Genomic DNA, 59,297 nt, shown 5'->3' with positions numbered 1-59,297 from the left:
TCTGTATCAGCCACTGGCATGTACCAGTAAATTAACACATTTAGTCTCCTATTTATTAATTTAATCTCCCCCAAGAGCCCTACAAAATAGATACATTTGTGTCTATCTCACAGATGCTAAAACAAAGGCTTGGATTCACACTTTCTAGACTCACAGCCAGAGAAGACTAAGGACTGGATAAGGCTCCTCTTGGAGCAGAGGAGGAGGGGGTGGGATGAGAGAATTAGAGGAGGGTGGAGTAGGAGAAAGATGATCTTCATTGATAAATGCTCCATCCAAACCAAAAGAAAGAGAATAAGAAGAGGGGACAAAAGGGGCAGGAAAATACAAAACAAAAGAGAATGTGGAGTAATGGTGTTGCCCATGGCTGTGCAATCCTAAAGACCCTTAAAACTTTCTTCTTTCAACCTCCCATCCCACTGGACATAGGCCCCATCTGGTGTAGCACATATCCTTGAGTTTCAGAATAGAGCAGGCAGACAAGCTGAGCCCTCTGGCAGGTTCCTGAGGACAAGTATGCTGCTGGTTCCACAAAGCCTCCAGTGAAGAGCCTGGGCCTGGAAATTAGAGGTCTGGATTCTGCTCCTACTATGCAGTCACTCGGCCAAGGCCTCCCTGAGGGGTTCACTTTGCTCATCAGGTGCTCTATGAAGGGAGGAGAGGGAACGCTGTCAGCCATTCCTCACATTTAACGGGCAAATCTACATCTAACTCCTCCCTTGTCTCATATCCACCTCTGAGTTACAGAAAATTCCAGGGAAAGCATCACACATTGTCACAAGTGCTCTTGCTGTCTTTTCTTTATTTCACTTAAATTGGCCAACAAGGCAAGAAATGTCTTCTCCACACATTGCAAATATCCCAATAATTAAAAATGAGTAAATACCACTGAAACACCAGAAAGAGAGCAACCATCAATGATTCTATTGCTCATAATAGTACTGAAAGAGCCGCAAGGAAAAAACTCAGACACAGGGACACAGGTTTGTGCTCAAACAGAGGAGAAGGGTGATGTATGCATGATCATCTAATGATGCAACTCACACCTGTCCTCAGACCTTGACTAAGTTATATAAGAGAATTTATGAATGCCCCTGTGAGAACCAAGAAGCCTGGGTGAATGCGTACGGAACAAATAAAGTATGGAGTAGATTACAGAGTTTGACATGGGTACAACCATGTCAGACCCATGGAAATTCGGCAAGACCTTCCCCATAGGGGTCAGGCTCAGAAATGGCAAAGCCTTCCTCTGGACTGAGTGTGAACGTTGACAGTGTGTCCAAGCACAAGTGTTTACAAACAATTCCATCATTGTGTGCAAAAAAACTAGCAACTACAACTTCCTTCTCTCAATATTTACAGTATAAGACTACTTGCCTACAGAAACATCCTACCAAGACTAGCTAACTCTTCCTCCTGTGCTGTGCATAACAAAAGCACTAAGGAGTCGGCCCTTTTATTGTAGTAAGACATATTACTCCATCTGAGTGCACACAGCCCACCTGGCCCCAGCTTTTCTGTGTCAGTGTGCCCATCCTTTCTTTAGTGTCTGTTCTTCTTTCCCTTGCCACCTCCAGGCAGGCTTCCAGGACCAAGCCATGCAGGATGCAGCACATTCCTGAAGGAAGAGGACCTCTCAGGGTGCCTACTGCACAGGAGGTCCTGTGATAGATGCTTTTATCTCATGTATCTTTGCATCCATTCTGTGGGGAAGGGTCATCTCTTCATTGGCTTTCAGACCTCAAAATTTAACTCTGAAAAGGCCATAATGACTCCAAAGTCACTCAACCAAACAGGGGAGAGGCATGAAATTCAAGTCTCCATTCCCATCACAAGCAAAGCTAACCTTGCTTCTGTGAACACCGTCCTGGGGTTGAACTAAGGCTCACATAAAATGAGAGAATGAGCAGTTTAAGAGGGGTACTGTTGGCAACAGCTATTTTTTGCTGTCTGATATCCATTCAACACTCTCTTGACTAAATAGAAGCTATGCCCAGTGGGCATAATCTACCGAGTCACATGAAAAAAATCTCTGCTCTTTGTGACATTGGCTTCCATGTGGTAGGAAAAATGGCCACTAACAGTCATAGCACAAATCCTCCCACTTCAGTGACCCAGCCGATTTTTCTTGAGTTTATTTAAGCACACCCTTCTCTAAATCTACAGTGAATGTCCTACTCTGATTCTAATTTGACCAGTTGGGGCCAAATACAGTTTTAGGGACCAATAGCATCACCATGCAAAATATATAATGTTCCATTAAATTTAAAATCCAGATAGACAACAGTTTCTTGTGTATGTTCCATGCACTATTTCAGATTCACTTATAATAAAAGAACATAATCTCACTTATCTGAAATTCAAAGTTAGCTGGGTCTTATTTCAGGTTTTATGGCCATTATTTTGCTAATTCTGGCAAATCGCTCAACCATAAGGCCGGAATAGGTGAAATAGAAGGATTTTTATCACATCTGAAGATCATGTCCACCCCAGCACTAAAGTCCAACTCATTAAAGACACATGTTCCCTGAAGAAAACCAGGTACACACTAGAAGAAGAAGGATGGACATCTAGCAGCCAAACACAGCAGATGTGCCCAAAATTGAAGTGGGTGTGGCTATGGAAAAGGACCATATGTTTTTGAAGGGAGGGGGACTGTGGGCCGGCTGAGTGGGGAAAGAAGCTTGTGCCGACTCCTTCTCAACCTTCCAAGTTTGTGTTTTTACCCATACACATTTGCCAGATTGCTTGAAAAAGGCAACAGCTGTGAAAACTGACAGTTTACAGTTGTGAGAAATCGCATTAGTGAAGTATTTCAATTAAAGTGATATCGAACTAAAAAACAAGAAGTCATCGCTGAACAAATAAATTAGCACTTCAATTCACGGAGCCTTCAAGTGGAAGATTTCAACGGTATCTACCTGCTGTATTGCTGCAGTTCCTGATGCTGCTGGTGTAGGAATGAAAGGCTCATAGGTCTTGCTAGAGAAGAGCAATTAGTCAGGGCCAGTCTGTAACTAGGCATTTATTTCATTCCTGACCAACAGCCAAACTTGTCTCAGATCAGCCTGTAACATCCCTCTTGTATGTCAGAAAGCCTTCCTGGGGGGTCCCGACCCAGCCCACTAGCAGGGTGGCCAGGCCACACCCGGGCTGGGCTCTCTTTCCCAAGCCAATTCATCTACATCTATAACACTTTTTAAAGCAACTCAGAGACCTGTCTTCCAGCAGATGCTTTTTCCACTCAGTTTAAAGAGTCATTCGCCTGCAGGAAATGAATTCGGGGAACCACTGCTCCCTTGCTCTTTCAGGGTCAGGGCCAGCTCAGCCCACACACTGCAGGCATCTGAGCCCTACAAAGGCCTTCTGTCAGCCTGGCCTCCTTTCCCTCCCCACCCATTCTCCTCCTCCAAAATCACACTCAGTTCTCCAAATTCCCCCACTCCAGCCTAATTCTCTGCAGAATCTTTCCTCTGCCAGCTAGTGATTCGGGCCTAATTAGGTGGCTGCTTTCATTTACTATAGTAGTTGGAAGAGGGGCTAAAACAGCATCGCCCCTATTCATGTTGGAAAAATAAAGTATGCCCATTGTTATTCAAGATCATCCTTTCCCCACCCCACCCCCACCCCCAATCAAGCAAATTAGCGGCATGGTTCATTTTCCTAGCATTCACTTCAGAGCAGTCAGCAGCTAGCTCCCCGGAATGTGGCTTGAAGCTTGTGTGGTCAGTACAATTGTTTGGAGCTGTTTGTGCCAACAATGGGAGGCAATGCCTGTCTTCCAAAGGACACCGAGTGGCACTTGTCTTCCTTAGCCTAAGGAGGTCTTCTTACCAGCTGCAGCCAAGCCGTGCTTCTCAGGAAGATGTACACCGCCATCTATTGGGCATGGAGGTTAACAGCAATGCTTTCCCACCCAACATTTGCTCGAGGCCACTAAAGGACAGACAACAAAGCTTCCGGTAAGTTTCTAAAAATAAGCTGATTCTTTGTACCTCAGAATGAGACAACGTTGGCCTCTAAGGCTGCAATGGAAGTGCAGTGCAACGCATGAATTATGTCTCCGCTGCTGGGCGCTTTCCATGGTGCTGATTTTCAGACCTCAGACAGGACTGGTGGCTGGCATTGTCTGAAGGAGCTTGAGGCCCACCACTTCTCCATCCGATCTCAACTATCCTGGGCATCAGCACTTCTGGGCAATGGCTCTTATCTTAGAAGCCTTCCCAACACCCTTCTCTCGAGTAAAAGCAAGCCCAATTTATTTCAAAGACCACAAGGTAGAGGCATTCAAAAGTTTCCTGAATGCAGGGACACTTGCTAGTGGACCAAGGATCAAATATTAAGTCTCTTTGGAGCCTGGATTCTGAGACAGGGGCATACACTACCCAACTCTTGACAATGCATGCTTTACTTTCTTTTTATATGATGCCATTCTATATACACAAAGGACACACTTATCTTTAAAAAAAAAAAATCCTGATTTACTGAATTTGTGTAGAGGAGGAAGAACATATGCAGCAAATATACCCCAGTATGGAAGGTTTGATCTGTAGTTCCCCACCAGGGTAACTGGCAATGCCACCCATACCCAAGAGACTTTGGTACCATATTGGAACATATTGGATTGACACAACTTGACAGAGCGTGGAACATCCTATGGCATTCAGGAGAGACCCACCACATACACACACACACACACACACACACACACACACACACACACACACACACACACAGAGCAAAGAATTACCCAGCCCAAACTGTCAATAGCACAGATGCTCAAGAAGCCTGGTGTAGGGTAAAAAAAGATCGCCCTCTGGTAATGGGGTTATGATAACATTGATTGTTCTCAAATGAGCCACACCGCAGAGACGGGGATAATTCGCCCTTTCCCAAGTCGGTATTTACTGCCTTTTTTTCTTCTTTAGACTCTCCCATTTTAAACATAATTTAGCTGTCTTTTTTTTTTCCTTGTGCTGCTGGGAAGAGAAAGGACTGGAGGGGGGAGGGGAAGGTGAAAAGAAAAAGAGGATTAGAGGCTTGACCTGCTTCTCGGGAAGAGCCGCCACATTCCTCTCTCAGATGTGCTTTGTGACCAGGCAGGGTACAATTAAAAGCACAATAATTTGCTTGTTATTCAAGTCAGGCATTAGTCCGGGTAATGGCGTGCTTGGTGGAGAGATGGATTTCCTTGTTAGGCTCTAAGCACAGGATTAACTGAATTCTCCATGGAGAAATCTTGATTTGTTCAAGGTCTTTCATGTTTTCTACAGAGAAGGGATTATGTCTTCTTAAAGAGGGGCCTTGCTTAAAAAGCTACAAAGTATAAGAAAAGGATTTAGGGCAGAGGGGCCTGTGGTTAAGTAGCTGAGGGGTACAGGGAATTTTAGAGCAAGGGATTATTTAAAGCCATAAAGTTCAAAAAATAATTGGTTTAGCACTACTGGGTCAGTGCTGGCAAGCGTACAGTAAGGCAGTTAAGCATGGGCTAATATTCATTTTACTTTGGCTAATTATTGCATGGATCCAGGAGAGGAGGAAGGAGAGCATGCGCGCTCCCTCCCTGGCAATCAGGAAGTGTGTTATCTTTGGTGTCCGTGCCTGGCAGACTTGCTTTTTATGTTGGGATGTCCAGAATGTAAGAATCACAGAAGTGTTACTTAAAACACAGGCACTATTGTCTTGGGATGGGCCTGCTATCCCAGAAGCACAGTACAAAAACACTACTAGCTTTTTGGTTTGATTTTTAGGGTGCTGAAGGTGGAGCGCACGGCCTGGCACATGCTAGGCAAGTGCTCTACTACTGAGCTGCGTCCCCCAGCCCCCAACAACCCAGTTTTAAGTCTACTGACACAATCAGCCAGCCAGAGAGGATATGAAGTAAAACCCTGACTTCCCCTGTTACCAGATTAAGTCAGTGAGTCTCAACCAGGAGCAACTTTGTTACACTCCCAGAGCTGTTTTTGTTACCTCTAGAAAGATGCCTCTGATATCAAACTGCAGAGGCTGAAGGGTCTGTTAAATAGACCATAATCCATCCTCTCTCCCCCACAGCCATAATTCACATGACCAACCATTTTTCTACTTTACTTCCCTTTTCATTACTGGGTATTTCTACAAATCAAGAAAGAAGGGTGTTGCCTTTGATATACTAATGTTAAACCTGAAAACCATGAGGAGAAAAGACCAAATCCACAATTGACCAACTAAAGCAAGCTGTATTTTGGGGTGCACCTGGGACTGGCCAGCTGGCTGTCTCACCCTAAGAGCGGCCCCTGCTGGCCTCCTGAGGTCCTTTTTATAGGATAAGATGGTCATGGGGTGAGAGAGTTGACTGATATACACTGTTACAAAAATACAACAAAAGGGTGCTGTGGATAGCACTCTGTATAAACAAAATGCTGATTGGCCAGTAGCCAGGCAGGAAGTATAGGCAGGACAAGCAGAGAGGAGAATTCTGGGAGGAGGAAGGCTAAGACAGAAAGATGCTGCCAGTCGCCGCCATGAGTACCAACATGTAAGATACTGGTAAGCCACGAGCCGTGTGGCAAGGTATAGATTTATAGAAATGGGTTCATTTAAGATATAAGAACGGATAGCAAGCAGCCTGTCACGGCCATACAATTTATAAGTAATATAAGTCTCTGTGTGTTTACTTGGTTGGGTTTGAGCGGCTGCGGGACTGGCAGGTGAGCGAGATTTGTCCTGACCATGGGCCAGGCAGGACCAGAGAAACTCAAGCTACAAAGGGGAGAAACAAGGAAAAGGCTAGATAGACATCATGTGAACGGGGGCTTGAGTTTAGTGGAGGTGGAAAAACATGTTTTGCTGTTTACTAAACAGGAATTTACTCTTAATTACAAACAGAAACTTTAACTTGCAAGGACTTAACACTGGGCAAACAGGAAATTATTCTTTAACTACAAACAGAACCCTCAACCTGCACAGGACAGACAGGGACTTACCCTTAACTGTCTTAACTACAAACAAAAACCTGAACCTGCAAGGCATATGTTCCTGTTTTGGATTGCATGTGACAGACAAAACATATCCCCCTTCCATGACTGATGCACACCCAAGGAAGGAAAATGCTAGCTCCTGCATCCTCCCCAGATGCAGGTGACTGAGGACTTGCACTCCCGTCTCTGAGATTATTCATTCTTCTCTGCGGAAAGGGGGAAGGATGTTCAGTCATCATTTGTCCTGCAGCTTTAACCGGGTTGAGAGCCCACAGCCACAAGATATCCATTTTCTCCCTAGTGAATGATGATTCTCTTCCCAAGGGAAGTTAACACCTTTGACAGGAGCTTCCAGGAAGCTCATTAAAGCCAAGAGGCTGAGAATCAGCATAGCCATCACCTCTCTGGGAGCCTGAGGATACACTTAACCTGCACCTCAAGGATGCCAAAGGGAGTTAAAGAGGAAGTCAGAGAGTCCCTTGAAATAAAAGGCGAACACATCCAAACTAGGCCCCTGACATTCAGCAGGCAGACACAGGGTGGCTGTAAAGAGGGGAAAATCACCTTCTTCCCAGGAGCCTCCTGTTCCCTGTATCCTCTAAGGCTGGTTGACAGCTTTGTAGTCATGGGCTTCTGTTCACTCTCCACCCAGTGGTTTTTCTCTACAATCCTGACAAATTCTATCAAGTCATACCCTCCTGGCCTCGAGGCATAACAAAGGCCTTTATCTTCTTCCCCATCCTCCTCCGGTATATCTATTCTTCACCCTAAAACTCACAGGTCCACTGGTCCTGACCACCTCTCACTGTTCCTCCATCTTGTCGCATTCTTCATCTTCTCTCAAAGCCAGGCCAACCACAGCTGGCCTCCACATCTCCACTGACTCCACTGGTCCCCTCTTACATCTCTCTCACAACTGCCTTCTTTACAATGGTCTCCTTCTCCGTATCTATGGGTCTGCTCCCTCACATCCTTCCATTCTCCTGGGATACTCATCCTCTTCCTTTTAGGCCTTGTCTTTACCATCTTGAAATATAAGAGAAAAAATGTATTTTTGAGCCTTTAAGAAGGTAGATTCAAGGGTCTTTTTTTTTTAATTATTGATATCTTGAGACAAGTACAGCTCCTGGATCCAGGAGGCACTCAAACATAAGCTGAATAACTGAGGAATTGGACTAAGTTACTTATGTTCACATCACCCAATTCCTGATTCCTGATACATAACTGAATAATAGAACCCTGATAAAAGGCTCTAGACCATGATCTACAAGAATAATTAATATGTCTCCCAGGGGCATTTGCAATGCTGCTTGTTTGTTTGTTAGTTAGTTTGTTTGTTTGTTTGTTTGTTTGTTTGTTTGTTTGAGACAAGGTTTCTTTGTGTAGCCTTGGCTGTCCTGGAACTTGCTTTGTAGACCAGGCTGGCCTTGAACTCATAGATTCACCTGCCTCTGCCTCCCAAGTGCTGGGATTAAAGTGTGGGCCACCACTGCTGCTGCTTATTTTTTAATTTTGGTAAAATAAACATTATAAAATTTACTGTCTTACCCATTTTTAAGTATAAGGTTCAGTACCATTAATGTGTAATCTTTATAACCTTTCCATCTTGCAAAACTGAAACTCTATATCCATCAAGCAATAGTTCCCCAAGCCCAAGCCCTTGATGCCCACCATCTACCTCCCAAAAGCGTCTCTAGAAATACTGTTGTGGGATATTTGTGCACTGTGTGAAGATATTGTTGTGACTGGTTTAATAAAGAGCTGAATGGCCAATGGCTAGGCAGGAAGTATAGGTGAGACTTCCGGGCAGAAAGAGGAAGTAGGAGGAGACAGTCGAGGTGCGGAGGAGATGACAATGAGACATGGAGGGAGTCGCACATACAGAATGAAAGAAAGGTAAAAAGCCATATGGTAAAATGTAGATTAATAAAAGCAGGTTAATTTAAGTTATAAGAGCTAGTGGGACAAGCTTAATCTAAGGCTTACTTTTTATAATTAATAATAAGTCTCTGAGTCATTGTTTGTGAGCTGGGGGCCCCCCAAAAAATCAAAATATACAACTGAGATAACTTTCAAGAATGCTGTCTGTCAAATGGAATGTTGAGGGTCAGGGACAACACTAACAATGCCTCTAGTATCACAAGCCCCTGGACCCTTGGAGAGATATTTGCCTAACGTGGAGAGAGGAACAATGTCAAACTCTCTTCCAAAGAGATATGAATAAGAGGGAAAAAAACAGTTCCTGCGATAAGCAACTGACACTTGTGATAATTTAAGGTTTTCTCATCCCTAATAGACTATGAGATATGACTTGAGTTTTGGCTAGGTTTATGTCAACTTGACACAAGATAGAGTCATTTGGGAAGAAGGAACTTCAGTTGAGAGTATGCCCCCACCAGACTGGCCTGTGAGCAAGCCAAGCCTGTGGTGCACTTTTCTTTGATTGATGATTGATATGGGAAGGCCCAACTCACTGTGGGTGGTTCCATAACTGGACCAGTGGTCCTGGGTGCTATAAGAAATCAGGCTGAACAGGCCATGACGAACAAACCAGTAAGCAGTACTCCTCCATGGCCTTTGTATCACTTCCTGCCTCCCGGTTCCTGTCTTGAGTTTTTGACCTGCCTTCTCTGGAAGATGAACTACAAAGAAAAAAGAAGTAAACTCTCTCCTCCAAGTTGTTTTTTGTCAGAGTGTTTTATCCCAGAAGTAGAAACCCTAACTATGACAGAAACTGGTACCAGGAAGAGGGTGCTTCTGTGATGGATCCGACCACGTATTTTTGGGGAGAATTGTGTGGCATATGAACTTTGAGCTGAAAAAGTCATTGAGTGTTCAGAGCTCAGTAGGCTGTTCTGTGGAAGATAAGAACACTGAGAGAAATGCAAACAATGGAGGCCTGGCTTGTGAAGTTTCAGAAAGAAGTAAAGACTGTCAGGGTCATTTGTGTGCTATTTTGAGTTCAGAATCTGTGGTTCTGGGTCAGTGGGAGCTGAAGAATCAGCCATGATTAACAAAAAACATCACCACTGAACTGAAGCTTTGGTTTTACTGAGGCAATTGATCCTAGTTACCTGGAGCTAAGAAATTAGCAGTGGTTAAGGAGAGACTAGCATCACTGAATACTATAAATCTAGGAGTATTTCCTCAGGGTCAGCACACAGAAGCTGTAGTCCAGAGGTCCAGAGAGACAACTGAGGCTGTCTCTCATGTTGGCGGCCAAACTAGGTAATGTAGAAGAGTCACCCAGGTGGTGCTGGTTTTGAAGGCATGAAGAAGTCACGGAGAGCAGTTAAGCTCAGCACTGTTTGCAAGAGCAGAGTACCTGAAGAGGCAATTTGTGAAGGTGCAGCCTCAGTTACATTTGAAAATTTAGGATTGAGGGGATCGTGGGGTGAAGTTGAGGCTTGGCACTGTGTGTCAGGATCACAGTCACCGAAGAGAGCCCAGGAAAGGCTATCGGTGAAAGTGCAGCCTGGCTGCGGCAGGAGAGCATAGCATTTCAGAGATGTCAGTATCACAAGTGTGAAGTGGAACCAGTCTGAGCCTACAAGATGTGCTATGTGTTCTGTGGCAACACTTTGGGGCCAGAACATTGTGAGTTCCAGAAGTCTGACATTGAACCTTACACTGAACTTTAGTTTTGATTTCATGTGATTATGGACTGTGTCCTGATTCTTCCTTCTTGGAGCAAGAAGGAAGACATTTTTACTTTTACAAGAAGCCACAGTTATGAAAGTTTAGAGAGGCTTTGGATTTTTTTTTTTTTTTTTTTTTTTTTTTTTTTTGGTTTTTCGAGACAGGGTTTCTCTGTGTAGCTTTGCGCCTTTCCTGGGACTCACGTGGTAGCCCAGGCTGGCCTCGAACTCACAGAGATCTGCCTGGCTCTGCCTCCCGAGTGCTGGGATTAAAGGCATGCGCCACCACCGCCCGGCAAGGCTTTGGATTTTTAAAGAAACTTTTGGTATTTTAGAGAGACTGAATTTTTGTTGTTGTTGTTGTTATTGTTGTTGTTTGTTCTGTTTGGTTGCTTGGTCTTTTTTTTTTTTTTTTTTTTTTTTTGGGAGACAGAGTTTCTCTGTGTAGCTTTGGAACCTGTCCTGGATCTTGCTCTATAGACCAGGCTGGCCTCAAACTCACAGAGATTCACCTGCCTCTTCCTCTCAGGTGCTGGGATTAAAGTTGTGTGCCACCACCACACAGAGAAACTGAACTTTTAAGGTGGTTGAATTTTTAGAGTATGGGACTCTTAGAAGTTGAATTAGTTTATATTGTAATATTAACATACCATCTTGGGGGGAAATGAGAAAAGAAAGGTTATAGTTGAATAATGATACATTTGTGTATCAAATTGGCAAGGGGACATTGTGCTACCTAGTTTTATGTCAACTCAACACAAGCTAGAACCATTTGGGAAGAGGGAACCTCAACTGAGAACATGTCCCCACCAGATTGGCCTGTGGACAAGCATAAAGGTGCATTTTCTTGATGTATGTAAGAGGATCCAGCTCACTGTGGATGTTGCCACTTCTGGGTCTTGATTCTAAAAGAAAGCAGGCTGAACAAGCCATGATGAGCAAGCCAGTAAGCAGCACTCCCTCAAGAACTCAAGCAGGACAGGAATGTGGAGGCAGGAACTGAAGCATAGGCTATGGAGAAGGACTTTAATTGAAGTTCTCTCCTCCCAACTGTAGCTTGTGTTGATATAAAAGTAGCTAACACAGACCTACCCTAGTTAGCTTTGTCAACCTGACAGTCTAGAGCAGTGTTCTCAACCTTCCTAATGCTGCAGCCCTCAACACAGTTCCTCATGTCATGCTGACCCACAACCATAAAATTATTTCATTGCTACTTCATAACTGTAATTTTGCTACTGTTATGAATCATAATGTAAATATCTGATATGCAGGATATCTGATATTTGAGCCCCAAAGGGTTTGTAACCCACAGGTTAAGAATCACTGGTCTAGAGTAATCTGTGAGAAAGCCTTGATTGAGAAATTGCCTAGAAATGGCCTGTGGGCATGTCTGGAGTGCTGCTTGATTATTAATTGATATAGGAGGGCCCAGCAAGTGATCCTGAGCCTGGGAGCAAGCCAGAGAGGCAGCCATCAAGCAGCATTTTTCCATGGTTTCTGCTTTGAGTCCCTGCTTTGCCTGACTTACCTTAATGACAGATTGTGGCCTGAAAGTATAAGTCAAATGAGCCTTTCCCTCACTGAGTTGCTTACAGTCAGAGCATTTTATCACAGCAACAAAATGAAGCTAGAATAGCCCATGACTTGTTCGTGTGGTTTGTTAAACACATGTTCCTAAGGGCAATTGGCAAGTGAATCAGGGAATGGCACAAGACAGGAAAGCCAAGTGAAGGGAGTCCTGCCAGATGAACCACAGAGGGCAGCTTTACTCCAACTCCTCAGAGACACTCTGAAGGGAAAACAAGGTGCCTCCATCACCTTCCTCAACCTGCCATGGTTTAAGGGCAGTACCTCAGTGTTCAGTCACTGAAGTCTCAAGTCAATGTCCCTGGGAAGTTTTTCTAAAAGGAGACCCAGGTACCTGCTGTTGTCAATAAGAGTACTTCAAGGCCAGTGGGAACGAAATACAGAAAGCCATTCAAGGAGATATAGGAAGCATTCCCTGTTCCATATGTCCTCACTCTGTAATTCTAATAACATGCAGCTGGGGGAAAAGTCACAGTTGGGTGTACACAAAGAATTTTGGGGGGAGGCACATAGCTAGAGAGTTGGCTCAGCAGTTAACAGCACTGGCTGCTCTTCCAGAGGATGCAGACTTGATTCCCAGCATTCTCCTGCCGTCTCACAACCATCTGTAACTCCAGTCACAGGGGATCTGAGAGTGCCTTCTGGCCTCTTCAGACATGTGGTGCACAACATACATGTAGGCAGTATACATAAAAATAAGTGAAATTTTGATCCATGCCAAAGAGGAGGCAGAAATATCATAAGAACCAGAGGTGGTGGACAATCCCAAAGAAACAGTGTTTTCTAGACACAACATGACTGAAGGACATGTGGACTCACAGACTGTGGCAGCATACACAAGACCTGCACACGTTCAAGCTAGACACATTCCTAGCATAGAGAGGGGGAAATAAGCACAGAGTCCCATCCCTTTCCAAGAAGCTATTTGTAACTGAGAGTTGCTGAGAAAAGGGAAAATCAGTTTTCTTTAATGGAGTGACACTGGGTATATCAACTCTACTTCAGGGTAGGCCCCATGCTCAGGAGTAAGTTGGTCAACACAAATGGACTCCATGGTTTTTTGTATTTTTGTTTTATTTTGGTTTTTCTAAGAGAGAAAAAAACATTAAGTTGGGTAGGTAGTGGAGTTAGAGGATCTGGAAGGAGTTGAGGGAGGGCTAAGAATATGATCAAAATATTTATGAAATTCTCAAAAATAATTTTAAAAAGTACAAAACAATGTAAATACTAATGTGGTACTATATAAAACTTGGATAGATGTATGCCCCATTAAATGTTCAAAGCAAAAAAAGTCATGGGTATCTTGCTGCTGAGCCATTTTAAATGGATGCTACACTTAGGGTGTACTTGGGAGAAAATGCAAATCATAGTGGATTTAGTTATAGGAGCTGAGTCACATACCGAGAGGCTCAGGAGTAGTTTAACTTTCCCCCATCAGTTTATCTGGGCTCAGCTTCTCTGACTAGTTCACCAGCTGTTCTACTCTGTTCTGATTTGGACCTTGGCTTGGCCTCCATATGATTGCAATATTATGAAAATGGCATAATGATATCAATTCCTTTGTATGCTAACTTTATTTGTGCCTATATATTATCTCTATCTTGCTAGCTAGCTAGATTATATACATGTGTATATATCTGCAGCTCTTATAAGAAAAGAGATTTTCTTTCCCCAACTGCAGTACACAGAACTGAAATGCATTCCAACTGGATTTCTTCTTGCTAACTCCTGACACAGGGCTATCTCAGTTGGGTTAAATCAAGCAAAACTAATTTGAAGAGGTGAAATGCTCCCAAAACCACATGCTTGACAATGAACAGGAGGAAATGCTAAATATCCACCCACATAAGGCAAAGTGAAAATAGACTAAACATTCATAAACATGGCATTTAGTTCTTTTGTGTGTGTATGAGTGTTTTGTCTATGTGCATATGTGCACCATGTATGTGAAGTACCTGCAAAGGCCAGAGAAGGGTGTCATATCTCCTGGAACTGGAGTTACTAGCAGTTGTGAGCTGCTCTGTGGGTGCTGGGAACTGGACCCCAGTCCTCTGCAAGAGCAGCGGGTTCTCATAATCACTGAACCATCTCTCCAGCCCAGAGTGTTTGTGTTATGTCACAGTATAACCACTCATTGGAACAGCATGTGTCCTCTGAAACACATAATATGAAGGATGTTCTTGATGTACTTTATGTGCAAACAACAGATTATAAAACTAAGAAGGCTGCATATGCCAACCCATTAGCAACTGAAATCCCTTCATGTGTTTTTTTTTGTTTGGCTTCTGTGGTGTCAATGGTAAACTTTCTTGAGTTTATTCACATCTTCTAAAAGGTACATAATAAATGTACTACAGGTTAAGTATCTTACCCAAAATACTTAGAAGCAGATATGTTGCGTTCTGTTTGTTTGGGGATTTGGGAGTGTTTGCATACATACTGTGCTGGTCGGTTTCATTCATGCTGTGAAAGAATCTTTGATATGAACAACTGAAGGAAGGAAGGAAGGATTTATTCAGCTCACAGATCATTTTCAGCCCATCATGGGGGAAAGACAAGGCAAGCAGTCCAAGCCATTCTAACTGGGAAGCTGAGAGGAAGGGACAGACAGATACAGAGCAATAACCAGCCTAAACATCTCCTACCCCACAGTCTACATCTTCCAGATAGGTTCTATCTCAAGTTTCCAGAACCTTCCAAAGCAGGACCACCAGCAAGGAACCAAACCTCAGGACAATGAGTCTCTGCAGTGGAGGTGGGGGGTGCACCGAATAGATCAACATGACTGACAGAACATCTCGTGGATAGGACTGCTGTTTAAGCATGAAATTTCCCATATGTTTCATACATACCTTAGGCACTTAGCCTATATATGATTTTGTGTGTTATCTTTAGGACACCTGCATTTTAACTATGACCTGACACATGAGGTGGGCTATGGGATTTTCTATTTGCAGCATAAAATCAGTTTTAAACTTCAGAGGACTTAATGTTTGCGGCTTTCATCTCAAGGATTCTCAGTCTGTACCTTGAGGAAAAGGAGGCTATGTGTGTAAATGTGTGGTAGGTGTATGTATGTATCTCTGTGTGTGGTGTTAAGGTGTATGGTATATGAGGTACCATGTATGAAGTATGTGGTGAGGTGTGTTGTGTGTCATGTGTGTGTAGTGTGTGACATGTATGGTGTGTATATATATATATATATGTCTCTGTGTGGTATGTGAGTATGGTGTGTGCCTGCAGATGTCAGATCACATCAGATGTCAACATCAGATGTCTTCCTCAGTTGCTCAAACTTACTTTTTGAGATGGTGTCTGTCACTGAACCTGAAGCTGGAGCTCACCTATCCAGCTAGAGTGGCTGGCCAGACAGCCCCTGAGATGCTCCTGTCTCCACCTTCCAACGCTGGAATTACAGATGCTCACTTCCATGCCAGATTTTTTACTGGTTCTGGAGATTGGACTCAGGTCCCATTCTTGCACAGTAAGCATTTTACCAACTGACCCTTCTCCCCATTTTCTCAGACAGGATTTTATTAGTCCAGGCTTGCCTCAGACTTACTGCCTCCACCTCCTCAGTACTGGGATTACAGACACAAGTCACCACACACAGTGTTTACCACACTGGGAACTCCTCCTACATGCTAGGCAGGCACTCACCAGCTGTGCTGTGCAGAGCTCCAGCTTATTAGTCTGTAATTTTTTTTTTCTTGGTTTTCTGAGACAGGGTTTCTCTGTGTAGCCCTGCCTGTCCTGGAATTCGCTTTGTAGACCATGTTGGCCTTGAACTCAGAGAGATCCACCTGCCTCTGCCTCCTGAGTGCTGGGATTAAAGGTGGCTTTTTTTTAGTATAATTTTTAAAGAGAAAAATGTTCGTTTCCATTCCCTTCATACCTGTTTTAATATATTTTCCTTTCCAAAATAAATATTTATTTCAAAACATGTTTTAAATAGCAGATATAGACAATTTTTATTTATGAATTAATGTAAGCCAAAATTTAATAATTACAAAAACTTGTTTGTAAAATTCAAATGAGTATTATTGTAAGGCATGAATGCAATAACTTTACTAATATTTAATTATTTAATTTTAGCATTAATTGCATAAGCTATTGCCCATGTCTTTGGCAAACTGACACACAGAGAACAAAAGCATCTTGCTAGTGAATTACCAAACTGAAATTAATACCTATTATTGTAATTTTTCATTTTTTGCAATTAGATAATTACATCATTTCTCCCCTTCCCTTTTCTCCATCCAATCCCTCCCATGCATCTCCCTTGCTCTGTCTCTGTCTCTGTCTCTCTATCTCTCAATTCATGGCTTCTTTTTCTGTTTCAATATTTTTGTTTTGTTTTGTTTTTGTTTTTCGAGACAGGCTTTCTCTGTGTAGCTTTGCGCCTTTCCTGGAACTCGCTTTGGAGACCAGGCTAGCCTTGAACTCACAGAGATCCGCCTGGCTCTGCCTCCCGAGTGCTGGGATTAAAGGCGTGCACCACCACCGCCCAGCCTGTTTCAATATTTTTAATGAAAGAAATTGGTTCAATAAAATAAGTGATCTATAACCAAGTTCTCTAGGTTAATTGCTACAGAAGTTCATAATAAAAATCAAGATAGTTTGGTGGCCATTGTAATTCAGTTGCCATGTTCTGTATTCCTTCTTGCCTTCCTCAGTAGGTGAGGTGTATTCATGTCTTTATACTCTTCCTCCAAACAAAATTGTCCCTGGCAAAGGGAGCACCAGAGAGTGTCACCATTCAAAAGTCCCATTCTTCTCCATAATGGCCCCTCATAGGTTCTCTAGGAAGAGTCCTGAGTAACTCTGGCTGCCAGATGCCAGCTGCAGGGGGAACATGGCATCTGATTCCCAGGCGTCATGTGTTGCCATTCTTCTCTGAATTATTAGTTCCTCTGTGCCAGACAATTGACCCAACCGTCAGAAAGCAGGAACCATCTCTCAGGCCCAAAGATGTTCAGGGCTGTCTTTTCTGCCTTTCCTCACCATACCAGGGAGGCCAATCTTGACCTTTGAAAAACAGCAGAGAGAGCTTCGGGACAAGATGGCAGACCAGAAGCTGTCCTGTGACCCAGTGAAGTGGAATGTCAGGATAAAAATAAACAAATAAAGAGAAAGAAAGGAAAATCTTTGAAAATCCTCAAATGTGAGAGGGCAGCTGCACAGTGCAGAGAGACAAAAGAGTGAAGAACCACAAGGAAGAGAGCCAAGCTCCACACAGCTCCAGACTCACTGCTCGCCCGTGGGAGACAGAAAAAGAAGCCTCATCCAACAGTAAGCCAACTGCCCTGGTGAAGAGAGACCGGCAGTCCAACCCACAGGACAAGTCCACAACTCTCACATACCCACAAATCAAGTTGAGGTCTTCCTGAGACAATGACTTCTCTGTTAGGAGAAGTCAGGACAGGCCAGCAGTGCACAGGAGTTACCCAGGTTCTGCAGATGGTGGCCAGGCGCCACCTTAAGAAGGAATCTTGTTTGAAGTTGAGACTGTCCTCTGGAGACCTGAGGACAGTCAAGCATCAAGTCAACCTGCCACTGCCACCGAATTAGGCAACCCTGGGAGTCAGGGCTGAGAACAGGAAGGAGAGAGGCCAACAAACTGCAAAGTGCAGATAGCAGGAGGACCCAAGCAGGCGCGGGGTTGTATAACAACAGGAGCCTAACCCTCTGCACCCTGTTGCAGAACTTGCCAACAGAGAACCCTCTGATAACCCAGAGCTTGCTGGTGGGCTGGTAAGCAACCTCGGCAGCCAGCTGTTTGCATGCTTCCTGCTGTAGAGTCCGGGCACTCTGAAGCTTCATGGGACCACTTATCATCCACAGCCATATCCACTCAGCATGGTAGTTAATGCTGAGTAGGTTTCAGGAAGTACCAAGATGGGCCAGTCTGTATAAACCTCATTGTTATGGTCATTTGCCCCACCCCCAACTTGTGAGAACATTAGCCACCACAGGGAATCCAAGCCAGGAAATTATGGAAGGATAGGAAAACGTGCCCAGACTGTATTAGTCAAAGTTCTCTAGAGTCACAGAACTTATGGAATTCATTCATATATATGAATTTATTGGAATGGCTTACAGGTTATAGTCCAACAATGACTAGCTGGCTAGCTGTGGATAGAAAGTCCAAGAATAAAGTAGTTGTTCAGTCCCTCAAGGTTGGGTATCTCAGCTGGTCTTCTGTATATGCTGGAATCTTGAAGAAGTAGAAGTAGGTTCCAATGCCAGTAAAAAGAAAGGATGTGCTAACAAGGTGAAGGCAAACAGACGAGAACCAAGGAATCCTTCCTTCTTCCATTGTCCTTAGGCTTCCAGCAGAAGGTGTGGCCCAGATTAAAGGTGTGCCTTCCTGCCTCAAGATCTGGATTAAGGTGTGTGCCTTCCCACCTCACGATCTGGATCAAAAGTCCATTTCTTCCAGCCTCAAGATCCAGATCACAGGTGTGCCCTCCATTTCTGGATTGTAGTTCATTCCAGATATAGTCAAGTTGATAACCAAGAATAGCCATCACACAGACCATTGACTAAAAAGCCGTGTGGAGCAAGCCATGGTACACGAAGGAGGGAAGCTTATAAAGTAAAACAGCTCTGACAGACATCAGACATTTACTTGATAGAGCACTAGCATAAATCATGAAAGACAAAAGTCCTGGGATGGGGATGTGGCTCAGTTGGTAGAGTGCTTACCAAGCACTTCTGACACCTAGAGTTTGATCCCCAGCACGACTATAAATTGAGCATGGTGGTGAGTGTCTAGAATCCCAACACTCAAGAAGTTGAGGTAGGAGGTTAAGAGTTCAGTGTCATTTTCAACCACATACCTTGCCTGAGGCCAGTCTGGACTCTTGGAGAAAAAGAGACAGAGAAACAGAAACAGAGAGAGATAGAGAGGCAGAGGCAGAGACAGACAGACAGAGACAGAGAAAGGGGAAGAGGAGAGGGGGGAGGATGAAGGAGTCTATAAGTACAGTTGACCCTTTCTCCACCACACCCTCAGCCTTGTGTTTATCCCATGTGTTTACTCTTTTTTCTATTATAGTTTCAGTGACATTCTGACTTTCTCTTATTCAGTTTTTCGCACTTTTTCTTTTTATTCCCCTTCATACACTTATCTAAGTTTTATTACAATTTTTCTAATTATTGGAATATATGTGTGGTGATATTTTATCTGTGTACCCCAAAAAGTCAGGAAAAAGGAAAAAGCCAGTCATTATAGTAAATATAGAGGTCAGGCAGTGGTGGCACACACCTTTAATCCTATCACTCGGAAGGCAGAGATCATCTGGATCTCTGTGAGTTCAAGGCCACATTGGGAACAGAGCCAAGAGTGGTGATACATACCTTTAATCCCAGCACTAACCATAAAGGTCTGGAGGTCTGTACAGACAGATAGGAAATGACAGAGCTGGGCAGGAAGAGGAAGTGATGTAGCTGGGTGGAGAGAGGAAATGAGATGCAGAACAGAAAGGCATATAGGTGTGGGTATACAGGAAGTAGCTCTCTTTGGCAGAGGATCTCCAAGTAATAAAAAACATGACTGGTTTCTTTCTGCTTTTCTGATCTCTCAGCTTTTTACCCCAATGTCTGGCTCCAGGTTTTTATTAGCAATTTGTCTACATATATGTTTAGACTGTTTTGTCATAATTTTATTTTTTAAGGTTTATTTTGTGTGTATGGGTGTTTTGCCTGCACGTATGTCTGTACACCACACATGTGCAGTGCCAGAAAAGGCATCAGATCTCCTGGACTTGGGGTTTATAGATGGTTGTAAGACACCATGTAGGAGCTGAAATCCAGGTTCTCTGGAAGAGCAACAGGTGCTCTTAACCACTGAGCCATCTCTCTCCAGCTCCATATTTTTAAAGTTTTCTAATTGCTTGCTTTTTTCTTATCTACTTTGTAACATTCTTCTGCACCCTTCTTTTTCCTTTTTTGATTGGTTGCTTTGGCTATTTGTTTGTTGTTCCATTTTTGAGACAGAGACTGGTGTAACCCAAGCTGGCCTCAAACTCCCTATGTTGCCAAGGCTGACCTTGAACCCCTGATTCCCCTGCTTCTGTTTTTGAGTGGTGGGGTTCCGTTTCTGAGTTGCAGGTGTGTGCCATCCCAGCTGGCTTCTATTCTTTTCAGCCTTGTTACTCTCTCTCTCTCTTCCCCTTTGCCAACCGCTTTCTGTTACTCACCCATTTACTATTTTTGCATTTACCCTAGATAATTATTAACTTCACGGCGCACTCTGCTGTTGCCATAACAGGTTTTACAGTAATTAGTAATTCATTGCTGGGCTTTATTTGGTTTTACTGAACTTTAACTTTTGAAAGGACTCCCATTTTTGACTCTTTGGCAGTTTGTCCTCCCCACTCTGAGTGGGACTGGGAACACGGCCCTTAGGAGAGGCTGCTGCGGCTGCTGAGATCCTCCAGTAGAACCGGAAGCTTCCAGGCAGATGAGCAACTCACAACACCGAAGTCCCAGAAACATGAAAAGCAAATCAACATGACTCCACCAAGATCTTTAGTCTTTAAAAACTCAGTTCAAAGACGCCAAAATAAGGAAAGCATTGGAAGAAGACTTCAGTGTTTACCAGTAAAAATGATTACTTACCTCAAAGGAGATCCAAATGAGCAGGTGAATCCCATCCTGAATCTGGAAGAGAAAAGCATTAATATTAAAAAAAAAAAAAAAGTCAGCAAAAGGAAAAAAAAAGCAACATTTAAGAAAAGTTCATCAAGGAAATTGAATCTTGAGACAAAAGTAAAATGAAATAGAAATGCTGGAAATGAAATTTTCAACTAATTAAATAAAAAGCACAATGGGAAGTCAGCAGACTCACACAGAAGAAAGAACATCAGGTAAAGGAACGCTGCATTCCAACAGCAACAAGGAGAATAAAGAGCCACAAGTCCAAGAACCCTGGGATATGACCAAGAGACCAAACCTAAGAATTCGTGGGTTGAAAAGCTCAGAATGAAAGTTCAGCAGAAATCCCCCAAACCCACAGAAACAATCCAACCTCAAACACAGGAAGCAAATGAAAACCCATGTAAAAATGACCAGAGAAGAACATCTTTGTGGCACATTATAGTCAAGTTATCAAAATAAAAAGCAATGAGCCAGGCATGGTGGAGCACACCTTTAATCCTAGGACTAAGAGGTAGAGGCAGGTGGATTTCTGTGAGCTTGAGGCCAGCCTGGTCTACATAGAGAGTTCCAGGCCAGCGAGAGTTGCATAGCAAGCCCTGTCTTTAAAAAATATATATATAAATAAAAGTGAGTATAACTGAGTGGGTTTACTTCTGGATTCTGTCTTATATTCCAGTGCTCTACATGTCTGTGTGGGGACTCATGCCATGCTGTTTTGGTTACTATGGCTCTTTAACATGATTTGAGGTCAGGTAGTATGATTTCTTCAACCTTGTTTTTTGCTTAGAATGATTTTGGCTATTCTGGGTCTTTTGTGCTTCTGTATGAATTTTAAGATTTTCTTCCCCTTTTGTGAAATTATGTCATCAGGATTTTCATGAGGGTTGTGTTGACTCTGTGGCCATTTTCATATTAATTCTGCCACCTCATGATCACAGGTGTCATGACCTTTGGGGTTCTGCCACTTCCTTCACGTTTTCTCTGAAGAGGCCCATCCCACCTTCCTGGCTTGGTTGATCCCTGGGTTGTCTGTGGGGTTGAGTTTGGTTTGGTTTGGTTTTTGAACAAATGTGGAAGAAATCAGCAGAAAAATTCCATTCTTAGCATGTTTGTTATTGGTATATAGAAAAGCTACTAATATTGTATGTTGAATTTTGTATCCTGCTCCTTTATAGAAGTGATCACCAGGTCTAGAATTTTCTGGTGGCTTTTTTAAGGGTCTTTCAAGTTTAGGATCATGATTCTATAATTAAGAATAACTTGATATCTTTCTTTACCATTTATATCCCTTTTATTTCTCTTGTCTTATTGTCTAGCTAAGATGTCAAACACCACAGTAAGTAAGAGTAGAGAAAATTAGGTACCTTTGTCTCATTCCGGATTTTAGAGTGAATGGTCTCAGGTTCCACCCACAGCATAGTGCTGCCTATAGGCTTGTCATGTACGGACTTGCTCCTTCCATTTCTAGCCTCCTCGGGTATTTTATCATGAAGGATGTGGAACTTGGTCAAAAGCTCTTTCTGAAAATCAAGATGAACACGTGATTTCTGCACCAAGTATGTTCATGTGCTGTATTCCACTTGCTGATAAGCATATGTTGAAACAAATTTGCATCCCTGGGATGAAATCAACATGTCACACTGTGTAATTTCTTAATGTGTTCTTGAATTTGGTCCGTGAGTGTTGTATTTTGCGTTTGTGTCCCTCTGGGATGTTGTTCTATTAGCTGTGTCTGAGCATGTCCAGAACCAGCTGTAGCATCAGAAATACTGGCTTCCTAAAATGAGCTTGCTGGCTCTCCTCCTCTGTTTACTTTGTAGAATGCTTTAAAAAGGATTGGTGTTAGATTTTTTTTAATCTATCTATACAGATTTTATTTATTTCATACAGTTTATTATTAAAAAAAACTTGCAAATAGCATCATAAATGGGATTGGAGAGAGAGTTCAGTGGTTAAGAACACTGGCTGCTCTTTGAGAGATCTCTAGTTTGATTCCCAGCACCCACATGATGGCTCACAGCTTTTTCTAACTCCAATCCTGGGGTAACCCTTTTCTGGCCTCCCCAGGCAATGCATGCACTTGGTGCAAACACATGCTGACATGATATCATACACAGAAAATAAAAATTTTCTAATAATGACAAAGAACTTTCATGCATGTACACTTTTATGTATATAATGCTTTGCTATGCTCTAACAAATTCAACTGGAAAAAAATAAATATACCATATCTTAGTATTTCCAAAGTTTGATCTCTCTGGAATATAGTCCATGAAAACACTTATTATGGTTCAAAATGATGGGTTTGCTTTATAATTTAAGAAACTGCTTTCTGTTTTGAAATATTTTTTTGGAGGGGGGGACTTCAGTGTAGCTGCTATGTACATGATCTAAAATGATTCTAAACTTCTTAGTAGCCCACTGACATGTTACCTTTTATTTAAAAACAAGCAAACAAACAAAAAACCTAGAACAAAAAAAGGAGCTTGGCAAGATGGTTCAGCAAGTTAAAGCACTTGCCACCAAATCTGACAACTTGGGTTCCATCTGTGGAACCCTCGTAGTCGAAGTCACACTCTGACCTCCACATGCATGCCATCACACACACACACACACACACACACACACACACACACACACACACACACACACACACACACACACACTCACACAAATAAGTAAGTAAATAAACACTATACAGTGTAAGTATAAAGGTCAAAAGGGATCCTATCAATAGTAACTCCTTACCCGTCATCCTTGCAAAGACATGCCTTTTCATTTCCCAAGCACCCACCCACACCACCAACCCCCTCCCCCCCCACACACACACCCCATAGCAGCACTTATTCCCACCCACTGCAAATGCTTTTCTCCTCTGATCTCTTTCCCATGCAGATCCCTCATACCCGTTAGAACCCGGTCCAAATGATGCCTCCCTGACACGTCCCACAGAAAACTCAACCCATTGTCAATCTTCCTCCTGTCCATCCGCTCTTCTTTCATCGCAGGCTTCATGTGAGGTTATTTTAGAAGCGCTTGTGGGTGGTTAGTCCTTTACCTAAAGAACACAGCCACATCTTAGATAGTCCTTTCCCTGCATATCTAGTGTGATATTCATCACATTCAGTGGAGCAAGAGGCCCATTGAAATGCAGGATTTGGATAAGCATTGTAAATAATAAAGGTTTGGAAACGGAACAACAAAAGCCGTAATTTAAGATTAGAGTCCAGCATCCTCAATACAAGTGGCAATCAATCTTAATTGTGGTAAACCCGGCCCCAGTGACCTGATTAGTCATGTAGAAACCCATAAATAAATAATCTGAAGCTATCCATCACTTCTATGGGGGTCAGAAGGTTACAGCCTTGGGTTTTTAAAGTGATCTACTAACTCACTCTCCAGATCAACATGTACTACAGAAAGCAGCTCAAAGGTCAAGCTGAGGCTGGATTTCCTTATAGGGAGACGTGTGTGGAAACATGAGCTCTGATGCTGCAGTAATATTGATTTTCTAGAACACTCCGTTTCAGTAGTACTAGCTTTTGTCCATTAAGCAGCATCCACTGCTGGGCATGTCAGACAAAAATTCTGAGAATCTGACATGAACACACTTTCATTGAAAAGTTTCAAATCCAATTTAGCTGTGTTATTGGGTAAGACTCAAACACTAAAAAAGCTGGATAGCCAACCATAAAGGAATAGGCAACGCTCACACAGCAGACACTAACGTTGCTTTTCTTCCCCTTGTTCTCTGCATAGCAGACTGCCTAGGTAGAAATCTATACCCTCAATACAAGCCAATCTGCATAATGTTATCTCCATCCACAAACCTGAGGCAATTGGTCTATTCATTATGGGGGCGGGGGGGGGGGGGGGGGAATGAGTTTATGGCATCCTCTAGCTATAAGTATTGGTTTAAATTAGTCCTCTACAGATCTGTTCCTGGAATCTTCTCCCTAGAGAATGCGCAAAGTTTACTGGTATAAGAGTCCAAGCAAGTTTACAAACAAAAACTATCTATGTCTGAACTTGACATAAATATTAGTTACTATTACCTCTATGACAACTCAGAGGCAACCACAGTACTGGGGACACAGGAAGAATTGAATAAATATTTGTTGAATTTTATGAACAGCCATGAAGTTAATCCTTTGAACTATATTTCATTTCTCCAATGTTTATCCAAATGCTTCTGTTGAAAGTTCATTTTGAACATTCTGGCACAGGAATATACTTGACTGAACAATGTAGACCAAACTAACATCTCATAGCAATATCTGGAGGTCATTCATTGTTTGTTGGGGGGAAGTTTTTCGTGAAGATATTGGTGTGTGTACACACATGTGGTTGGGTTTGTCTTTGTCTATAAAACACACATACATGAAAAAAAATAGCCAGAGTCTTACTACATGGCTCAGGTAGACCCCAAATTTACCATCTTCCTCCCTCAGTCTTCCCAATATTTGGATTCAGGTGCGTGTCTCACATGCCCAGGCTGTTAGTGAGTGTTCAAAACATCCTGCTAGGTGGTTTCTGTTGCACATCAAATATACTCCCACTCTCCCCTGCTACAAGCATGATTGCACTGACAGACTTCCACTTGGCCTTGGCCAATAAACAGGCCAGATAGTAGACAAGAGAGAAGAGGATGGAACTGGGATACTTATTGCATTGGCTTCCCCAGTGGACGGTCTCCATAAGTTGGCTGCCTCCTGTTTTTCATCCTTTCCTCTCTACAGCCTGCCCAACCTCCAGATTCCAGGAGACCGTATCTCTACCAGCTACACTTCACATCCGACATATGTCCTACTGTTTCTAGCCCTACCGTGACATAAGATCACTTTTAATTCTTCTCCATGTCTGTGTAAATAATCCCTTTTAGGTCATTAAAAACTGTTCAATTATGGTGTCACCATTGATTTTGCCTAACCTCAACTGCTACAAACATGCCACCCAGTTGATTTTCTAAAACAACTTGAGACAAAAAGGAATAGGTACTTTCTTAGCAAAGGAAGACCTAAAAAAGTATGCAGCAATGGGAAGACATGTCTCAAGTGACTAGTAAAAAGCTACTGAGTTTGTGAGATACCCAATTAAATTTTTAGACCTCTGTGGTGGTATTGTGTTCCCCAAAATATTGTGCACCCTAATAAACTTATCTGGGGTCAGAGACAGAATAGCCACAATATTAAACATAGAGGATAGGCAGTGGTAACACACACCTTTAATCCTAGCATTCCAGAGGCAGAAATCCATGTGTTCAAGGATACAGCCAAGCATGGTGACTCATGCCTTTAATCCCAGAAAGTGAGCCTTTAATCCCAAGGAATGGTGGTAGAAAGCAGAAAGGTATATAAGGCGTGACCAGAAACTAGAAGCATTTGGCTAGTTAAGTTTTTAGGCTTTGAGCAGCACAGTTCAGCTGAGATTCATTCTGGATGAGGACTCAGAAGCTTCCAGTCTGAGGAAACAAGACCAGCTGAGGAATTGGCAAGGTGAGGTGGCTGTGGCTTGTTCTGCTTCTCTGATAGTCCAGCATTCACCCCAATAACTGGCCTCAGGTTTGATTTAATTAATAAGACCTTTTAAGATTCCTGCTATAGACCTCCATCAAGATCAAAAATAATTTTAAAATGTTAAAATTTCTGCCCAGTGGGAAGGACATGGTGATGTTTTTCTATACTGTTCTCATGGCATGAGCCCAAGGAGCTTCCAACATTGAGCTGCTCTGTCAAGCCCACAGGCCCAGTCCTGCTGAAAGCTTACATACTCAAATCCTACAGCCCCAACCATACATTAGAGTGATAATCACACCAGATACACTCATATATTTTCAATCTAAGGCTTCTGTAGTGTGTCATCTACACAATGATCATGAAGAACAGATTGCCTCTCCAGGGTTCTGTGAGTGTGCTTCCTTAGCTTCTAACCATCAGCTCCCTTGAGTGTAATAAGCATGGAAGCCTGGCTGCCTGCCTCAGTGTGCTTCTTAGAGTATAGGTACATGTGTAATCTGAATTGTTTGACAACCTAAAGATCCTCATCTTCAACTTTTGTTGAAGTAAGTCTTCAAAGTAGGCCTCAGTGACATATACTAAGCACTGGATTCTGGAAGGATCTGTGTGGTCCAAGCCTGAAGACCCAAAAGAAATGGGTTCCTTGACTCACATTGTCTCTATCCCTGGAGTAGAATTTCAGGATACTTAGTCGGTTTGGAGACCTCGAAGTCTCATTCTGATGAACAATAAAAACAAATGAATTCATATGGCCAGGGGATAATTTCTTGGCTGTAAAAAGTGTACACTTTGCTAATATTTTGGTGAATAGTAGCCTTCCTGGATCCTAATATGATGTCACAGAAAATTGAGTTGCATTCTTTACCAGGCCAGGAAGAAGGCTTAGTGGATAAGGGTACTTGCCAACAAGCCTATGTTCAATCCCCAAGACCCATAAGTAGAAGGGGAGAACCAACTCCCAGATGCTGTCTTCTGACCTCTCTATAGACACCATCAGCATACACACACATATAAATAAATCCATTCTCCAAACTCAGAATCATCTCATGAAAACTCTCTAAATTGAGGGAGACGTATTTTGTGGTTTACTCTGCACTAATATCAAACTGGGTCTCCGACAACATTCTCTTCTCTTCACCCCAATCCAAAGCCTAAAGGATGAAAAAAATAGCAGCACATTCTCTTGGCTCCACCACCTGGTTTGGAATCCATATATATTTGCCAATATTCACCTGCCTTCAGAACTTATGACTAGTTCCACTACAGCCTCCGACAGGACAAAATAGGAAGGCAGATGAGGGGCCACTGTCACTTGCAGGCAGTTTCATTTTGTCCACCACAGAAGCAAGGCAAGACTTAATAAAACCTGAGTCGACTCATCCCAGCAGCCTCTGAAGGGAGCAGGGAATCTTGTGCTTAACATTTCCATCAGGTGACCAAGATCACTGAAGACTGCTACTCTGGAGACAAGTCAAAGGCAAGGTAGACTTGAAGGGGAGTATGCCAGCTTGGCAGGAAGAACCAACATGAAATTGAGAGGCACAGCAGGACGTCACCAACTAAGTCTCCTAAAGATCATTGACTGCAGAAACCTCACCCAACCTCTGTTCTAACTGAAGACATGGAGCCTAGACTCTGTAACTGGTTTAACCAGCATGTCTGCCCTGTTGATCTCTGTATCCCAGCACTCAGCACCTTGACTTTCACATGACAGTAGGGGGAGGGGACATTCCATTCTCAGGCCCATGAAATGAAAATGAATATATGGAAAAATCTGAACCGAAACGAAGGGCAAGGGATTTATAAGCGGTGTTTCCTTACCCTAAGGGGCGTTATCAAAATAGCCTTAGGAAGATCCCTGGGACTCCATCCTATGTCCAGTCAGGATCCTAAGATGTGGGAAGCTGGTAGTATCAATTCCCCCAGTTCATTCTGACAATTACTCAGGTTGAGGGACCTTTGCACTGAGCACTAACTACCACCTCTAGACACCTGCTATGTGTGACTAGGAAATGTACCCCACAGGCCTGTGTGCTTGCCAAGTACTCTGCAGTGTTAAGAATTTGTCACCTGGTAATGCTACTTTGGAAAGTTCTGGAAACTTTAAGAGGTGGGGCTAGTTAGAAGAAGTAAATCACTGAAGGCATAAACACGGAAGGTGATTCTGGTCCCGGGTCCCTTTGTCACTCTTTGCTCCCTAACTGCCAAGAGCTGGAGCTCCTCCTCATGCTTTGATATTCTGCACAAGCATCTATGGATTGAAGCTTCTGGAACCATGATCAAATAAACCATTCCTTCTTAAAGCTGTTCTCCAAGACAATTCAGTCACAGCTATGCAAAAGTTACATCTAGCACACCGCCGGCAGTCGGCATTTATTCCAGAATGTCAAATCACTGCAGATAGCAATGATTCCCCAACCACTGCTCATCTTGCATTGCTGAGGCTCAAACCCAGGACCTTGCACATCATAGACAAGTACTGTACCACCGAGCAACAATTAGAGGTCTCGTCCCCCGGGAAAGGCTAATTCTTACTTTCTCTCTGCAGTCATTAATGACCTGTATTTCTTTATCTAGGCATGGAACCCTGCAAGATTCCCCCCTTCCACTAAACTCATCTAGTAATATTGCCATTGTTCAGGTCTTATTTTGGCAGTCATATTGTTGTGGTGACATAGATATGGCTTCCCTGTCATTTCCAGGAGAAACAATCTCACAGCAGACTTCCTATTCCTCTAACTCTTACAATCTTTCCACCTCCCTTTCCTTGATGCTCCTGAGCCTTAGGTGCAGAGGCTGTGTTGTAGGTGCATCCACCAGGACTGGGTTCCCCACCATCGGTTGATCCCTGTGTTATGAGCACTTGTGTTTTTCTACAGCAATCTCTACTGCAAAGAGAAGCATCTTCGATGAGAGGTGAGAGCTTTCTTAGTTGTGGGTACAAGTTTTCCAATTCAGTTATTAGTTATGCCAGTCTAGTAAAGTGGTAGCAGCATGTTCTCCTCTAAGTCCATGACCTTACTAGCCCCAGACAGTTTGAAGCTATACCACTTGGGTTGACAAAGCTTCCCACAAAAGTTATCACAACTTTTATTCTGACTTGGATTCCATGGTTAAATATTGACATCTTTATTTTTATTTATTTTTAATCTGTATGAGTGTGTATATGATTGTGTACCACATGCACACAGTGCCCACAAAGCCCTGAAAAGGATGTTGGATCCCCTAGGAGTTACAGATGGTTGTGAGCTACCATGTGGTTGCTTTGAATCCAACCAGGGTCCTCTGGAAGAGCTGCCAGTGTTCTTAACTGCTGAGCTTCTCCTCGGCCCCAGTACTGACTTTTAAAACAAATCTATAGCACTGATGTGGCACAGGACACACAATCAAAGAAATATATTAGATTCACAGTACTGCCTGACAAAGATTTGTCCCTCATACCAACAATGAGACACCAAATGGTATATATAGAAATATAATGACAGATGTTATGAACAAGGATTCAGGGAATCATTCAAAGATCAGTTCTTCATTAATATTGTAGGTGAGGTATTATTATTTCTAAAATGATAGCAATTAAGCCCAGCCTGGTAGCATACTCTTGTAACCCCAGCCTTTAGTAAGGCCAAGGCAGAAGAATTGCTGTTAGTCCCACGCCAACCTGGCCTGTGTAGTGAGACCCTGTCTCAGACAATCAGATGTTAATGACCAAAAGAAAAAATACAAATAAATGCTTTGTTAATAGCAAGCATGTATATTTTTTATTTCTTTATTTCTTCCCTTTTAGATGCCTTTGTCTGGCATTCATTGTGGGTCTTTTCAAACCTATCTGATATTCCCTGTAAGCAGAAAAAGAAGCTAAGCATGGGCCATAACGAATCAGAGGCCAATACGTTCACTAGACAACACTCTGAGGGTTATTGTCCAAATAAATGCACGTATGTTCACACGGTGTTCTGAGGTCCAGAGAAGAAATGTGTACTATGCACCCCACTGTGCTAACTTCCTTGGCCTCTTACCCATACGCTAATACGAGCTGTGCAGTCTGGTTCATTCACTCATTTTGTAAACACTAGGCCCTTTCATTTTTTCAAACCTATACTCCCATACTTAAGTAAGAGGGAAGAAAACTCCATGACACCTCCTTCCATGCTTGCTTAAGCCCCAAGCCCTGCCCTTCTAATTAGTGTAGCACAAGGCTGAGTCTGCAAGCCAAGAGCGCTGTGTCCTGAGGCACCAGTTAATGCCTCGCATTCCAGACACCTGTGCACTCCAGCGGCCTCTGCCCACTCCAAGAACTCCGAGAAGCGCAGACACAAGTTTTCAATTACTCAGCCCCCTCCACTCCTGAGAGATAACAAAGGACTGGTGAGGGAAGGCAGAGTCTGTGGCAGTAGGAACAGTGCTAAAGCAGGAACACAAACCAATAAATGCAAGTGAGTTGCATGTCTGGGCCACTGTGGAGCCTTAAACCAGGCCTGTTGTGTTTTGATCTTACAGAAGCGCATATGGCCTTCCATTAGCAGGTCTCAGAGCAGTGGGCCACGTTACCATACCATATGTGCCGATCGCGGCAACAGGCCTGATTTATGGTGGTGAGCACAGGCATTTCCTTTGTATTTCATCTCCTTGTTATTTCAAGAGAAACGTAAGGGCAGATTTATTCTGCCATTACAAAGAGGCTTCCTAGAGATTGCTTCTTCAAAGTTGATAGTTTCCAGTGGGTGAAGCAGGTCCGTTTCCAACAAAAAATAAAAATTCAGTGAGCGGTAGAAGCTTCTTCTCCCCATGCCCCCCAAATGAGAACACATTTACCCTCCACTCTACCCCCACTCCCAGAACCATGGCAAAATAGCCAAGGCAAGAACATTGTGGGGTACAGTGCATGGTCAGTTCAGGGCTTCCATGCAGTCTCCCTGCTGGACTCCACTCCTGTCCTTACCCCAGCAGTAACTGAGGAGATTTATCGGCCTCATCAAGAAAATCAGGAAAATCTGAAAGATGGCAAATAGCTCTACAATCATCATCTCTCTAGAAGAATTTAAGAACCCCCCCTTCCCTAATCAAAAGTTAATTTATGAGTAGCACAATCAAAGGGGAGTCGTGTGCAAGGAAAGGATCGGACATCTTGGCACAAAGAGATAAAAGATATTAGAAGAAGATGCCACCACATAGCCTATAGGCCTCAGTCACCCCTCCCATTCTGAGCTTGGAAGACCATTTATCTCGAGTGTCTCTGGGCCCTGTTCTTATATTGCCAGGTCCTAGAGTAATCCGTACTTGCCTCATTATACAGATAAACTACCCTGCAGCTCTAAAAACAAAGCGAACATTAGCCAAGTGGTTTCACTTTGCTAAGTCTCTCTGCCAGATACAGAATAAAAGATTTCACCTGGCTTTTAATTTGAATCCATCTCTAGTTTAAAAAAAAAAAAAAAAAAAAAAACAGTATTTTTCTCAATTCCTACGAAGGTCTCTTCTGAAGAAACTTGATGGCTGTTAAATTGGGCTGGCCTATCAAGCAATATAAGTTATTGCTGGTTGTAACACACACACACACACACACACACACACACACACACACAACTCACACACACACACTCACATATGCACACACTCCAACTTCTCTGACAGACACCAGCTATATGGAAAGACGGGCTGAGTCCAAGTGTGAGTGACTGGAGGCCATTGTAGAGTGAGCTTTCTAGTCACTGTGGGCTGCCAGTATGAAGAACGAATTTCTTATTGGGATTGGAGGGACCCTTTCTAGGCATCGTGGGAAAGAGACATATTTTTACACTAGTTTCAAATCCTCATCTCCTGTCAGTACCTCACTCGCCCCTCACTTTCGTTTCTGCTGGCTCCTCAGAATAGCTGGAGGAGCTAGAGGAAGTGCTTCATTGGCAATGAAATCCACCAAACTTTAGAGGAGTCTTTACTACCTAGCTACCAAGTCTCTTTCCCCGATCTACCTTTCTTGAAACTGAAGAAGTGCCGTCAAGAACAGAGTCGTCTCCCCAGGCACTGCCCCGAGTGTTCACTAGCTATAATGTTTATATAGGAAAGATTTCAGTCAGTAGCTGTCCTAGTCTAATTCACTGTTACTGAGACCAAAAAAAAAAAAAAAAAAAAAGCCTTTGGCAACAGCTACTTAGAAGAGGAAAGGTTTGTGTTAGCTCATAATCCCAGGTTACAGTCCATCGCTGGCCACAAGTCAACTGATCTAAATAATCCCTGTTGCTAAAAACTCCTTCCCTATGAGAGACATGAACTACACCCACCCCTCCAACCCCCTTCTAAGGGCTTCAACAACAAACCAAAGTTCACCCTGAGAAACCAATGAGTCTATTAGGCCTACTTATAAAGCATGGCCAAGGAGTTGCTGACAGGAGTGTAGGTGACCTCAAAGCAGCCATACTGGAAAGTCCTCACCTAACTTCCCCACAGCCTCATAGATAGAGGTCCCTTCTCCTAGTCTTCCCCAACCTTCCCCTACTGGAGAACAATCATAATTAGGTCAGAATTACATACAAATGTCAGAGAGGTGGCTGAACCCTTGGATGAGGGGGTTTGATGCCCCTCCCTACCCCTTCAGGGAGAGAATATCAATAGACAGACAACAGGTTCCACATTGTTCTTTTAGCTGATCCAATGCAGATCAGTTTGGCTCAGAGGACATCACCTATGACAACCCCTCATGGAGATTTCCTTCCCAGATGGTTTTACATTGTGTCAAGTTGACAATTAAAACTGACCATCACAGTAACATTACATAAAATAATTTAATATATTACGGATATTTGCCACATTTCAAGCCAAAGTCTCCAGATGTTGGCTTTACTACAATAAGATTGAGATTTTACATGGAATACTAGGAAGCAGACTGTGGAGGCAATTCAATCGGTAAAGTGTTGGCCATCATGAGGACCTGAATTTGATCCTCATACCCATGTAAAAGTCTGGACATGGTAATGTATGCTTGTAATCCCAGTGCTGGGAATGCAGAGACAGGAGGACCACTATCACTAGGACTTACTGACCTGCTACCTTAGCCTAATCCACAAACCCCAGGTCCCCACAAAAAACTGTCTCAAAAACCAAGGTAGATGAATCTTGGAGAATGACACCAAGGTTGCCCTCTAGCCCCACACGTGCACGCATGCACGTGTGTACACAGTATCAGAAGGTATTATACTTTCTTGGTCTCTGGGTTTTGTGGTATTAACATTTGCATTAAAAAAAACTTACTGAGGGCTGGAGAGATGGCTCAGAAGTTAAGAGCACTGGCTGTTCTTCCAGACAGAGGTCCTGAGTTCAATTCCCAGCAACCACATCTGGTACCCTCTTCTGGAATGCAGGCATACATGCAAGCAGAACACTGTATACACAATAAATAAATAAATATTTTTTAAAAAACTTACTGAAATGGGGCTAGAAAAATGGGTCAGTGATTAAAGCCTTTTTCTACATAATCATGAGGACCAGAGGTCAGATGCCAGAATGCATACAAGATAATCCAGGCATCCAGCACATTCCTGTAACCCAGCTCTGAGAAGGATGGAGACAGCAAGATGACTGGGGCTTACTAGCTTCCAGCCCAGCAAGTAAATATGAGACTCAGGTTCAGGGAGACACCTGCCTCAAAGGAATAGCCAGAGAATGATAGAAGAGCCCAACTGGCACCCTCTTCCAGCCTTTGTGCACAAATCTATGAACATGCCTATGCAAAGTATTCTGTGCCTACACCACACACAGAGATAACAAAGAAATGTACAACTCGTTTTTAAAAGAAAATTTACTCTAAGAATATTCATAGACCTTGTAGGGGCTCCTTGGGTTTCTAGTTCTGACTTGTCTTTCCATTTTCAACATGCTTCTTCTATAACTAGTAATAATTGTATTATTCATGGTGGGGTGTGGGATGGTATCTCAGTATATATGTCTACAGCATGAACACATCCAATCAGAGTAATCAATCTTCCCACTTTGTGGTGGTTTGAGTAAAAATGGGCCCCATAGGTTCCTATATTTAAACGCTTAGTGGCACTATTTGAAAGGATGAGGAGGTGTGGTCTAGTTGGAGGAAGTGTGTCACTGGGGGTAGGCTTTGAGATTTCAAAAGCCCAAGCCAGGCTTTGGTTCTCTTTCTGCTGCCTGTGGATCAAGATGTCCAACTCTCAGCACCTTGTCTCCAGCACCAGGTCTGCCTGTGTGCTGCTATGCTTCCTGCCATGCTGAGAATTGACTAAACCTTTGAAACTGCAAGCAAGCCCCAATTAAATGCTTTCTTTCATGAGAGTTGCCGTGGTCATGGTGTCTCTTCATAGCAATAGAACATTGAATAAGACACACTTCTTGACGTTTGGAGCCTTCAAGCTCTCCTTTACAGTTCTTCATAAAAGACAACAGGTTAGAGTGAGCGCTCATTACACACTGGGCTGTGGACATTAGAACCTGTTCTTCTGCTTAAGAAAATACCTGTGTAACAGAGATCAGGAGTGTAGCTTTAGACCTCAACTTGAGGCCAGTGCTGGCTCGGACAATTTTTACCTATATGACTTTATGGTAGTTATTAACAATCTGAATTTGTTTTCTCAGTGGAAAATGGGTTATTAATACTTAAGTCCTAAAGTGTTGAGAGAAATATTGTGGCCCCCTGAGCACTCTTATCACAGCGCCAGTACAGAACAGACGTACACTAACCACTTTCTGAACCACCCAAAAGAACCATGAGCATAGTGAGTTAAGTCACTCACCAAGGAGCTGTCAGGTTCCTACTGGACAATGAGACACAGATAACCAACCAGCCAACTAACAACCAGTGTACCCCAACTAAGACAGCAATATGAACTATTATACAACAAAGAAAACCGCAGAGTGACATGGGGCAGTAAGCAACTCAAGGAATCATCTCTGAAATCACTTCAGAAGCAGGACACTAACTTCGCTAACTCCCAGCAAATCAAGGACAGAAAGTAGGAAAACCTGTATTTAGACACACGATCTTGGTGCTTGCCATAAGAGAAAGCAGCCAGTGTGATGCAATGACAGAGCCGGGCCCTGGAAAAGGCACAGCCAACAAGAGAGGTTGGTCAGCTGGCATAACAGTTTCCCTTTTCATTCTGCTGCTCCCCTGAGGCCCTCAAAACTCTCACTGCTGGTGCTATCAAAACAACAATCATGGTTAGTCTAGAGCCTAGAGATGTCCGAGTAATCATCACTGCCCTCAGAGCTGAGATCCACGGGTGCTGTGCTGATGAAGCTGCCCGGCTCAGTCTGGACTGCCTTGTCCCCAACTACTTCTGCATCTCCAGGGGCCCAGGAGTGTTTTCATCCCCTAGTGTCCTGCCGGTTCCTCCCATTTGCAGAACATACATAGAAGTCATCTGGCAAGAGGATTAAAAATGTTGTTTATAGACTTCTACACACCCCCTTCCTGGGAATATACAGAAGGGCATCAATGAACACAAGAGCCACATAAAACACTTTTCCCCTCAAATTTCTACTGTTAGAAATCTTAGAAACCAAGATAAAGAAAGGTTTCTTACATGTGTTCTCAAAAAATATTTGGAGCTAAGCTAAGGGGGTAGGTCAGAATTCAAACATCCCAGAAATGATGGAGGACAAGCTCACAAGACAGTCAACAACATGAGTACCTCTTTTGCATCCCATCTCTTTCCAATACCAAGGACCAGAAATCACCCAGCCCCATTCACTCTAAATTGTAAATAACTGATAATAGTTTCATGAACATCCAGTATAGTCTAGACAAGAGAAATTAAGGTGTAATATCAACTAAAGTTTTCAAGTAAATGATCCTTAAGATGTTGTATAGTCAGAACAGAATAGCCTGTCCTCTAGTTCATACACTCTAAGTGGATTAATACCATCAAAATAAATACCATACAGAACATAATAAAAAGAAGAACACAACCCCCAAAAAATAGTAGCATGCAAACTAATAGAGTGCAGAGTTTTTGATGTTCAGCACTTGGGTTCACTAGCCTCATATGGAAGAGGACGGTCTTGTGCTCTAGAGAATGGACCATGCTTGGCAGCATTCTTAACCAGGAGCTCCCCAACCTGTAATAATCAAAACATCCTCCAGACATTGCCAAATCTCTCCCAGGAAGCTATCTTTAACTGGAGCTGAGTTGACATGAATAAAAGAGCTGCCTAATGGAAGCAGAGAGAGGGAGAGAGAGATTAATCTCAGTAGATAAATCATGTGCAAAGAGCGGAAGGTACAAAGCAGCAGAGAATGTGACAGAGAGGATGGAGGGCTGTGAGTCCAGGCAACAGAAAGTATCTCACGTGTGCGGGACTAAAGGTTTACACTAGGTAGGGGAAGGCCACTGCGGGAAGTTGAGTAGGGCAGTGGCTTATCTCTATTTACATTTTAGAAGCATTTCTCTGGTGACTGAGTGGATAATGGGATAAAAGCAGAGGAGATTAGAAGGGGAAACAGTTTCCTGCCTAGATGCCATGTTCTGACCAGATAACAACAACATAAAGAAAAAAAAAGACGTTCTGAAGAAGTGGAACTCAACAGGATGTTTATGTGGTGATGGATGATAAAGAGGGGGTAAAGGAACCTGCAGGATGAAGGCTTGAAGCTAGGGGTGGATAAAAAAAAATAAAAGTGGAAACTGGGTCCTTCTTAGACATGCAAAGGGTGAGTTGTACATGATTGGTGAGATTGGGGCCATGGGTCAAGACGTCAAGATGTCTGGTGAGGGGCCTTAAGTGCATGTGCTGTATGTGTGCACTCTGCGTGCACATGTATACTTGTCACTCAAGAACCATTTGTGCTGGGTGTCTGGCTTTCCACAAGAGGCCACAGCCATCGTGGAAGGACAGGAAAGATGTCGTGGCAGACTTCAGAAGACACTTAATTTGGGGAAAGAGAAGGTCAAGGAAGAAGAAAAGTCTTAAAATGATTCTGGAAAGAGACAGAAGAAATAAGCTGCCATGATCTGAATGTTTGTGTTTCCCCCAAATTCACAAGCTGAGAAGTCCTTTTGAGAGACCTCATGAGAGCTTGTTTGCCCCTCCTGGGCAATATCAGCAGGTTCACGAATCTGACAGACAGGGAGACCACAGATTCCTTAAGTGCAGACAATGTTTTTAAAATCTGTACCAAAGCTGGGTAAAGTGGTGCACACCTTTAATTCCAGGACTCGGGAGACAGAGACAGGTGGCTCTCTGTGAGAGTGGGGCCAGCCTGATCTACACAGTGGGTTCCAGGCCAGCAAGGGTTGTATCGTGAGACCCTGTCTCAGGAAAAAAAAAAAAAATCTGCAGCACTGTTAGACGTTTGTGTTGAGACCAAGCAGGTTTAGAGGCTGAGAGAAGGACCACTGAGTAGTGACCAGTTTTTGAGGACAAGAGTGGAAATGGGGGGTGCAGTCGAAGGAAGGCATGAAGGAGTGGAGACCCTCACTACAGACATCGAGGTTTCAAGAATTGTGGACAGGTGACAAGGAACATGCCTACCCTGGAGAAGGAAAGCTACCTGCAAAGAGATCAAATGACAGGCTCTGAAGTGAAGAGCTAAATTGGAGGGAAGGGGTAGAAGGGAAGGGCTGGGCTGAGCATTTCAGGAGATCGTGACGTGCTGCAAGAAAGCAGAAAGAAAGCAGAAACAAAGCTCTGAGGATGCACTTGAGACCCGAACCCTCTTTCTTTGTTGGAGCCACTATGCAGAGACACCCAATTTTCTGGGCCACACTCAGCAGCTCAAATAAATATGAGAATGGAGGCACGGGTTGCTCTCTCTAGTCTGTGCGTTTGCAGAATTCTGGCGGAAGATCCCCAGAGGTAGGAACACAGATTATTGGTGAGATACCAACCAACTAGGTTAGGAGGGACACAAGACATCTAAATGGCTGTGACAGAGGCAAGATCTGGTGAAAGTTGGCAGATTCAAGATGACCATAGACTAATGCCTGTGTTAAAAACATCTTTCCTTTTTTTTTTTTTTAATTGCATGTCTGTGTGCATGAACTGCATTTCTCTGTAAGAGCCGTACTGGTCTCTTAACTGTCGAGCCACCCCTTCAGACCCACGCTCGCACGTACATCCCTCCACCCATAGATATGCACCCTCCACCTCTTTCACCTCTTGAGTCTTTGTGACAGACAACACTGTCTCAAATGGAATAAAAATGAGATGTCCTGCATTCTTCCACAGCCACTGGCAGTTTCTACTTCTGGCCTTCAGAATTCCTGGAGCCCGCATGTAAGCACACTCTTACTGCTAGCAAGGTCATACACAGAGGGGGACCTGGAAGCCCAGCCAAGCCATCAAAGTACCAGGTATTTGAGCAGAACCACTTTGGACGTTCAAGACCAGCCAAGCATCAGAGCTGCCTAGTCCCTATCATACTGGGCAACTGAGTTGCCCCGAATCCAGACCCACAAGATTTTGAGGGAGGTGATCTGAACTTGTCTCACACCAGCTGAGAATTTAGAAACAAGGTTTTCTCAGGTCTGCGGTGGGCCAGGTCTATACCCTGGGGCTGGGCTGCCAAGACTGAGCAACCGTAAGCCTTGCAGTGCTAAGGATGTGTGGGAGAAAAATGACTACTGAGGGCTGGGGTGCCTGACTATGCTGGGTGAAATGATCGCTAATCACTTGCTGTTTTTACTCTGGAAAAAAATGGGGGGGGAGCACTACACATCATTCACTAGTGAGTCACCTCAGCTGCCACTGTGATGCCTGGTGACACATAATTAGAAAACAAATGACAGATTAGTTTAATAATATTCATTAGCAACTAATGAAACTGACAGTGTTTCCTATTGAAAGCAGGTTGGGCTGTTAGTTGATTTTAAGCAAATTATGCTCCTCCCTGTCCATGCTCCCTCTCCACCTCCCTCCTCCCTCAACACCTCCCTGCTTCCTCCTTCCCATCTGCCTTTCAGCTACATGAGAGGCTGGAGGTGAAGAGCAGGAGAGGATTGTAAGTGGGTCATAAAATAGGGCATAAAGGGTGAGATGGGTGAGGGGAACAAAAGGAGGCGAGATCAGAAAGCGAGGGAAGAGGCTGGGTTTGGGGGTGGGGGTGGGGAGGGTCGTCCAGAGGGGAGGAGAAGAGGAGTGAACCATGCCTTCCCAGTGCTCTTCAGACAAGCAGCTTCTATCAAAAGCGAACTTCCACTTGCCACAGCGAGGAAATGGTTAACAGAAAAATCACTGCTTCCTTTCAGGCATTGTTGCTCTTTTTCCCTTAAAAAAAAAAAAATTCTCCCCAGTAAGAATTTTAACGATATGCAGAAATCATAGCTGTCTTGCTGAATTGGTGTAGGACTGACCCCCCTTGACAGTTCTTAAATTATTCAGCTATCAAGGGCCTGCTAAACATTAAATTAAGCATCCTCTCTCCCCTGTCCTAAACCATTAAGTTATGCAAATGCACGGATAATGGGGCTTATGACAGCTGGAGGCATTAATCACGCGGCTCTGTCTCTGGGCCGTTGTTATGTGGAAACTGCATCTGCCAACAGACGGAACAGCCACAATTAGATCTCCTAATGGAACGGGGAGCCACTACCTGGCCCTCCACGCGGCTCAGGTTGTAGACCTGGGAGTGAATGAGGCACTTGGGAGAGCTTGTGCGCTCCTCTTTTCCCCCCCCTCCCCCCTCCTTAATACCTGCTCCTCCAATTGAAATGAAAAATTACCTGTAATTGTTATCATTTGCAAACAAAACCTGTCAGAAGATGAACCTGCTGTTTACAGCGGATGTTTTTGTTGCTCCCTGGGAAGGTTCTTTGGGGAATTTCCTTCATTTGTTTTTTTTTTTTTTTGTTTTTTGTTTTTTGTTTTTTTTTTTAACTAAGTCTCTTGTCTTTGAAGATGCACAGATTCTGTGCTGCAGAATGGGAAGTAACCACTTTCCCATGAGAGGCTCCACCGTGCCCCCATCAAAAGGGGGACAGACTACCCCAAAGACTGAAATACTCCCCCTGCTTATCTGCAGCTGCTTGTCAAAGAAAGTCCAACTGCTCTACCAGGCTCCCCACAGGAAGTCATGAATAAGGAGATAATGGAGACAACTCATTATCTGCCAAGGAACTTTCACCTCCTTTGAGATTTATGACTTAACACACTCAATTTACAGCTGGTGGGGGTGTTAAGTCCAAGTTGTTAAGCATGTATAAGACGGCCAATTATTTTGTCTTCTCTCGTCTGCATTTTACTATGTTAGGAGAACAGAAGTTTGTAAGAGTTCCTGATCAGCTGATAGTTGTCATGCACACAGGACTTCAGTTGGCCCAACATCACTCTTCTAATGGCTTCCTCAAAACGGGACTCTGATTCCTCATAGTACTTACACTGGAAGCTGAAGTTGGAGACCACACAGGACTATTTATTACCCTCCCCACGCCTCTAACAGCATTTCAACAGGTTCACATCCCGACATTTTCTTGGTGGTGGTTATGAAAAGTTACCTTTTTTGAAACAGTTGTGGAAACTATTCACAAATGAAGTCAAGGACTATTCCCAAGGAGTCACTGGCAACAGCTGTTTTATCTCACACCTGCCCTCCCTGGTCCTTAAAATCGGACGCAACTAAAGAGCTAACCATCAACTAAATCATGCTTTCTCCTTCCCTAAAAAGTACTCCAATGCTTTCAGAAAGTCTGTATATACTTATGAGCAAGAAACCAGGCCTGCCAAGGAGACTGTGGCCATAGCCAACAGCAGAAGTCAACCAGTCCTCCCTCCCACCTCTCCCACCTACCCCACCCCTCCCTCCCACCCCCACCCTCACCCCTACCCCCGTGTTTGTACTAACCACCCTTTCAGGCCAATTACCTCTGAGCTAGGTCAGCACTCCTCCAGCACTGGCCTCAGCCCTGACCTTGAAAATGCCTGGCTTGTGCAAAGAGGGAGGATGCAGGCCAGCTCTCAGTAATCTCTGATTGCTACTGACGGGGGAACTCACCCAAAGACTTACCTGGAAAGACTTGTCAACTTCAGCATCTACAGGACACAGTGTTTGTCTGCTAAGCCTTCCCATCTGGCATGCTTCCTTTTCCCAAATTTCCAAGCAAGTCTTTGCCTGAAGAGCCTTCTGGAAACTGGAAAAATGTAATCACCAGTTGACCTGAGTTTCAGATTCTCATCCCGTGTGGAATGTGGCTCCATTGGCTACAGACTGACTCCAGGGTTCTGTTTCAATTTTCTAAACAAAACGGGAATGACCCAAATCAAGTCTGTATGGCATTTCTGCACTTGACAGCTGTAGGAGCAACGAGCCCCACGGGTATGGAGCACGGACGTACTATCAAAAGCTGAACCCGGCAACACCACACGGAAGTCCACTAGTGTGCATACTGTAGTATTTTGTTGTTGTTTTTGTTTATGGTTTTTTGTTGTTGGTGGTGGGTTTTTTGTTTGTTTGTTTTCTTTTGAGATACCCTGAGAATGAGTAGTTCAGAAAGAGGGAGCTTTGGCCAGGTGTGGTGGTACACTCCTCTAATCCCAGCACTGGGGAGGCAGGGCCAGGTGAAACTCTGAGTTCAAGGCCAGCCTGTTCCATAGAGCAAGTTCCAGGACAGCCAAGGCTACTCAGAGAAACCCTGTCTTGGAACAAAAAAAAAAAAAAAAGAGGGAGATTTGAGCAGCAGTTTTTATGTAACATCTTCAAAAAGAATGGTAATATTTTAAAAAAGAGACAAAATTTTTAAAAAAAAAGACATCAGGTCTCCCTGGTCAGCAACTTGGAAAGAGGCAAGTTGTAGATAAAGACTAATTTAGTTAAGTTTACTAATAACAGTTCCTCTGGCATCTTCTCCATGCCTGTGAGGGTCTAAAGCTCTACTCTGTGGCTAGCTAGCCTGCGTCCTCCCTGGAAGAGATGGGGCAGGATACCTTTGCTCTCTGCAAATCCTGCTTGCAAAAGTGTGGAGATGGCAGAGTTCTCCTGCACCACTTCTTAATTACCTCTGGTTCCACAATCTTCCCCTTTGAGGAAGGCATAGTCTGATGTCCCACGTCTCACCCGATAATTTATAACCTAACTCCTTAGGGTAGTTTTGTTTGTTTGTTTGTTTGTTTGTTCTTCATTTGTTTTGACAGTCTCACGTAGCCCAGGCTAGCCTCTGCCTTGATCTCCTCACCTTCTGCCTCCACTTCCTCAGTGCTGGGATTCAAGACATAGGCCCCCATGTCCAGTTTTATGTGGTGCTTGGTATCAAGCCTGAAGATTCAGGTATGCTAGGCCAGTACTCTGCTGACTGAACTACATTCCCAGCTTTGAGAGACCTTGTTTTAAAAGCAGGATGCTTCGATACTTGTGGAGTAGGGCCTGAGAGTCCTTATTTCCATTACTAGGTTGCCAGAGCTGGAACCAATCACCACACTTCAGGAGCCAGGCTCTGAACAACATTGTGATTGTTGTTTTGGTTTTGGGGGATAGGGTTTTGCTATGTAGCCCAGGCTGGCTCCCAATTCACAGTCTGCTTTTCTCTACCTCCCAAGTGCTGGGATCACAAGCATGCATCAATACAGCCTGTTTCTAAACAACCTTTAAACAGAGCCTGTCCATCACATGCTCTGTGCTTAGTCCCCATTCCCCCTGCTCCCAACCCACTGTTGACTGGCTGCTAATCTGTTATAATTCCTATGTCAAGACCCCAACAATGGAGCCTCTGGTCATGAAAAACATCAGGTGAACTCGTGGGAAAGCTTCATCCAGCACTGTGTTCTTCCAACATATGTTATGCTCTGCACCCATTCCCCATCTGAAGTCCTTCTGTTCACGCATGACATCCTCAATGGTTTGTTCCTCTTTCCACTGGAAACCAAAGTCCATGAATGGGCCTCTATGTCAGGACCCATCCCCTCATCAGGGCATAGCCAGAGAGCCTTATACAAGGATCAACCAGTCCCTGCAACTTCCAGTGGCTTACGTTGTACAAAGGCCATCCACCCGCTCTTGCTCCTTTTCCTGCCATAATGTTGAATAACTCAAACAACCAAAATAATGGAAAACACCAAGTTTCTGCACCAAAGTAGCCATGATGGATAAGGCAAGCATCCCTGCTGCTTTTAACAACTCAGTGGCTTCTAAAATAGTGGAGTCTTCTGGAAATGATGGTTTGGGTAAAAACAAACAAATATCCTTTTGCAATCATCTTTTTTTTTTTTTTCAATGTAAGTACCTGTGTTAATCCCACCAATCAAGAATAAGACCGCTACCACAGTTTAAAGCCAAATTTGAAGCAAGCTTTAATTAAATACTGGCCAGGTGGATGGGCTCTGGCTAGGTCCTTCTCTGGTTTCCCAGGGAAAAAAAAGTGGCCCTGAATCAAGTTTTGTAGCTGCTTAAGTATCTCCCATCAGGTCCAATTAGAGGCAAGCATACATCCTGATGTTCCTCTGCCCCACATCCAATCTGGGGCAAACATACATACTGACATATTTCCTGCCTGTGAACCTCCTGCCCATATGAGATCGAGCATGGATGGGTACAGATGGGTCAAGCAAACTTGTTTAGGGGAGTGAAAGGATGTGGCTTGTTATCTCCCGTAAACAATAGCCACCAGCATTTCAGAAACTGTCTGTCTTTGGGCAAGGGGCTTGCAGATCAGAGGCATTTTTATTTCATAGGTCTCTGTGGCATAGTAATTAAAACTTAAAATGTAACTTTGGCTCTCACACCTGCTGGACTGGCAACATACGTTTTGAGGCTAAAGCTTTCTCGCTTCTGTCTCCAGACATTGGTGTATAATCAAAATATATTGCATGAAAAGAAAGTTTTAAATACAAGGAAAAAAATAAATGACTTGTGCAAAACTGTATGTATTTTGCACGCTGTAATATCCTTCGCAGAGCACGCTCAGACTTTCTGATACACAATAAATTGTGATACAAACCTGAAGAAAGCTGGAACAGCCTTTCACTGAGGCACAGAGAACTTTAGAACAACACTTACTAGCAGCCCATGTGGTTTGCATTTCCTGGCAGGAACGGCTAAGGCTAGATTAACAGCCAAAAGGCAGTCACACTATTTTCCTTAAAACACATGGCACATGGGGGTAAGGAGGGTGGGGGGAACACTATAAGCCTGCCGGCCCTCCACTCTACATTTCCAGCGCTTTTTGTTCAGAATAACTTAGGAGTAGCCAGCCAGACTTTACACCACCCTCAGTGGAAATGACAGGAACTGACTGGCTCATAACTGATAGACCAGAAACAGCCACAACAAGCATGGGGTTCTTAGAAGGAAATTCAGGGACACAAAGAAACAGACCATCGCTCCAATGCAAGTGTCTCAGCAAGGTAAAACTTTCCTCTTGATCAAGAGGGCCCGCTCCGAAGGGCAAGCACTTGAAGACAGGAAGCGTACTGTGTGTTTTATTCCAACACAGGTACTGTCTTTTCCCCACTGCTTGGGTCGGACCTGGCTGTCTTTTGAGATTGGTTAGTATTAGAAGATTCAGCACAAAGGAAATGAAGGAGGAAGTTGAGGGAGGGTGTCACTGCTTGTGGACATCAATGAGGACTTTGTGTGAACAAAGGTTTCCTTTTTTTGGTGGGGGGAGGTGTGAATCTTAAAATATTGGATAAAAGTCTTTCAAGGTGGGAGATAAAAAGACTACAAGTTTTATGGTACCTGATAGATTTGTATTAATATTTCTTTTTTTTCTTTCTTTTTTTCTTCTTTTTGGTTTTTCGACACAGAGCTTCTCTGTGTAGTTTTTGGTCCCTGTCCTGGATCTTGCTCTGTAGCCCAGGCTGGCCTCAAACTCACAGAGATCTGCCTGGCTCTGCCTCCTGAATGCTGGGATTAAAGGCATGAGCCTCCGCTGCCTGGTGTATTAATGTTTCTTAAAGGGAAATCTGGGTTCTTGATAGAAGCCAGACATTTCAAAATGTCTAATTTTCAGAGGTTTCACTGTGGACAGTGTGATGCACAGTGTAGTTGACTCATACTGACAAATGTGTCCTGGGTCATCTTCATGTTCTTTCTGCTGTTATCCCACGTTTCCCTGGACTCTGCATGAACTAGACAACTCAGCGATTATTCTGGGCTCCATATGCTCCTCGGAGTTCACATGGATCTCATCGTTAAGGTGTTGCAGGGATTTAAATCTAGTTAAGGATCTAGAAGCAGGGAGGTAGAGTGGGTCTTGAGAATCTGTACTGTACTAAAGACCACCTGCCTCAAGGAGGCTCTTAGCTTTTGGATGAAAAAATAAATAAATAAAAGGAAGACATGACTGCTCCTCAGGTGTTGAGGTTTTTATTATAGATATAAGGGATGAGCATAGGCAGAGGCATCTGGAATGTTTCAAACTAACACAGCCAGCAGACTGGACTGGGCCATGTGAGGAGAGTTGGGAGGGGAGAGGAGAAAGCCAAGAGACCTGGGTTATACAGGAAGAGAAGCTGGGGGAAAGGCGAGCCCAATCTAACCCTTGTACTGGAGAGTTCAGGGTAGGGGGCAGGGTATGCCAGGTACTAGATGCTGAGAGACTGGTGGACAGCATCCACTTTTATATGTTAATAGCCTCCTCAGTTAGCTATTTGCCCCAGGTTTGAGACCTAACAACTTTTCCAGGTGAACAGGTTGATCCCACCAGGTAATCACAAGGTGAGAAGTGGCTGCTGGGAAGGACACTGTGTCCCAGCTTCAAGCGTCTCCCTAAAGCCCGTCCCACTTACAGGATCCTATCACCTCGCAGACAGTAAGCATGCTGTAACAGTATGTGCTGCTAGTCTGGGACTTCCACGTGTGTTACTGTAGTTCCCTCACAGGATGAGGCCTGGCAGATGAGGCCCTCCCTTGGAGCACACTCACTGGCAGATCACTTGCAGGGCACTGAGCTGGGAACTTAAGTCCTGGGCATGTTCTTTCCTTACAGCACTGTGTCCAGAACTGTGGAGCCACTGACTGATGTCACTATACTCGTTAGTTTCAAAAAGTTCAAAAACATCATGTCGGAATTTCTTAGAGGCTGCCTGGCTAACCAGTTGTTTGAGAATACCCAGTGCACATTCTGCATGGATCTCTCCACAGCCCTTTCCAAAGACCAAAGTCAGTGAGTGCTCTAGCTGGCTGGAAGCTCCACTGAGAAATCAACTGATGTAACAAGACTGGAGTCTCTTGGACAGAACTGAAAAGACCTCTAGGTTTCTTTATGCCATGCCTGCTCTTGGGTAGGTTCTCTGAAAGCAGGCACCCCAGCACCCCAGTACCGTAGTACCCCAGCACCCCAGCACCCCAGCCAGGAAGTAGACTGGTACTGATAAGACCAAAAGTTTTGGTCACATGCCTGAACTAGAACCAATCTTCTGAAGGGCTGTACCAGGCCCTCTTGTTCTACCTAAGAATCAAGTTTTACACACACACACACACACACACACACACACACACACACACGCACGCACGCACACACACACGCACGCACGCACACACGCACGCACGCACGCACGCACGCACGCACGCACACACACACGCACGCACGCATGCACACACACGCACGCACGCACGCACGATCATCTGGCATCCAAGCAAGGAAAAGGACATACAAAGACAACAACTGCATACCTTCCCAAGCCATAAATGTAATGTGATATATCATACGATGGAACATTACTAAGCCATAAAAAGTGAAATACTGATGCATACTCCAACACCAATAAACTACCAATTCATGACATTAAATGAAAAATCCAAAGTAAACAAATCCAGAAAAAAAAAAAGTAGGTTAATGGTTGCCAGCATGGCAAGATAGAGAGAATAAGGAGTTTAAGTGTGAGTCTTCTCTGGAGGTGATAAAAAAGGCTCTAGAATTAGTGTGAATATACTAGAGGTCACTAGTGTGTATTTTAAAGGGATGAATATTATAGTCTATGAATTAGAAATTACAGTAATTTTTTTTTCAAGGCAGTAAATGTGACCTAGACCAGTGGTTCTCAACCTTAAGGTCACAACTCCTTTGGGGGTTGAATAACCCTTTCACAGAGGTCTCATATCAGATATCCTGTGTGTCGGCTATTTATATTATGATTCGTAACAGGAGCAAAATTACAGTTATGAAGTAGCAACAAAAGTAATTTTATGGTTTGGGGTCACCACAATGTGAGGAAGTGTATTAGAGGGCTGCGGCGTTAGGAAGGTTGAGAACCTGTTGTTGAGACCAGATGGAAGCAGGTCTCCAAGGAGTTTGTCTACCAACTGGGCTCATGGAAGTTCTGGCTCCATGAATGTTAAGTGGCAGGTCACCCCAACTCCTCAAGGTTTGTTCTTTAGCCAGTATTCTGTTGCTCTCCAGTCCTTGGGGAATTTGGAAAGTTCTAGCAGGATTAAGGGAAGCGCAGATAACTTTCTGCAGAATTCAGGGGTCTCAGGTCACAGAGCTGTGAATTGCTAAGAGGAAATAGGAGGCTAACTTCTCACGTGTGTTCAACTACAGTTATTTCAGTATATCTGAGGGTTCATCAAACTGCCAACTGAAGTTACTATAACTGCACTCCATGTGTGCGTTGTGATAACTGTGATATTTGCATTGCGTTGGGTATTGTAAGTAGGCTACAGTTGAACTGGAACACACAGGAGGACATACATAGGTCATATACAAATACTAGGTCAGCTTATATAAGACATTTGAGCACTCTGCATACAGGAAGGACTCTAGAACCAATCCTTCCACAGACATTGAGAGAACTATGCATCCAGCCTTCCATCCTTTCAAGGAATGTCTTCTAGAATATGGAAAGCAGTTGAAAACTCCCAGCTCTTCATTTCTGTGGACTCTGCGAGATTATCACAATAAACAAGTCTCACTAAACCTGACTTTTTTCCTCTGTTTATACGCAGGGTTTGATGGCTAGCTCTGCCTTCTGTTGGCTGTGGAATCATCAGCAAGTCCCTCTGCAGTTCAGTATCCATCCACCAAAGAGAGGCAACTACAACAGCTTCCCAAAAGAATCAGACGACGGGACGATCCCACATAAAATGCTGAGCACATTGCTTGGTATACAACTGGTGCTTCACAACATCTTTTCTTTACCAATTATATCCTAAAACAATCACAAACAGGTGGGTATATGTCTTTCTGGCTGGCAAAACGTTGGTGTGGTACTATAGCAATCACAGACTTTCAATATTTGAAAAATGTATGACTGAATCAATGTCCCCTTTAACTCACATCTCAGCCACACAAATCAAAGGTGGACAGTCTATGACAACATGATGAGCAGAAATGACCCCTAGTAAAAGACTTTCCATAAAACCCCCATGAACTAAAAATCAGTGTGGCTATAATCTGCCTTACTTTTTTTCTTTTCATTTTGAGACCCGGTCTCACACAGCCCAGGCTGGCCTCAAACTCACTATGTAGCCAAGGACGACCTTGAATTTATGACCCTTCTTCTCTCTCCAAAATTCTGGGATTAGGGAATGAGCTACCACACCCAGTTTATTTGGTACAGGGGAACAAATTCAGGGCTCGGTGGATGTGAGGCAAGTACTCCCCAACTGAGCTACATCCCAGCCTATGCGTTGCTTTTAAAGAACTACATGTTCCAAATCTCTGCTCTGGGACACTGATGACAAGATGTTTTTTTAATGCAGGCAGATGGATGATCATAACATAGAAAGCATTAAAGCAGAGAGAACAATCAGGCTAGAGGCCAGAAAACAGCCTGGAGTAAAGAATGACAATTCTTATGAAGCATACTAGTTAGGAGCTGGGACTGTGGGAGCAGATGCCTTGGGTTTGAATCAAGCTCAGCCAAGTATGATCTTGAGCAGACACTTGACCTCCTCGGGCCTCACTTTCCTTGTTTTCATAATGTAGAAAGGATTAGAGTTAATAAATGAGTAATGTTCCGAGCTATGCTTAGATCCCAAGTTCTAATAAACACTGACTGCTACTATGTTTATAGCAATTATTATTAATAATTCTTAAGATTTTTTCAGCCCTGTTTAACCCTTCTCTTATCTAACGGTCCTCTAACCTATCACGTAAAATGAGGTGAAGGGGAAGATTGTCAAGGAAACTCAAGCGATCCAGGCAAGAATTACTGAAGATGCTTGATTCACAGAACAAGTATGCAACTCTCGTTTTGCTGGTATAAAAAGAAAATTTTGAGGCTCTGAGGCCAGCTCTTTATTCCTCAAAGGAAGCAGTCACTGTAATGCTGCACTCGGAACCGTGTGGCTAGTTAGCACCTTCCCTCACCATTGGAGCCATGAAATCTATTACGTTCCCTTCGGAGGGCAGTTTAAGGAGAAATTGATACATTTGTACAGAACATAGTGGCCATGCTGGAAAGATTTTTCCTACATCTACACAATGATGACAAAATTGGACACGACTAAAAGGTTTGGGCAGCCTAGTTCTTGCAACAAAACCTAGTAACAGATGTCACGACACCCTTAAAATGCCTGATGTGTAGCAGGACACCAGTGTTCGCCCTTAAGTCACATTCTTAGGTGGGGGGGCCTTGAAATGTTTCTGATCAGTAATTTAGGTGTTTTAATAGAAGACCCCTTTCTCAAGATCTTATGTGGAACCTAATATATCAGGAAAATAATTGCTAGGCCACACAGTGTTTAAAAAAAGAAAAGAAAAGATGGTGATTTCATCTACCTGCAGTGATCCCAAAGCATTTTAAAGAAATCTGCACATGCCATGAGGTCATATGAGGCACCCAGATCCCCTATCCAGCCACAAGCCCAGGCATTAAGTTAGAGATCAGGAAAATCAGGACACTACTTGATGGAAGATTCATGAGATTATTATATTAAGAATGGTTACTCTCTAGCATGGTGTTTTTCAACCTTCCTAATGTTGTAAGCCTTTAAGTGCAGTTCCTCATGTCATGGTGACCCCAAACATAAAATTATTTTTGTTGCTAATTCAAAACTATAATTTTGCTACTGTTCTGAATTGTCATGTAAATATCTGGTATGCAGGATATCTAATATGTGACCCTTGTGAAAGGGTCATTTGACACACCCCTCCCCCAAAGGAGTCACAACCCACAGGTTGAGAACCACTGGTCTAAAGGGACCTTTTTTAATCATTAGCACATACCAAGTTCTAAACTGCACTAAACTAAAATATTGCTATTTTTTTCCTGCTAGTTAGTAAATGGGGGTTCTTGTGGAGTGTCAGCTGAGCTCTGGGTACATTAATGAAACTGCCTTTTCTCTTACATTGCAATTGTCATTTAAGTCAGCTGGCCACCTCACATGCTTCTAAGGTCTTTCTCCTCACAGTGGGAAGGAGGGCTGCTTTGTACCCTCTAAATGGCAAAGCAACACCTCGGTCTTCTACAATAGTATGCAGGCAACAAATCCCATACTGTACCAACTTACACTGCTGAATGTCCTTTGATGAGCAAAGAAATCATTTGAGAGGCGTGTTCTATACTGGCCCCTTTCCATAAAGGGCAGAGAAATCTAAGCTACACATCCAACCAGAGATCCCCTAAGCTGAAGGATTCTACTCATTCATGCAGTCAGTCACGTGATCAACATTTGTAAGGAAGCACCTTCTATATGTGAGAACTTCCACAGACTTCACAGGCCTCCCAGGACTCAAAGACTCAGTGATGAGACTCATTGCAGCCCCTGGACTATTTGTGTCCTCAGATATCAGGTTGTTCACATCATTGGGACATTGTCTTGCTTATCCCTTTCTCCAACTCTACTTAGGAATGCTCCCTCTCGCTCTCACCCTCCCCTTCTCTCTCTCTCTCTCTCTCTCTCTCTCTCTCTCTCTCTCTCTCTCTCTCTCTCTCTCTCTCTCTCTCTCTCTCTCTCTGTGTATGCACATGGGAAACCTGTTATTAACTACTTACCAAAGTTCCGTCCATGTGCTAAGTCCTAATGACCAGCTTGTGCTCACTTTCTGTTGCTGTGTTGTTTCGAACTCATGAGAATACAGGACATCATGGCAGAATGGGGGCTGTCCTCTTCCTAGTAGTTATAGAAAGATAAGCATGCTAAAACCCTCTCCAAAGGCACTGTTCCAGTAACCTAACTCCTTCCTAATAAGCCACACATCTTAAAGATTCTCTCACTCCCAAAACCATCAGAGGCTGGAAGCCAAGTCCTTGGTGCATTGGCCTTCTGGGGACATTCCAGATAAAAACTCCAGCACAATTAATAGGCAAAAAAAGGCTTGCCTTGTCAAGTCAGCTGCCACTCTGTGTGATCAGACACCCTACTCGCCACATTTTTCACCCTGCTACAATTATAGAGTTACTCATCTGCCTCTCCCAAAAGATTCAAATTCCTCCTGTGCCCATCTCGTCTGTTAAATAATAAATTTAGTAGGCTAATATTTTCCTATACTTATTTGAATTCAAAACGCTGAGGGCTATAATGATAGCATTAAAAGCCACTAGGGAGATAATAGCAGAATCATAAGCCACAAAAAATTCAATGGAAAAAAACCTAAAATGTGTGTATTATACTTGGTAAAGACAGCAAAATGACAGTAGGTTGGGTTAGAGAAATGAGCAGTCAACTAATTTGAGTTCTTCTGGCTTTAAGATTGCTGGAAAAATATAACTGGGGTTGAAGCTCATTTTGAGCCATCTCTTCAAAACCTAGTACCAGCCAAAAGCTACATATTAGGCTAAGTCTCTCCTGGCTTCTCTAATTTGTGTCCAGACAAATTGCAAACATCACACTATCCGGTGGTCACTGTGAGTCTGCTTTGAACAGGCTGATTGATTTTTATAATGTTCCAGGCAATTTCGAGTTGTCAGTAAGAACTAATTCTGTCTCGTTAGTGCCTTCACTCTTGGCAGCTCTGTGACCACTTACTGGCTTTTGTCTTCATGTTCATTTTCTTCTGCTAATTCTAAAGCTTTCCCCCCATCTCCAGCCACATCCAAAGGTCTGAAGCTATAATCAGAGATGCCCCACCTCCAGCACAATTACAGGTAAAAATATCAGCTCTTTTCATGGGCTCCAAAGTTGAACCCTAAAGTCCCCTGCCCTGTGAAACCTTCCTCCAACCAAACCCCATTAGGGCCCATAATGCTGTATTACTTAATCAATCCCGCAACTCCGTATCTGACGTCCTCCCTGAAGTTGATATTAAACCAACTTGTCAATTTGTAATTGCTGAGTGCCACACTCTGCTCCTCATGTTGTGCAGTTGGAAAGCCAAAGCTGGCACTGGCTCAACCTCTCCAGATGTATCTCCACGCCATCCAAAATAGGAAGATTGTGAACCTTTGCTCAAAAGGCTCAAGAGCCCTGGGGCAGGTGAGCCTTGGTCGTATGAGATGCCAGCTTGTACCTTTTATTGTGGCACATATTCTTAGAAGGACTTACAGACTCAGAAGTAAAGCCTTGCCATTAAGCAGACATAGACAATTACCCCATTTGTATACCACACATGCTTCTCAGACAGTAGACACTGCTGTGAGACATGTACTCAGTATAACGACTAATATATATCTTGCTAAATTGCAGAAATAAAATGCTCTTTTCCCCCCTTACTGAGATCTGTGTTTTACCAGGCTGGAATGGCAGGTCAGCAGGGTTACCAAGGTTACAAAGGGGCCCCCACACCCCACATGATCACTAGCAGCCAAGCATTACTCTTCAGATGGACTACTGAGATGAGCATGTGCTTCTGCCCATGAGGAACTGAGAGGTCAACTGGGGTCATAAAAGCTGAGACAGTGACATAAAAGAAATTTCAGAGTTCACAGGAGAGGTATCCACTGACTCTCCTGCAGGTCACTGTCGGGGTAAGTCCCACAGAGGAGACAGGAAAGCGCTAAGGAGAGAGGTGTGCCCAGATGGAGGAGGAGATTGGAAGAGGGGATCCACCCGAAATGCATGCATGCCTGCAGCACCCTTGAAAGCAGCATCACACAACCAAAGGAGGGCCTGGGGGTGGGGGGAAGGCAGGCAGAGAAAGAGTCTAGTTGTGATGCAGGCATCTGTGTTGGTTTTCTCATCTCTGGCAGGAAGCAACTTAAAGGAGACTGATTGATTTGGGCTCACAGTGTGAGAGAATACAGTCCATCAAGGCAGAAAAGACATGGTTCCCGGCAAGTCCATGGTGGGAGAGTATGTGCAACTTGCTTACCTCTAGCCAGGGAGAGAACCAAGGCTAGGCACATCCCCTGATCCCCAATAGCTCACCTCCTGAAGCCAGGCTCCACTTCCTAAAGGTTACCAAACCATGCCACCAGCTGGGGACCAAATGTTTAAATACATGAGTAGATGAAGAGACATTCCATGCTCAAGCCATAGCACTGCCATGTTGTTTTTGGAACTTAATCAAGATGACCAGAGCATTGTATCCAGTTTGAGACAACTCTGCACAAGCTTCTTCCCACCCTGGTCTCCTGATCTTGCTTCATACTTAGAGGATTTTTTTTTTCAAGAAAACTTCTTTCCCTGTCCCATTAAATTGTACATGCTACAGAGACACTTGCTCAAACGTGTTCATTGCTCAAATACGTGTAGTTCTCCCAGGATCGGGAGTAGCTCTCCCGCTGAGGCAGCCTGTGAGAGGCAGGACCAGTTTCTGGTGCCCAGGCCACTGGGGCCAGCTCTGCCATGACCCCTGGTGGTAACACGACTCCCAGACATCAACACAGATTCCAGCTGTGGTAGGACCACAGACCCAGACATGGCCCTCTGCTGCAGTTCAGGCCTGGATATCTGTCACCATGGCCTTGGGTAGCAGTGCAGGCCACTCAGTATGGCCCCCAATATTGCTCTTTTCATAATAGCCAGAAATTGGAAACAACCTAGATATCTGTCAGTGGATGAATGCATAAAGAATATGTGGTACATTTATACAATAAAATGTTACTCAGCCATTTAAAAATAAATAAAATCACCTGAGGCCATTTTGATGTCTGAGGGCCATGCTGCCACCAGGGCATACTGATCTGAGTGGCCTGAACTGCCACCCTAGGCCATGGTGATGTTTAGAACCAAGCTGCAGCCAAGGGTCATGTCTGGGTTCATGACCCAACTGCAGTAGAGTCTGTCATGATGTCCATGGCCTCTGATACCATTGAAAGCCATGAGGAGGCCTGGTGTCTGGGCCACCACCTAAGGCCATGTTGATATCTGAAGGCCACACTGTTGCCATGGCCATGCCAATCTGAGTGGCCTTGTGCTGCCACCCAGAACCGTGGTGACATCTGAGCCATGAGCTGATGCTGAGGGCCATGTCTGGGTCCATGGTCCTATTGCAGCTGGGGTCTGTGTTGATATCTGTGGCCTGTGTTATCACCGAAGGCTGTGCAGATGCCCATGGTCTGGATCACCACCAGAGACAAGATGATGTCCAAGGGCCATGCTGCTGCTGGGGTCAGACTGATCTCAGTGGCCTGTGCTGCTGGCCAAGACCATGCTGATATGTAACCCAAGCTGCAGCCAAGGGTCATGTGTGGGTCTGTGACCCTCTCACAGCTGGGGACTATGTTGATGTCCATGTCCTGTGTTACCCTTAAAGACTGTGCAGATGCCCGTGGTCTGTACTCCCATCTGAGGCCATAGGCATAGGAGGGCTGGCCCCAAGCCTCAATGGCCCCCAGAGAACTGTCCCCTCCCTCACCCCGTTGACAGTCACCACAACTTGAGAACTGGTCCCGCACATGGGAAAGTTGGCTCCAGCCCTCAACATGTATGCAGGAAAGCTGGCCCTGACCCTTTTCTGAGGTGGGCAGTCCTGGTATAGTCCTGGAATGATCAACTCAGTTACCACACAACCCCACATCCAGGGCTTTGAGTTGACTCATCTCAACATCTACCTCATCTATGATCTGCTAGAGCCATGAAGGGACCAGTCCTGTGGAACCATAGGCACTGGATCTCCATGACTCAGGGCAATAGCAGGATGTCTGAGAGAAGTTTCAGTGAGGATCCGGTATTGATGGTGTACCAGAAACCAGAAGCCAAAGGCCTTGAACCAGACCAACAACTCATTGCAATGAACATTTGCAAGTAAAGCTGTTTGGACAAAAGGGTATACTGCATGACACACACCCAAGCTCCAAAGGCCACTATGACAAATGAATATATGATGGAGAGGCCAGAAAGATGGAGGAGTGATATTTTTGGGAGGATGGAAGGGCGGGGGTGGGGGGGTGGCTATAAGGGTGGAGGGTGGACATGGGAGAACTGGAAATGAGTGGGACTGGGGTACATGATGTGAAATTCCTAAAGAATCAATAAAAAATAACTATGAAGAAAAACAACAAAAAATGAAATGAGATTCATAGGCAAATGAATGGAACTAGAAAATAAAATAATCTTGAGTGAGGTAACTCAGATTCAGAAAGACAAATATGGTATAGATTCTCACTTATATATAGATGTTAAGTCATTGGTAAGCAAGCTACAATCCATATAACCACAGAAGCTAGGTAGAAAGTAAGGGACTAGGGGGAGGGAGGGATCTCCCTAGGAAGGGAAAATCAAATAGACAGTTGTGGATGAAGGGGGGAGGGGGAGGGAGAGCATATGGGAGGGGCAGCTTAAACTAAGGGCCACTTGAAGGAAACCTAACACAGTAGAAGCTTCCTAGAATATAGACATGTATGAAGGTCATCTACGTGAAATTGCCAAATGACCGGGGAGCCAGAGTCCCAGCTGGGCATCTCTCATCACCAAACGAAGCTTCCAGTGCTGGGAATGGGTTACATCTAACTGGTTTCTTGGCCAAAGAGGTCCCATTAGACAGACTGTTGCTGATAGGCTTGGCAAGGCCCTGTTGCTGACGACGACGACACCTGTCCAAGTCACTAAAGTTGAAGAAGTCAAGCCGGTACCTTCCTAAAGCCTTTACCCCTGTGGACTAGTCTTCATGGTACTGGAAGGTACTCAGCACACCACCAAAAGAGGAAGACAAACACCAATCCAGCTACAAACCTTTGGATCTACCACACTGACCTGTCCCCAAGACACGCTGGAGCAATGGTGACACGAAGCTTGGGAAGGTGACCAACCAATACCAGATTCGAGTCAAGGCCCATGCCATAAGATGGAACCCATATAATCTAACACTGCTTTGGTATCCCAAAACCTGAAACTAGACAGGCCAGGGATCTAGGGGGAAACCAAATACTACTGTTCTGCTACAGGAACAGAGCAATGAAATGACGCCTACCAACACTCTGCTATACTCAAAGATCAGTGGTTTATTCGGCCATCATCAGAGAAACTTCCTCCTCTGTAGCAGATGAGAACAAATACAGAGATCCATAGCCAGACAGGGGGTGAGAGACTTTGGAACACTCAACCCAAAAAGGATATCTCTATCAAATCCCTCTCCTTAGGGCTCACAGAACTCAACTGAAGAAGAGACAGAAAGAACATAAGAGCCAGAGGGGATGGAGGACACCAAGGAATCAAGGCCTCCTAGACACAACAGGGTGGATGCACTTAAGAACTCACAGGGACTGAGGCAGCATGCACCCGGCCTGCAGGGGTCTGCAGCAGATGAAGTCCTAGAGCTGAAAGAAGTGAACATATACACCCATCCCTAACCCAGAAGCTACCTCCAATTGATAGCCACTTGCAAATGAAAAATTAGTTTTCTCCAAGAGAGTCTGAATGGGGAAACAAACCACTCTTAATGGGAGGCCTCATGCCCAACAGTAGATGGCCAACTTAATGGCATCTTTAGAGGTTCTTCATCTCATAATGCTAAGTCAGAACTTTCTTTTAACGTTACAGGTCCTTTGCATATATATTTCGGCTTCTGGTTCTATGGTTTTGTGGCGCTCCTGTGTGAGCTCCTATGTATGTGTCTCTGTGTCTATATGCATTGGTTGTACCTTTCCTTCGGCTCTTCTTCTTTAGTTGTTTTGTCCTGTTCTGGTTTGTTTGTTTTTGTTTTATCTTATTGTATTTTTTTTATTTCTTAAATGCCTGTTTGTTTCCAATCAAAAGACAGAAAGGGAAAGGATCTGGATGGGAGTGGAGGTAGGGAGGAGAGGAAACTATAATCAGAGTATGTTGTATGAAAAAAATATTTTTAATTTGCTGAAAGCTTTTTGGATTTGGGGGGTTTGTTTTGGTTTGGTTGGGTTGGGTTTAGATTTTTTCAAGACAGCTTTCTCTGTAGCCCTGCCTGTCCTGGAACTGGCTCTGAAACCAGGCTGGCCTGGAACTCAGAGACCTGCTGCCTCTGGGATTAAAGGTGTACACTGCCCTCTTTTCAATTAAAAAAAAAAGTGTGCCTAAGTCTTTTTCAAAGCCCCGTGTTGGTTCTCACAACTCAGGAATGTATTTCTCAGGGACCAGGGACTATCTCTTGAAATGCCATCAGTATAGACAGCACCCTCATCTCCCAATTCCAGTGAGTCATGAGCCTAACTTCAGGGACACTTTGCTTCAGGTCATAAAACCACCTCCCACCTAAAGACAGAAGTTCACTTATCCTTCAGGTAAACCAATTAAGAAACATGATGGACATTCTGTGATGTCTCTCCCTTTAGAGTCCTTACTCCCCAATTCGGCAGTGTCGACTCTGACTATTCTGACCTCTCTTCCGCATTGCAATTGTCTGAGTAAATCTTCATCACCTGTTTAACTTGCCTGGCTGTATTAGATACTTTCTCTTTAGTATGACAGAATACCCATGCAAGGTGGGGGTCTGGCACCAGTTAAGAAAGGGTTTGTTTTGGTTCAAAGTTCAAGGGTCCATTCCTCCAGGTGGGGAAGTCATGGTGCAGAAGTTTGAGGCAGCTAATCACACTGGATCCATAGTCAGGAAGCAGTGAGATGAACGCTGGTGTTGTGTGCTCACTCTCCTTGTTATTTGCCCCGTCCCATGAAAATGGTACCACCTACATTTAGAATGGATCTTCCTGCCTCAGTTAAACCCATATAGAAACTCTCAGACATGCCCCAAAGTTTGTCTCCTAGATGACTCTAGATCCTGTCGACTTGACAACATTAACCATCACACTGTACAATTGTTTGATTTGACAAAAATATTCTTCTTGGTTAGGCTCTGCACTCAGCTTTCTCATTACCATCCCCCTTCATAGCAAAACTCCTCCCGAGGTACATTCATTGTGACGGTCTTTCTTCTTTGTTCCACTCCAACATTTGCCCCTGCCACTCTATAAAAACTGCTTCCAAACCTCATAAATGATCTCCCAACAGCAAACTCAAAGGTTCTATTTTAACAGGCTCCCAGACCTCAACACAACTGACACCATGTTAGAGGCACCATTCTGACCTAAAACCCAGCAAGTAGGCACCAACACCTGCCAGAACAGGGACAAAGGGTTAGTCCATAGTTCCAGGAAAGTCCCTAAGTGACTAACCTTGGTTTTTTGGCTTCTGTAGTTCTGCTTCATACTACCTGAAGTGTGCCAACCAAGATGCAGTTTTTGTGCATAAAAGACAAAGAGCTGTAAGGTTCAGGGCTGCATGATTTGGGCAAGTTCACCATGCAGCCAATGGCTGGCAATAAAGCCTTTTCTTTCCGTTTTTAAGGCCAGGCGGTGGTAGTGCTCGCCTTTAATCCCAGCACTTGGGAGGCAGAGGTAGGGGGACCTCTGTGAGTTTGAGGCCAGCCTGGTCTACAGAGCGAGATCCAGGACAGCCAAGGCTACACAGAGAAACCTTGTCGGGGGTGGGGGGGGAGAAAAAGACTATCTGTGTCGTGGTCTCTGGTCAGCTTATCTCAAAATGCTATCTTTGTCCTCCTGTTCATGCAATCTGAAACACATGGCATAGTGAGATGTCCCATCTTCCTGGGAAACCTTCACTATCTAGTGCTTCCTATTCTTCCTCTAACCAGCTACTCCCTCCCTCCCAGGTTCTCCTCTTTCCTGACCTGTAGATTTGAGGGCATCTCAGAACTCAGTCCTCACCCTTCATTCCTCCCCACCCAACTGCACCAAGCATGTTGTATCTGGTGACTCTCACAACTTATGTGTCTTCAGCCTCATTATGC

The 59,297-nt window shown here is 44.0% G+C and overlaps 1 long non-coding RNA gene across 1 annotated transcript; it reads left to right on the top strand.

The window, feature by feature from the left end:
* Positions 1–3,654: 3,654 nt before the first annotated feature.
* On the top strand, positions 3,655–51,680 carry LOC128094881 (uncharacterized). The gene is made up of 2 exons (XR_008213100.1): positions 3,655–3,962; positions 48,203–51,680. It is a non-coding gene; the product is annotated as an uncharacterized LOC128094881 (long non-coding RNA).
* Positions 51,681–59,297: the final 7,617 nt, after the last annotated feature.

This window comes from Peromyscus californicus, unplaced genomic scaffold (assembly GCF_007827085.1).
Source record: "Peromyscus californicus insignis strain IS unplaced genomic scaffold, ASM782708v3 Scaffold_4__1_contigs__length_199733344, whole genome shotgun sequence".
Classification (NCBI taxonomy): Eukaryota; Metazoa; Chordata; class Mammalia; order Rodentia; family Cricetidae; genus Peromyscus; species Peromyscus californicus.
The sequence above is the reverse complement of the archived record's forward strand: the minus strand, read 5'-3'. Positions and strand labels throughout refer to the sequence as shown.